General features: G+C 46.6%; 2 protein-coding genes across 6 annotated transcripts in view; one reads left to right on the top strand and one right to left on the bottom strand.

The window, feature by feature from the left end:
* Positions 1-31,451: 31,451 nt before the first annotated feature.
* TCEA2 (transcription elongation factor A2) lies at positions 31,452-53,248 on the top strand. Of its 2 annotated transcripts, none has more exons than XM_083507707.1 (10): positions 31,452-31,743; positions 36,146-36,208; positions 37,284-37,389; positions 38,084-38,174; positions 46,885-47,018; positions 47,368-47,424; positions 48,788-48,942; positions 51,063-51,209; positions 51,718-51,789; positions 52,928-53,248. In XM_083507707.1, the coding sequence occupies exons 1-10, from the start codon at positions 31,675-31,677 to the stop codon at positions 52,934-52,936; spliced, it is 903 nt and encodes a 300-aa protein (XP_083363833.1). In that variant the 5' UTR covers positions 31,452-31,674; the 3' UTR covers positions 52,937-53,248. The 2 variants fall into 2 exon arrangements, with proteins under 2 accessions (XP_083363833.1, XP_083363834.1); XM_083507708.1 differs by lacking the exon at positions 31,452-31,743 and adding an exon at positions 34,226-34,248.
* An 8,613-nt stretch (positions 53,249-61,861) lies between these two features.
* The window catches only part of RGS19 (regulator of G protein signaling 19), a 98,357-nt gene continuing 89,060 nt past the window's right edge, over positions 61,862-71,158 (bottom strand). For 3 of the 4 annotated variants that reach the window (XM_083507756.1, XM_083507755.1, XM_083507757.1), the window contains exons 4-6: positions 70,553-70,627; positions 65,470-65,704; positions 61,862-64,573 (exon numbers count right to left, since the gene is read on the bottom strand). In XM_083507756.1, the coding sequence (XP_083363882.1) occupies positions 64,385-64,573; positions 65,470-65,704; positions 70,553-70,627 (499 nt within the window). In that variant the 3' untranslated portion in view covers positions 61,862-64,384. Of the gene's footprint in view, positions 64,574-65,469; positions 65,705-70,552 lie in introns of all 4 variants that reach the window. The other variant, XM_083507758.1, reaches the window with a different exon arrangement.

The raw sequence follows: 71,158 nt of genomic DNA on the forward strand, positions 1-71,158 counted from the left end.
TGCCATGTGGAACAGGTTTCTTTTGAGGAGCACAGCGATCCACTGAGTATACAAGGGGTAAGATGATATTTCAGGTATTCTGCTCCCAGGCTGAATCAGGGTTTTGTACCTTGATGCCAGCTCCTTGAACTTAGCTTGCAATTCTTTCAACAGTGGTAGCACGGTGGTTAGTCTGCTCCAGGAAGCAGTCAAGCGGCTGCATTTTCATACCCATCAACTGCCCCAGAGAAACTTGCACATCTTGTTTTTCCACACAAGAATATGGTGGCAATTTTGGACACCTTGCTCTTGTGCAATTTTCTCCCGAGATCTCAGTCTGTGATCTTGCGCAGTGTCCCAAAATGTGTGTTTTTGGGGACCATGCCTTTCCCGGGTCCACAATCTCACGCGGGTCACGTGTCCAGAGGAGGGCAACCAAAATGGTCAAAGGCCTGGAAACGATGCCTTATGAGGAACGGCTAAGGGAGCTGGGCATGTTTAGCCTGGAGAAGAGGAGGTTAAGGGGTGATATGATAGCCATGTTCAAATATATAAAAGGATGTCACATAGAGGAGGGAGAAAGGTTGTTTTCTGCTGCTCCAGAGAAGCGGACACGGAGCAATGGATCCAAACTACAAGAAAGAAGATTCCACCTAAACATTAGGAAGAACTTCCTGACAGTAAGAGCTGTTTGACAGTGGAATTTGCTGCCAAGGAGTGTGGTGGAGTCTCCTACTTTGGAGGTCTTTAAGCAGAGGCTTGACAACCATATGTCAGGAGTGCTCTGATGGTGTTTCCTGCTTGGCAGGGGGTTGGACTCGATGGCCCTTGTGGTCTCTTCCAACTCTATGATTCTATGATTCTAACTCAGGCAGGATTTCAGACCCAGAAGATGGAGTCTTGGATTTGGGCCATGTTGTGTTGGAAGGTATGCATTTTGTGCACAAAAGTGGTTTTTACTGCTGGTCAAAGCTGACGTAATGCACAGCTAGCCACTCAGGTCACTGGGCCTTTAGTGACAGAGATGGATTCAGGAGCACCCCTGGACTATATTGGTAGAAATGGGGTTGATTTTCACCATCTTATTAGGAATCTGGTCGCTTCCAGAAGATGGGCAGGATTCAAGGATGGAGTTCCATCAGTAGAAGGTCCAACAAGCACTTCTGCTTGTACAACAGGGTCTGCAATGGCTTCAAATTGGATGTGGGACCATGTGTTGAGATTCCTGGACTGGATGACCCTCGGGTACCTTCCAACTCTAAAGGTTGGACGGTTAAGTCCAGTCAAAGGCAACTATGGGGTGCAGCACTCGTCTCGCTTTTCAGGCTGAGGGAGCCGCCGTTTATCCACAGACAGCTTTCTGGGTCATGTGGCCAGCATGACTAAACTGTTTATGACACAACGGAACACCGTGATGAATGCCAGAGCACACGGAAACGCCATGGGACCTAGGACCTAGGACCCTCGTACCTACAGGACCGCCTCTCCTGGTATGTCCCATGGAGGACCTTACGGTCTTCAAATAAAAACATCTTGAAGATCCCGGGCCACAGGGAGGTTAGGCTGGCCTCAACCAGAGCCAGGGCTTTTTCAGCCATGGCCCCGGTCTGGTGGAACAGCTCTGTCTTGCAGGCCCCGCAGAAAGATGTCAAATCCCTCAGGGCCTGCAAGACAGAGCTGTTCCACCAGGCCTTTGGCCAAGGCACAGTCTGACCCCCTCCTTCGGTAATCCTCACAGAACTCTAGCCCAATGGTTGCCATTAATTTGATTTTGAATTGGTTTTAGAATGCATTTCACTTAATTGATTGTGATTTTATGTAAACTGTGTTACTTATATTGTTGTTAGCCGCTCTGAGCCTGGCTTCAGCTGGGGAGGGTGGGATATAAACAAAATTTTATTATTATTATTTACCTTCCCGCAGCAGCACCTATTTATCTACTTGCGCTGGTGTGCTTTCGAACTGCAGAGGCTGAGACAATGCAACAGGAGCTCTCACCCTGTCATGCAGATTTGAACTGCCAACCTTTCGATCGGCAAGCCCAAGAGGCTCAGTGGTTTACAGCGCCACCCGCATTCCTCTTTCAGCTCTACAGTTCTATGATTCTACTCTTGTAATCCTGCAACAGGGCTCCCCCACACCCTCTCTTCCCACCCCCATTCTTTGTCCTATTCTTATTGGTGGGACCAAGGGGCATGGAAGCAATTTGATTCGGTTCACATTGAAAGGTGAATCTACGCAATCTGCCCTTTCTGAAACAATCTGTGGTCTGAAACACAGCCTTCCTTTGACATTCACACTTCTCTGCAGTTTGCAGCGCAGTTCTCCAGCCAAGAAATGTGTACAATGATGCTTAAATCGCATACAGTATAGGAATGCGTGTACCAGTGAAAATAATGTGCAAAATGTATTTTTTTGGCCACTGCTTCGAGGGCATACTCAGACCCTCGTGGGCCGGAGCCCAGCAGAGGAGAGGGGCGAGAGTGGAGCTGTGGCTGACTGGCACTGTTGGTCTGCTGCAGGAGTAACCTGTCTCCGCAGTTCCCTCGGGCGCCAGAGCTAGGCCCCGAAGGCGTGGCTTCCCGCCCCATGGCTCCGACCTCAAAGAGGAAGTCTGTTGTTGGGGCGCCTGATTGAGCCCTCTCAAAAAAACCACAGAAATAGACTGGAAAGAGAAGCTGCTGAATTGCAACTCATTACCAAACTTAAAACCATGGAGAGACCTGGTTTGAACAAAGACATTGGATTCTTATCTCATTATACATGACTAAGCCATTTTTCACCTTCTCACCCCTTGCCTTTTCCTGTAAGACCTATTGCAGTCGTTAAGAGTCGTCAACAGGCTCTCCCAGCTATCTGCCTATCTCCCATTCCCACCACCCTTCTGAGTAACACCCCTCCCCACCTTCTCACTATATAGAAGGATCTGGCAACTTCTGTTTCAGTGTATCTGAAGAAGTGTGCATGCACACGAAAGCTCATACCAAGAACTAACTTAGTTGGTCTTTAAGGTGCTACTGGAAGGAAATTTTTTATTTTTTAAAAAATACAGCCCCCCATGATACGCCACTGTTCCTGCCAACACCCTTTGTGTAAACCTTCATCATTTCATTTCGCTTTTAATTCGCCTTTCTATCTTACTATGCACAAGGTCGCATACAAGCTGAAGAAACGACAAAATAGACAGCAAAGATCATACACGTAATAGCAATCTGATCCAATACAAGAAAGTCACAATAATTTTAAAGTAAATAACTCATATCAAATAAAGCAATATTCAATAATCCATTACAATATAATAGTAAACAGTAAGAGTAAGGTAAAGGTAAAGGGACCCCTGACCATTAGGTCTAGTTGAGGACGACTCTGGGGTTGCGGTGCTCATCTCGCTTTATTGGCCGAGGGAGCCGGTGTACAGCTTCCAGGTCATGTGGCCAGCAGGGCTAAGCCGCTTCTGGCGAACCAGAGCAGCACATGGAAACGCCATTTACCTTCCCACCGGAGTGGTACTTATTTATCTACTTGCACTTTGACGTGCTTTCGAACTGCTAGGTTGGCAGCAGCAGGGACCAAGCAACGGGAGCTCACCCCGTCATGGGGATTCAAACCGCCAACCTTCTGATCGGCAAGCCCTAGGCTCCGAGGTTTAACCCACAGCGCCACCCGCGTCCCTAAACAGTAAGATTAAATATCAGCAAATAATAATTAAACAGTTAACACATCATTTACAATAAAATATTAATAAACTGTAATCAATAAAAATAACAGCAAGGCACAATGCATAAAATGCCACGAAGAATGCAAAACCATGTAAAAGCATCAAACTGAGAAACAAGGAGACACAACTTATAATTTTTTTTTTTTAAAAAAATACCCCCGAACTCCTCCCTTCCCAGCTGCTTTTGCTGTTCTCAGAGTCATTGTCACTCTTCCTGCAACTGCTCTTTGCAAAACCCACCAAGGTAGAAACCCTTCTAAATTTTGCTAAAAGCAAGCAAACTCAGTGGCGTAGCGTGGGTTGTCAGCACCCGGGGCAAGGCAAGTAATTTGCGCCTCCTAACCCGTGGATTTGCGCCCCCTAACCCCCAGATGTTGCGTCCGGTGCGTCCGGCCCCCCCTGCACCCCCCACGCTATGCCACTGAGCAAACCACTTGGCATGGAACAAAGAGTCATGCGTCTTGGATGAAATACGCAAAATGCATGCATGCGTTAAAAAAAGAAGTGCCCATGTCATTGGTTTTCTTGGGAATACAACGGCCTGACCAAAAAAATAATAATGCCAAAAGGGAGGTCATCCATCTGCCTGGAGCACTGTTTGAATGGAGCCAGGATTGCAGGGGGAAAGAATGGGAGAGCTCTCCCCTCTGTTCAGATGTGTGTGATCTAAATAATCTGGGATGCCTCCATCTGGGAAAGGTTTTCTGTTCCTCCCCAGTGCTTGAGGTCCTTGATGTGTTATAACTTATAACAGACCATTACCTCACTGGTTCACTACAGATGGCTGCAGTCTGAAAACCTTTATTCTACGATGGCTGGCTCTTACATCCCTTTCATCAAACTCATTTTTTGGGTGGAGGGGGCTTAATTCTTTAATTTTGCCTCCCCACAACCCTGTCTTCTCCCAAGTTTTGTCTGACTCATAAGGATGTGATGGAACCAAGGATCTTTCTGACGTTTCGTATATCCGGATCGTATTGCAGAGTCATTAATTAGAAATATTAAGCTGGAAGGACGGGTTTATATTTTGTCAGTTTGTTCTTTCGATGTTCGCTTTAGGGAGGAAAATCCACTGAAATGCAAAAAACCTCCTTCATATGGGAGCGGGCTGGGGAAAATCTTCCCACCAAACAAAAAAGCACCATGTTCTGTAGGTTAAAGTTTAGTCAAACCCCTCTGAAGGTGAATAATGCTCTCTGTAACGTCGAAGGGAGTTGATGCTCATGATAAAGGATAGATCAGAGGTTATGGAATCATAGAACTGTAGAGTTGGAAGGGAACCCAAAGGTCATCCAGTCCAACCCCCTGCAATGCAAGGGATTCGCCACAATGAGGGCTGTAATGAAAGCATATTTTATTCTGATACCCTTCAATCTATATCCCACCACCTGCAGGGATGCAGTGTTTCCATCGAAGGAAATCTGCCTCGCTGTAGTGAATCATCATCCACATTTTGTCATTGTTGTTTAGTCGTTTAGTCGTGTCCGACTCTTCGTGACCCCCTGGACCAGAGTATGCCAGGCACTCCGTCTTCCACTGCCTCCCGCACTTTGGTCAAACTCATGCTGGTAGCTTTGAGAACACTGTCCAACCATCTTGTCCTCTGTCGTCCCCTTCTCCTTGTGCCCTCCATCTTTCCCAACATCAGGGTCTTTTCCAGGGAGTCTTCTCTTCTCATGAGGTGGCCAAAGTCTTGGAGCCTCAGCTTCACGATCTGTCCTTCCAGTGAGCACTCAGGGCTGATTTCCTTCAGAATGGAGAGGTTTGATCTTCTTGCAGTCCATGGGACTCTCAAGAGTCTCCTCCAGCACCATAATTCAAAAGCATCAATTCTTTGGCGATCAGCCTTCTTTATGGTCCAGCTCTCACTTCCATTTTGTCATATTGAGAGTCATAGAGACATAGGATTGTAGAGTTGGAAGAGACGAAGAGGGTCATCTAGTCTAACCCCCTGCAATGCAGGAATCCTGCTCACTTCTGTCCTGGGTGTGCTCGAACCACCAACCTTCTGGTTAGCAGCCAAATGTAGTGACCCATTGCTTCAGACCACTGGGGTCCAAGATAAAAGACCCTCAACTGAACAGGAAGTCCCATTCATTTCAATAGGTCTACTCTAAGGATGACTAAGATTGGATCAAAAGTATTACAGTATTATTATTATTAGTTGTTATATTAGTAGTAACTATAGTAGTCTATAGTAGTAGTAGTAATAATAATAATAATAGTAGACTAAGTACATTTATTAATATTGCATTTAAAAAAATCAACCACATCCCTTATTCATGGAGTTTAGAATGACACTGTGCTTCTCCCAGACCCTTGTCCCAAGACATTCATTTGCTGGACTCCAGCTCCCACCATCCCTGATTCCTGGCCCTGGCAGCTACTGGGGTGAGGGAAAAATTTAACAAGGGATAAATGTGAGCAAATGCAATGTTATGTATTCAGAGTTTATTTTGATGTCACCTGGAGAGCCTGACACAATGTGGATGTGGAAGAGGGATGGAAGATTTTTTGGGGGGACGGGACGGACGGACAGCAGAATGAAATCATAGGTGAATTTTGCGTGTCTCTTTCCCTAGGTCTCAGGACTCCTAGAGCACCCCATGCTGGCTTAAAGGGGAAAAAGCAGTGTGCCGCAGTTATCTCAAGGTCTGCTTCCTCTCAGATACACCTACTGGTTTGAGTTGATGCTTCAGGGAAGTTTCTGCTACATGTTCTGCAGCCTCACCTGAGAACTGGCGAGAACATGGAAGAGTGTCTTCTTTAGGCTTTGCATCTGTCTTGGGATTTGGTTGGCCCCTCCCTCCATTATGGATGGATGGATCTGCCAATGTAGGTTTCTCATTTTTCGTTGTCCACAATTCCACAGTCATGGGCATATGATTCTTTAAATAAATTTTTAAAAACTCATGAGAATTCATCAGCATTGTAGTGCGAATTTCTCCTACCATCTTGTGTGCGGTTTTGACGCAAAACTCACATTTCTGCAAGCAAATTCCTACCTAACGCAGGCATAGGCAAACTCGGCCCTCCAGATGTTTTGGGACTACAACTCCCATCATCCCTAGCTAACAGGACCAGTAGTCAGGGATGATGGGAGTTGTAGTCCCAAAACATCTGGAGTTTGCCTATGCCTGCCCTAACGTAATGCATTACTGCATGTTATTTTCATAAACAGGTGCATTCCAATGCATGATTTCCTCTAATACAGGCATGCTCATTGAAGAACAGCAGTGTAGACTTTGAAGGACAGCTGTAGTTTGGTTCGCATAGTGGTTCATTAGACTCATGGCTGTGGGTTCAAGTCCCAGGTTGGGCAAAAGATTCCTGCATTGCAGTGAGTTGGAGCAGATGATCCTAGTGGTCATCTTTATGATTCTATGATCTGGGAGTTTCTTGTTAAAATGCCAACAAAATTGAATTTTCCCACATCTCAGCTCCCTGTGGCCTTTGGCAACAACTGAAAACCTTGAACCGTGAGAGCCAGTGTGGTGTAGTGGTTAAGAGCGGTAGTCACGTAATCTGGGTAACCGGGTTCGCGTCTCCGCTCTTCCACATGCAGCTGCTGGGTGACCTTGGGCCAGTCACACTTCTTTGAAGTCTCTCAGCCCCACTCACCTCACAGAGTGTTTGTTGTGGGGGAGGAAGGGAAAGGAGAATGTTAGCCGCTTTGAGACTCCTGAAGGGGAGTGAAAGGCGGGATATCAAATCCAAACTCTTCTTCTTCTTCTTGAAATTTCACTGTGCATTTGTGCACTGCGTTCAAACTGACCCCCTGTCCCCCCACTTTCTGCTGATGTTACATTGTAAAGGCAAAGGCAAAGGTAAAGGGATCCCTGACCATTAGGTCCAATCATGGCCGACTCTGTGGTTGTGGCGCTCATCTCGCTTTATTGGCCGAGGGAGCCGGCGTACAGCTTCCAGGTTGTGTGGCCAGCATGACTAAGCTGCTTCTGGCGAACCAGAGCAGCGCACAGAAACACCGTTTACCTTCCCACTGAAGAGGTACCTATTTATCTACTTGCACTTTGACATGCTTTTGAACTGCTAGGTTGGTAGGAGCAGGGACCGAGCAACGGGAGGTCACCCCATCGCGAGGATTCGAACCGCCGACCTTCTGATCAGCAAGCCCTAGGCTCTGTGGTTTAACCCACAGCACCACCCACGTCCCTTATGTTACATTATGGTTTTTCAAAAATCAGTCTGCTATTTTTTTATGATTAGCCATTTTTTTGGATTGACAGTTGCCTTGGAGGGATCCCATTCTGGGCCCAAAAGATAAGGGATATTGGGGGGGGGCGAATACAACAGCAAACAAAATCAATCCAACAGGTCCTGCTCAGAGGAGCTGCAACCCCATAAAAACACAAGTTGCAATAAACATGGCAGGCTCCAAGGTGCATAAGCAACATAAAGACCTGAAACATGAAAGCAGTACTGTATTGAACAAATATACATCACAAAATGATAAATGGTTGCAATTTATTTAGTTAAAATTAAGCAACAGGGTGTGATATATATCAGAAGATGGAGACCCACTGGCTCCATTTTTCCATCCTGTCCGATTAATTCAGCATCCTTGGGAAGAGGGCTAACACCACACTCTTGATGTGTTATGCCAGTGTGGTGTAGTGGTTAAGAGCGGTAGTCTCGTAATCTGGGGAACCGGGTTCGCATCTCCGCTCCTCCACATGCAGCTGCTGGGTGACCTTGGGCTAGTCGCACTTCTCTGAAGTCTCTCAGCCCCACTCACCTCACAGAGTGTTTGTTGTGGGGGAGGAAGGGAAAGGAGAATGTTAGCCGCTTTGAGACTCCTGAAGGGGAGTGAAAGGCGGGATATCAAATCCAAACTCCTCCTCCTCCTCCTCCTCCTCCTCCTCCTCCTCCTCCTCCTCTTCTTCTTCTTCTCCTTCTCCTTCTTCTTCTCCAGCAGGCTCTTCTTATGAGGGCACCAGGTTGGGGAACGCTGTTGAGGAGTTTCTGGTCTGAGAATGTGGCTGGAAGATGGACAGAGCAACGGGGAGGCCATCACTCCAGGTCTGTCGCCTCTTTATAAATAACACTCGTCCAAGGGGCAGGATGTGTGTCAGGGCCATTTTGATAGAGTGTGTCTTTCCGGCTTAAAGAGAAACAAGGCTCTCTTTTTTTCCTGGTGAGATTGCTTTGAAACCAAAGCCCTCTCTTTCCTTTTATTTTTGGACCTTGGCAGAAGCCTTCAGAGAAAGGTTCTTGCAGAGAAAACACTTTTCCTTTCCACAGGCGCTGTGGTCTGGGTGTGGGCGCTGGCACAGCGACACATACACAGATGAGATAACGCAGGTCCCTTTATTTCAAAAGCCCAGAATTCCCACGGGGCGTTCGCGTGTTTGGGGACAGTTTGTACATGCACTCAGTTTGCTTGTGCCCTAAATGTGGACAGAGTCGGTTGAAGGAAAGAATCGTGTTGGAGGCAAAGCAAAAGTTCTGCCTTTTGTGTTAGGTCTCTCCAGGGCCGTTCAGACATGCAGGGCATCTCTTCACAAAGTTACAGGTGGGCATGTGTGAATGGACTCACGCTCACAACTAATACCGTGTTAGTATGGAGAATGTAGCAAAATTTCTGAGTGCAGCCATGAAGCTACGTCATTAAAAGACCTGAGAGGTGCCTTTTAACATTATTGTATCTGCATAGTTTTATCTTAAAGTATCTCCTTTTATGAACAAGTGCCAATTTTATGCTTTGACCCATGAACAAGTGCCAATTTTATGCTTTGACTAGAGCACTGATAACCTGGGCCAGGTTATCTCCATTGAGGAAATACACCAACCCTAGCAGGTGAAAGATGCACAGGTAAACAGAAACAGAGCTGGATCAATGAGCTCTCCCTAGCTGCAAAATCAGAACCTTTTAGGGGGAGAACGCAGATGATAGGAGTTGCATCTAGAGGGCACCAGGTTGGGGATCATAGAATCATAGTTGGAACTGACCCTAAGGTTCATCTAGTCCAACCCCTTGCAATGCAGAAATATGCAGCCGTCCCATGCGGGGCTCGAACCTGCAACCTTGGCATTATCAGCACCGCACTCTAACCAACTGAGATGTTTGGTGTAGACAGTACTGCACTAGGTGGACTTGGGTGTGAGGCTGTGTTCCTGGATTTTCATGACCTGATACAAAGTCTATGGGATTCACAATGGAGGTGGAGAAATGTGCCCATCATCTGTGGTTGAAGATCTTCAGTGCTGGTTTTTGTGTTTTGTTTTTTTAAAAGGAGAAAAATAAATAAATGTAAAGTCCGACTCCCTGCCCTCTGGACCTTGGATATGCTTAGAGGTGAAGGAATAAAGTCCTGAGAGCTTATCTGATGGAGCGTGAGCCTTGCCAAAGCTTCTTGCTATCAGCTGGAGACACATGTGCAATTGGCAAGGCTTCTGGGAAGAAACAATACAAACAGTCTTCATTGTGGAGTCAACAATGATGGGAGAAGGAGCCTGAGAGCTGTGGGCGGTCTGCGAGGCACACTGCAGGCGATTCCAAGCCAGGAAGATGCTGTCAAAATCAAAAACAGGGGATAGCAGATTTCTGGAGCGTGGCTTTTTTCCTCTTTTTTTGTTTTGTTCCCAAAGGAAAAAAGTCGTACTTTGGGAATGGTTCAGAGCCAATAGTACAAAAGCATCAGGAGTATGTCTACATTAAAAAGAGTTTATAGTTGCTGTCATTTGTGCGCTAAAAATAAACCTCTGTTGCCAGCCAGCTTTGGCAAGTAGCTGGACTTGCCAAGGTGCTAGATCTCATTCAAATTGGCTTTGTGCATGTGGGTTTTAAAGAGGGGAAAGAAGGGTTTCTTGAAAGGGTAAATAACTGCAACTGAATTGGAATTCCTATGTTAGGAATCCATTCAATCTCCAAAATTTCTGGTACTTTGAAAATGTAATTTGATTCCAAACCAGCATTTGGGGACAGACGCTCAAGCTTTCCCAAACACACGGAGACTTCAAAGGATGAAATCTACCACAGACAATAAAAATCGACTCCAAACTCTAATAAATGTCAAGATGAACAAATATATAGATACATTCCCTACAGCAGAGAGGGGCTGATTCAGAATAATCATATTGTATGGCCAAGGTAGAACTGCATTTCGGAAAGTTGGGGGATTATACTGTTGGACAGGAGAGGTTTAACAGAGCCCAGAAGGGCTTCTTAAACTTAAAGTGGTTCAAGTTTGACGGCCTGGCCTGACTGCAGGCAAAATGGCTCATGGATGCTTTCTGAATGGCTAGGAAAAGAGAGAATTTGTCCTGATTTGTTTGCATGGTGTTTATAAGTTTTCCCGTTGATCAATTCTTCGCTCCCACTGGAGGTAGTAATGACCGCCAACGTGGATGAAAAATAAGAGAGATTCATCATCATCATCATCATCAATTTTTATTTATACCCCGCCCTTCCTGGTTCAAAAACTGGGCTCAGGGCAGCTAATAACAAATTTAAAACACTTAATTATAAAAGCAGCTTAAAATACAGTATAAAAACATGAATAACAATAAATTCAAAAATCAATTAGATAATCCCCAGGGCTAGCTGGCTGAATTGGTCCTACTTGGGCCAGTGAGGAGGCCAGGGGAGAATTAGCTGTGGGGTCTCAGAGCAGGTAATCTTCATAAAAGGGGAGGGGGAGGGAAGGGAAATAAAAGATCAGGCTGAATTCAAATTAAAGGCCAGGCGGAATAGCTCTATCTTACAGGCCTGACGGAAGAAGGTTAAATCCTGACGGGCCCTAGTCTCATGGGACGGAGCATTCCACCAGGTCGGAGCCATCACTGAAAAGGCCCTGACCCTGGTGGAGGATAGTCTAACTTCCTTTGGGCCTGGGACCTCTAAACTATGGTTATTCATGGACCTTAAGGTCCTCTGCGGGGCATACCATGAAAGGCGGTCCCGTAGATACGAGGGCCGTAAGCCACAAAGGGTTTTAAAGGTCAAGACCAGCACCTTCAACCTGACCCTGTACTCCCCCGGCAGCCAGTGCAACTGGTAAAGCACTGGATGAATATGTTCCCATGGCAGGGACCCAGTGAGGAGCCTCGCTGCAGCATTCTGCACCCGCTGGAGTTTGTGGGACAGTTTCAAGGGCAGCCCCGCGTAGAGTGAATTACAGTAGTCAAGCCTGGAGGTGACCGTTGCATGTGGACAGATTGGGGCAGGAAAGGTAAGGGACCAACTGCTTAATGTGGCAGTTGGGTCATGAAGGTTGGGTCTATTAATGGCTAATAATCATGATGGCTATGTTCTGTTGCCTCCTGCCAACCTAGCAGTTCGAAAGCACGTCAACGTGCAAGTAGATAAATAGGTACCACTCCTGCGGGAAGGTAAATGGCGTTTCCATGTGCTGCTCTGGTTCGCCAGAAGCAGCTTAGTCATGCTGGCCACATGACCCGGAAGCTGTCTGCGGACAAACGCCGGCTCCCTCGGCCAATAAAGTGAGATGAGCGCCACAACCCCAGAGTCGGTCACGACTGGACCTAATGGTCAGGGGTCCCTTTTTATGTTCTGTTGGAGGTGGTAGTACTTCTGAGTACCAATGGTTAGAGGAGTCGCAAGTTGGGAGAGCACAGTGGGTGTGGGCGAAATCACACACCAGATCATATACTTATCAACTTCCCAGCTAGAACGCCAACAGTCGCTCTTCCCATCATTCTTACCAAACGCCCTCCCCGCCTGCCATCCCTCCAGACTCCCCGTTTTGCGGCTGCTGTGAGAAACCCCAAAGGCCTCCCTTGTTCAGGACCACGGCAGGCTTCCTTTGCCATTAGGTGGAAGGGAGTTTTCTTTTGCAATGGTGCCGGCAAGGCCAGCTGGCTGGCATGCTCCTCCCAAGGGAGATGTTAGCAGGAGGCTGTGCATTTCTGGGAATTGTGCGGGTCGGGGAAGGAGGCCGTCATTGTTCAAGCTACAAGCGTGCCTCAGGCTTCTTGAGACCCCTCCTTGGCTAGGAGCAGAGATGGAGATGTCTGGGCAGTCAGAGGGAAAACTTCTGACCGTTATAATAACAGTGGTCACAACTGGGTCTTCAGTGCTGGTTCAGTTTCAGATTTTTTGCTTCTAATGTGTTAAACAGCATGTGTGAATGCTATCGTCCCCCTTGGGATGAAAAAGGTTAGCCCTCTGCCAGTGTTCAACCTGACCGCCTCAGGGAGCAGAAGGGCTCTTCACTAGCCTAATTTTCCTCCCACTCATAGTCTCTCCCTCAGGTGCTCAGGTTCTTGGCCGATCCAATATGTTTTGACACCTGAGGCAGACCCCAAAATTGTGCCCCCCTCCCCACCAGAGAAGATCTACATCAGGAACAAGGGGGGAAAGATAGGTCTACATTGGAATCTCTTGCTGTCTTAGCCAGTTGCCTCACCTTGCCTCATGGGTGAGTCAGTCCTAAATAAAGGTCCACGTTGCAAATCTAACCAAGCCTACTCATTTATGACTTCATTGGGACTTACTCCCAGGTAAATGACATTAGGATTACAGCCACTCTCACTAGCTTGATTTCACAATTTAGTATGAAATTGTCATCTTATCTCATTTCCCTCACTTGAGCACCAGAGAGGGCAATTTGTTGTTGTCGTTTAGTCGTGTCCGACTCTTCGTGACCCCCTGGACCAGAGCATGCCAGGCACTTCTGTCTTCCACTGCCTCCCGCAGTTTGGTCAAACTCATGCTGGTAGCTTCGAGAACACTGTCCAACCATCTCGTCCTCTGTCGTCCCCTTCTTCTTGTGCCCTCCATCTTTCCCAATATCAGGGTCTTTTCCAGGGAGTCTTCTCTTCTCATGAGGTGGCCAAAGTATTGGAGCCTCAGCTTCACGATCAATTTAGGGCAATTTAGTTATGCCAATAAAGCTGGGGATTGGGGGAGGAGGAATTTAAAATTCAATGTTATCTGTAAAACACACATATGTAGAGAGGTCAAAATGTGCAGTCAAATCCAGGTGGTTCTTCCCACATTCACACAGAGGTTGGGACTTTAATGGAGGAGCACAGATAAAAGCCATAGGTAACAAGAGAGATTATTTATTTCCATGTGAAAAGAACAATAATTATTAATTATTTCCTTTTTTTATATATAATTCAGAATAGGAAGTAGATTAAGGCTGAAATTCTAAACCCATTTGTCTGTGAATAAGCTTCACTGAATTCAATGTGATTTACTTCTGAGTAGACAAAGCTGGGATTGCAGCTTTAGTGCATATATGCTGCCTCTGGCAACAAGCAGCACTTCAGAAATAAGAAAAGAAAAAGAGGCACCTGTTAGCCAAAAGCAAATACCTTACTTTTTTAACTTCCCTGTGTGTTAGCTTTCATAGTATATGAAGCAGCTAATGACCCATCAATTAGCCATTTCCCCAGAGGGTTCTGAACCTCTTTGCACTTCATGATAACAACATTAGGAAATGCCAAACAAAGGGATGCATCAAAAAAAATATAATTAAATACATATATTTTGCAGACTTAAAACAACTTACTGTGAATGAATGCAGATTGCATTCACTTCAGGAATTCCATTCCTAAACACAGAGGACACACACACAAAGGGAATTTCAGTATCTGCATCCACTTAGAGCTGAATTCTCCCACATCTAAAACCGTGGATTCTAGTGAAGGTTTCTTTCTGAACTGATTTCTTTTTAGTCTAAGCGATGGTTTGTCAAAAAATTTCACATCAAACTCCAGTATGCCCATCACAACTTCCCTAACATGACTCTGACAATGGATTCTGGGAATTAAGTGTTCATGCAACTCATACCTATGGGCATCAAGAGGTTTAAAGTAGAAGTTCAGGAGCTTAGAGAGGAGTGGAATAGAGAATCAGAATGTGTTATACAACCTAAACAATGGAAAATCACTATAGAATCTATAAGGAACATTTTCTTAGACTTAAAATTTAGATTGATCAAGGGAAAAAAAGGTTGCAAGTATATTGAACTCCAAAATGCCTTTATGGAAACTCACTGTTTAACATAGATATGTGCAAGGGGGGTAATCATAGAAGCATAGAATTGAAGAGCTGGAAGGGAACCACAAGGGTCCTCTAGTCCAACCCCCTGCAATCCAGGAATCTCAGCTAAAGCATCCATGACAGATGGCCTTCCAAATTCTGCTTAAAAACCTTCAAGGAAGGAGAGTCCACAACCTCCCGAGGGAGACCCTTCCACTGTCAAACAGCGCTTACTATCAGAAAGTTTTTTCTGATTTGTAATCAGAATCTCCTTTCTTGCAACTTGAAACCATTGACTTGAGTCCTACCCTCCAGAGCATAAGGGAAAAAAACTTGTTCCCTCTTCCATATGAGATATTTGAAGATGGCTATCATATCTCCTTTCTGTCTCCTTTTTTCCAGGTAAACATACCTATCTCCTTCAACCATTCCTCATAAGGCTTGGCTTCTAGATCATTGATCATCTTAGCTGCCCACCTCCATACGGATTCCAGCTTGTCAACATCCTTCCTAAATTGTGGTGTCCAGAACTGGACACAATATTCCAGGTGTGGTCTGACCAAGGAAGAATAGAGTGATACTATTACTTCCCTTGATCTGGACACTACATTTCTGTGGATGCAGCCTAGAATATCATTAGTTCCCAAAGATGTCTCAGAGACAATTTGGTGGGGGGTGGGGGTGGTCAGGGGCAGAAGAGGGGAGGAAAGCCCCATTGCCATTGCAGAAGACGGCTTTCGCTAGTCAGGTGATGCTTGGCATCTAAAAATTGATGAAGACCGCTTGCTCCACCACATGAACCCATGGGCTTGGCGAAGATATCTTAAGAAGTGTCCAAATACAGACAAAAGGATGCAGAGAAAGCTAAGCCATCTTCCAAAATGTAAAGTAGATATATGTAAAGTAAAGGTAAAGGGACCCCTGACCATTAGATCCAGTCGTGACCAACTCTGGGGTTGCGGCGCTCATCTCACTTTACAGGCCAAGGGAGCTGGTGTTTGTCCACAGACAGCTTCTGGGTCATGTGGCCAGCATGATTAAGCCGCTTCTGGCGAAACCAGAGCAGCACACGGAAATGCCGTTTACCTTCCCACTGGAGCGGTACCTATTTATCTACTTGCACTCTGACGTGCTTTTGAACTGCTAGGTTGGCAGGAGCAGGGACCGAGCAACAGGAGCTCACCCCGTCGCGGGGATTCGAACCACCGACCTTCTGATCAGCAAGCCCTAGGCTTTGTGGTTTAACCCACAGCGCCACCCGCGTTGTACACAGGTAAAAAAGAAAGTCTCCCATGTTCACAGTCTCGAAAACCTGAAAGCCATGGGCTTAGATGAATCTGAGACCACACTGACTGCCCGCTTCCCACTTCTCTGTTCCTGCTTTGCTGATGTCTCTGGGAAGTGTGTGTGTGTGTGTGTGTGTGTGTGTGTGTGTGTGTGTGGTGGTATAGGAAGCATTAAATGGGAAAGCCCTTTGTGAGAGTTCAGGAGCCCCCACCTTCCCACAGCCAGCTTTGCAGTGGCGCCGTTGCAAGGAGGGTTTCGGCAGAGGCCCAAAGGGAAGTATATGAACGCCGGGCTTCTCTGGGTCAAGGACGCCAAAGGGAGAGAGAAGAGAAAGGCTGCGGGGAGGGGAAGGGAGGGGCACAACCGATGAGGAACACAAATAGCAATGGCACGACCCGCACTTTCTATGGGTGCAGCCAGGCAAAAGGAAGACGTCAGCTCTGCACAAAATAGTAGCTGGGCTGATGCATACATGTGGGGAGATGTTTTGTGCATGTACAGCCCTCTGCTGTGGGCCACCAGTTTGCAATCCACCCACTTCACCAAAAGAGTAGGGGCTGGCGGATAAATTTGATTCCGTTTGCGCTTCAAGGCAAATTAACCTAATTCATACTTTCCAAAACACAGCAATCCTTGAAAATTCGCACTGCTCTGAATTTTGCAGTGCAATACTCCTACCAAGTAATGTCTACAAACATGTATATTATTGGGGTATTAAGTGTGCATATGAGTGCGTATATTAGTGATATTAACATACAAAAAAACCCCACAATTGCTTTACAAAACTGTGAATATCAGGTAAAATTCCACAGAATTTTTTGGACGTTAGGAGAAATTAGCACTACTGTAAAATGCTCATGAATTTTCATGATATTTTTCAAAAATTGCAAACCAGTCTAGAAATGTGGAGAACAGGACTTCAGTCTGGAAAAATGAGAAACGGAGGGTGCATTCAGGCTTAATGTGTTAGCTTTACTGCTTATAATGCTAGTGGGGAAACCCAGCCAGATGGGTGGGGTATAAATTATTATGATGATGATGATGCTTCTGTTCCTATTTCTGATATTCCTTTTACACTGCAGTAGCCATTGCATTATGGAACTGGGGCTTTTTGATCAATATATCACCGTGTTGTTTTAGATTGTAGGAAAGAAAAGTATACCAAGATACCACTCCAAATTTCGTCACGTGACTGGAGGTGGTGTGGGAAAACCACAGGAAAATTGTAACACCAAACTCCTGTGAATTTCTTGGTTAATGGTGTTGCAAACTGATTTCCCTAATTGAGCAACTGCAGACAGCCCCTGGGTCTCTCTAACCAAAGAGTACTTGCCCCAAATCTGGATCTTGGCAGCCAGGGAATTCTCCTTTTATATACTGCCCCCCCCTTGCCACCAGCACTCTGGTCTACATTAACCAGCAGCAGCTCTCCAGGGTCTCAGACAGCTGGCTTTCACAGCCTTCTCTGGAAATTGAACCTGGGTCCATCTGCATGCATGCAATGCATGTGCCACTAAGCTATGGGCCCTCCTAAGTTTGGTAGTTCTGGCCAAGTGTGGAAGCACCCCAGAGCTGTGCTAACTGGGGCTAATGGGAGATGTAGAGGTGTGTTTTTTACATCACCCCCTTAGAGGACAGTGAGCTTTCCTTCCTAGTGCTAGAATTTCTTCAGTGGCATAACATGGGTTGCCAGCACCCAGGGATGGGAGGGAGGGAAACAAATGGAGTATGCCTGCACATTCAACATCCTAATGGCATTCACGTCACCCAGGAGATCGCAGCTGCAGAGGTAAGAAGAGAAGAGTTGTTCTGTTGTCTGGAGAGGCCACTTCCTGGTTCACATGGAGAAGTCATTTTCAAAGGAGCCCAGCAACGGAAGCATGCAGCTGTATTGAGGCAGCACCGGGTGTTGAAATTCTGCTCCGCTAACAATTTTGTGCCCAGGGCAACCACCCCTATGCACCCCCCATGCTTTGCCACTGGACATCTTTACCCTATACAAAAGTGTTCATACCTTAGCTACAGCTGAATTAAGAAAGGCTTAAGGACTCCAATTTGTGTGAAGTTGGTTTGAGAAACAATGCATTGAAGAGTAGTATTGTATAGCAAAGTATACATACCCATTTTGGACAATGCTATGTGAACACAGATTAAAAACGGAGCACTGAAAATTCAGTGTGTGCACAGTAAACAGGACTGTAAACACAGCTTTAATTCAAAACATCTGAGGGATACCAAGCTGAGGAAGGCCTGTTTAGACAAAACTGAACTAGACATCTTCCATGATCTAAGGGCTCTTCCAGATGATGTTTATTCATCATTCATCGTGATTTACTTGCACAAAGCTTACACAGTAGTTAGACGATGCCCAGTCTTCACTGAGCATTTGTTCTGATTTGATTATGGGGCAGTTATATGACAACAAAAGATTCTGATTTATTGGTGGGGTGTTTACACATCTTCCTGCTAATAATTCCTTGTGCATTTCCCTGTTACTTTTCAAACAGCAAAAGGTCTTTTTAACAAAAGTTAATCTGTTGCATTAGACTTTAACCCAATTGTGCAAAACCTTAACTTCCAGCAATACAAGAACATAAGAAATTCCTGCTAGATCAGGTCGATGGCCCATGCAATCCTGCATCCTGTCATCACAGTGGCCAACCAGTTGCTTTTGGGAAATGCAACCTGGGCCACACCACAAGACCAATCCTTCCTCCTGTGGTTTCCAGCAACTGGTATTCTGAAGCATTACTGCCTCTGACCCTGGAGGCAGAGTTACTATCATGGCTAGTAACCATTGTCCTTGACTATCTCCCAGAAAGTATCTGAAGAAGTGTGCATGCACACGAAAGCTCATACCAAGAACTAACTTAGTTGGTCTTTAAGGTGCTACTGGAAGGAATTTTTTTATTTTATCTCCCAGAAAATACTGACACTGAGGAGGGACCCTAACGTGGTCTGGGTTATAAAGGTAAAGGGACCCCTGACCATTAGGTCCAGTCGTGGCCAACTCTGGGGTTGTGGCGCTCATCTCGCTTTATTGGCTGAGGGAGCCGGCATTAGCTTCCGGGTCATGTGGCCAGCATGACTAAGCCGCTTCTGGCGAACCAGAGCAGCACACGGAAACGCCGTTTACCTTCCCGCCGGAGTGGTACCTATTTATCTACTTGCACTTTGACGTGCTTTCGAACTGTTAGGTTGGCAGGAGCAGGGACCGAGCAACGGGAGCTCACCCCGTCTCAGGGATTCGAACCGCCGACCTTCTGATTGGTTTAACCCACAGCGCTACCCACGTCTCTCGGTCTGGCCTATACATCAGTCCTAAAGAGCTAATGTGGTGTAGTGGTGTTTGACAAGACCTGAGAGACCAGGATTCAAATTGCCACTAGACCATGAAGCTCATTGTGTGAGCCTGGGCCAGTTACTGCCTCTCAGCCTAACCTACCTCGCAGAGTTGGTGTGAGGATAAAATGGGGAGCGGGAAACCATGCACACCACTTTAAGCTCCTTGGAGGAAGAGGTGGGCTATAAACAAATGAATAAAGTAACATGTTCTAGCTCTAGTTCTTTCCCATGCACACATAGGCTGCCAGGTTTGATAGAAGCCAAAAGGTCCTTCCTGCCAAATGAGCGGGAACCTCTCTCTCATCTTCCTGGAAATAGCTGCTCCTCCTGCAACAGGTCAGCTTTTGTGGAGGTGGGGTTTCCTCTCCCTCTGCCTCCACCCAGATTTGCTGGCAGGGACCTTCTGTATTCAGGGGGCAGAACCGGACGACGCCACGGCAGCTGATTCATGGTTGAGGGCATCCAAATGTTGCTGAACCTTCCAGACAGTCCTGGGTGAAGCTGACTCTCCCTAGCCTGGGAAGTCATTCTGTGCTGAAGGTCGGGAGGAAGGACCGTTTGGGGGGAACCTGGCAGCATGGAGTGGGGCAAGACTATGCGCTGGGAGCTGGGAGATCTCTAGCCCATACCTCCCCCTCCCCCAGCTATGAAATCCAGCCATTGTCTCTCAGCCTTCCATCTGCAATATGTGGGGAAGAATATGGTCATACTGCACAGGGCTGTGGTAAAGATGGCTGAGATCATTATGAAAAAACCTTTGAACACTTGCAATACCTTATATATACGATGTAATATTAATTTTGAGCCACAGTTTAGCTAGGGCTTAGACCAAGAGTTTGTTCAAAGTATCAGAACTATGTCATAAGAACCTAAGAAAAGCCCAAAATCCCACTTAGTTCAACATCCTGTTCTCACGGGAATCTACTAGATGCCTCTGGGAAGCCCACAACCAGATTATGTGTGCAACAGCACTCTTCCCATTTGTGATTCCCAGCAGTTGGTATTCAGAACCATGGTTTCTTTGACAGAGGAGGGAGAGCACAGCCACCATGGTTAGCAGTCACTAATAGCCTTATCTTCCATGAATCTTTCTAACCCCCATTTAAAGCCATCTGTGGGTAAGGGACATGGGTGGCACTGTGGGCTAAACCACAGAGCCTAGAGCTTGCTGATCAGGAGGTCGGCGGTTCGAATCCCTATGACGGGGTGAGCTGCCATTGCTTGGTCCCTGCTCCTTCCAACCTAGCAGTTCGAAAGCACGAAGTACAAGTAGATAAATAGGTACCACTCCGGCGGGAAGGTAAATGGTGTTTCCGTGTGCTGCTCTGGTTCGCCAGAAGCGGCTTAGTCATGCTGGCCACATGACCCGGAAGCTGTACGCCGGCTCCCTCGGCCAATAAAGTGAGATGAGCGCCGCAACCCCAGAGTCATCCGCGACTGGACCTAATGGTCAGGGGTCCCTTTCTTTACCTTTAAGCTGGAGGTCATAGCTATGGCTCGTAGGAGCCAATTTCATAGCTTAACTAGGTGCTCCTTAAAGATTTGTTGGGTGTAGGGGAAACTACACCTTGGAAGATGCACCAAGTTCCTATCCCTCATTGAGTAACTGCAGGCAGCTCCTGGTTTCTAGTTGGCTAGACTCTTGATCCTCAAAGTTGATGGCATCAAGACACATGCATAAGTGTTGCACTCAACATTCCAATGTCTTTTTATCATCCCCAAGAGCAGATAAATTATTTACTGTGCATTAACATTTTAATGTTTTGCTTATATGGGGTTTTTTGTTTTTGTTTTTTTACATTTTTATGCATGATGCCCCAGGCAACGCTCAAAATTAAAAGCACAAAACATTTCCTAAGAATGCTCAACACACAAAAAATTAAGCCATTAAAATAGTGCATAGCAAGTAACCATCGGCAAGCCACAGCAGCATATATAAATCTCAAAATATCCATGAGAAGACCAGGATTGGTTACAGCGGTCTAAGTCTTAAACAACTGCTTTAAATCTTATGGGCACAACTTAGCAAAAGTGAAGCACTATTTATGGCTGCAGTTTGATGCAAGCTGCTTTGGAATGTAAGAACATAGGAAGAGTCTGTTGGATCGGGAGGTTGCCGATCTAGTCCAGAATCCTGTTCTCACAGTGGTCAACTAGATACCTGTGGGAAACACACAAGCCTTCCAAAATGGTCAAAGGCCTGGAAACGATGCCTTATGAGGAACGGCTAAGGGAGCTGGGCATGTTTAGCCTGGAGAAGAGGAGGTTAAGGGGTGATATGATAGCCATGTTCAAATATATAAAAGGATGTCACATAGAGGAGGGAGAAAGGTTGTTTTCTGCTGCTCCAGAGAAGCGGACACGGAGCAATGGATCCAAACTGCAAGAAAGAAGATTCCACCTAAACATTAGGAAGAACTTCCTGACAGTAAGAGCTGTTTGACAGTGGAATTTGCTGCCAAGGAGTGTGGTGGAGTCTCCTACTTTGGAGGTCTTTAAGCAGAGGCTTGACAACCATATGTCAGGAGTGCTCTGATGGTGTTTCCTGCTTGGCAGGGGGTTGGACTCGATGGCCCTTGTGGTCTATTCCAACTCTATGATTCTATGATTCTAAGCAGGATCCAACCACAAGAGCACTCTCCCCCTCCAGTGGTTTCCAGCAACTGGTATTAAGAAGCATTACTACCTTCAGCCATGGAGGCAGATATATTGGTGGCTTTCTCCTCCAGACTGGATTACTGCAACATTCTTTATCAGGAACTGCCCTTACTACTAGCTTGGAAGCTGCAGGGAGTGCAGAATGTGGTGGTCTGGCTGACTTTGCAGGGCTTCCTATAACACACATATAACAGCAGTGCTAAAAGAGCTATAGTGGTTGCCAGTTAGCTATTGAGCAGCTTTCCTTTATTTATTCAGTGGATTTATATCCTGCCTTCAACTAGAATCTTGACTGGATCAGGCTACGGATGGGGGAGATGTTTGATTGAGTTGGCATTTGTAGGCAGACCTACCCAACTGGTCATTTTTTTGAAACAATACGTGTATCAAAACACAACCATCCTTCGAAATCTGCATTTCTCAGAATTTTGCAGTGCAGTTCTCCAGCCAAATAGCATGTCCTGAAATGCATATACTAGGGTAAAGTGTGCATTAAAAAGCTTTATATAACAGAAACTTACGCAAAATTGCATACAAAGACGGATATATTCGGAGAAATTCACAATGAATTTACAGGCCAGCATGGAAATATGGAGCCTGATGGCTTTTTGTGTGAACTGCTTTGATAGTTATTTACAAAAGGGAAATGAATTACAGTATACCAGTTTTACAATAAATAAAAGTATTTGAAATAAAAAAAATTCTTCCAGTAGCACCTTAAAGACCAACTAAGCCTCAGCTATCTGCCAATCTCCCATTCCCACCACCCTTCTGAGTAATACCCCTCCCCACCTTCTCACTATATAGAAGGGTCTGGCAACTTCTGTTTCAGTGTATCTGAAGAAGTGTGCATGCACACGAAAGCTCATACCAAGAACTAACTTAGTTGGTCTTTAAGGTGCTACTGGAAGGAATTTTTTTTATTTTGACTATGGCAGACCAACACGGCTACCCATCTGTAAAAGTATTTGGTTTCAATTGAGCAGTCGCTCCCAATGCAATGAATGGGACCCCAATGAGTTTGACTTTGCTTGGGCATTTTTTGTTATTTCCCTACATTTTCTAACTCTGGGCAGGAGTAGCCTTGTGATTTAAGAGAGACACTGCACATCAGAAAAAACAGAAGCCTATTAAGCAGGGGAAGAAGACTTTTGGGAAACTAGAGGACAGCTTTTTGCACACCACTAGTTATCCCTGGTACAAATATACAGGAGTGTAGTCTAGTCTTAGTGAACAAGTTTTAAATGAGGGACCCCTTACCATATACACTTAACCCCACGCTAGACATGGCACATGGGGGAGAAAAAACCCCAAACCCTAAAAGCAGTGAGCTTGAGTGAGGGGGTTGCAATTATCTACTCAAATTAAAGTCCACATTTCTAAAAGATGGAGTGTGGAGTGAATGAGCACCCTGGAATGTGGGAAACATCCCAGGCAGGGTCTGTGGTTACAAGCCATGTTGGAGCTCAGATGATACAAAGCACATTTTACAGCCCCTGCGGCAGCAGAACATCCTTTGTGTAGACAAGGGCTTCTGTGGGGTGGCCGTGAAGTGTCTTGAACCCAATCAGCTCACACCTATTCTCAATCTGCTCTCTTGCTTAGAGGCCTTTGGCTCCCCGTTCTCTAAAGTGTGGCTTTCTATAGAGCCTGGATTTTGCCATGGGGTGGAACGTTGCCAAGTACTGTACTGTTTCCAGATTCTGGTCTGGACCATTGCCTAATCCGTACTACACTGAAGCTCATTGTTCTGGGATCCCTGGAAGAATCTCATGCCCGTGCGCACACACACATCCTCTAATGAGAATGTATGTAGCTAAGGTTTCAAGGCTGACCTTTAATTCTATTCTTTAAAAAACTGATGTATCTTGAAATCCACATATTACGTGGTCAAAAACTCTCATCACCCCATACCACGATTCTGGCTGATGCCGGGTGAACATATGTTGATGTGGCCACACAGCCATCATTTTCTGTTCTCTGCCTAGAAGAAGTGTCGGAGGGTGGGGGGACAGATTTGCTCATAGGAGCTGTCCTGATCTGGCCACCAGTCCTGCAGACAGAGCCCAGAATCCTTAGCCAGTTGGACAAGGAGCAGAGTCTCATCTCTTTTGTCTTTTTGCCTTTTGTGCATTTTTCGAAACCCTGATTGGCTTCCAAGCCCTGCTTCCAGATTGGCCAAGAGCCCTACATAAACTTCCTGCCTCTGAACAGCCCACACCGGCTGAATGTTCTGCTGGTGACCTGTTTTGCCGGTTGCTGGGGAGGTGCCTTATTCAGCGACTCAGTACCTGATCCCAGGGACTGTGCTGTTCTTGCCTGATTCCTGTTCTGCTCTCTTCAAGGATTGCTGCCTTGCATACGGGCCTCATTTGCTCTGCTTCTGCACCCCATTCAGTGGCGTAGCGTGGGGGGTGCAGGGGGGGCCGGCCGCACCGGGCGCAACATCTGGGGGTTAGGGTTAGGGGGCGCAAATCCACGGCTTAGGGGGCGCAAATCCACGGCTTAGGGGGCGCAAATCCACAGGTTAGGGAGCGCAAATCCACGGGTTAGGGGGCGCAAATTACTTGCCTTGCCCCGGGTGCAGACAACCCACGCTACGCCACTGACCCCATTATTCCATCCACGAGGGCCACACTCACTTTCATCACAGATGCACTGAGAAGGGGAAACATGCTAGAGGATTCCAATTCCCAATTCCCTTATGCTTCAGTTTCTGCCTTCAGTTTCTGCCTGGGGAGGCCCATAGGGGAAGCAAGCAGGGGCATGGCAAGTAATCAATTTCCTATGAAAACTAAACACCGCCTTTTCTGTACTAGAAGCGGGACTTTGTGTGTGAGAGAAAGACAGTGTTCACCAGTATGGAGCAACAGCACTTTGCTTTTGGGGCTGCCCATGGCAGCCATTTTGTGCTGGCACCCACAACACCTGGATGTCACTTTTACATGAGTACCAGCCTCTTGTGATTTTTATTTATTTATCTATAGCAAAAAGGCACCGCTTAGAAGAGGCATATAACCAGATTTTTTTTTTCCTTTTCCTGATTAAGGACAGGGGCAAACAGGAGCATAGCTAATCCCCAACCGTCACAACTGTTTGTTCTGCAAGGCCAATATATTGCAAGACTGAAATTGAAAAGTGGAGTACAGTAGGAGAAAAGCTTCTCTTGCAAGATCAAAAGTGACCACACCAGTTGACTGTACCCAAATGCTCGTCACAAAGCTCGACATTGCCACCTGCAGAGACTTCTTAAGTACTGTTGCTCTTGGAGCGAATCAGGAAAACTGACAGCTTTATTTCTTTCATCTAAGGATTTAACATGGCAAGCCTAAGTATGTTTATTGAGAAGCCAGTTCTGCTAAGTTCTGTGGGACTTATTCCTTAGAAAACAGGTTTATTTAGGATTGCAACCTTGGTGTTCAACTATCTTAGAGATGCTACTGTTCAGTTAGCACATTGTAGATACACTAGAACTCCTTTAGCTTTGCTTGACTGGTGGGGGTGTAAACTGATGAGTGTGTGGTATAAATTTAGGAATGGGTGAGAAATTCATTTCAATTTGCATTTCAATATTAACCCACCCAATTCACTCTGTCCAGCTCAATACAGTGGTACCTCGGGTTACATACGCTTCAGGTTACAGACTCCGCTAACCCAGAAATAGTACCTCGGGTTAAGAACTTTGCTTCAGGATGAGAACAGAAATCGTGCTCCGGCGGTGCAGTCGCAGCAGGAGGCCCCATTAGCTAAAGTGGTGCTTTAGGTTAAGAACAGTTCCAGGTTAAGAACGGACCTCCAGAACCAATTAAGTACTTAACCCGAGGTACCACTGTATATAAATCCAAAATGCAGCAAACCTTCAAAATTCACACCTCTCCGAATTTTGTTATGGAGTTCACCAACCAATAAATTTGCACAACAGTGCATACATTAGGGAAAGCTACGAAGAAGAAAACAGTATAATGGGAAAAGGAATGTACAAAAATGCATTGTATTAAGGAAAATAGCTATGAAAATGCATGCTGATTTTCATGTGGTTTTTTAAAATTAGAAACTGATGCTGAAATGGGGTGAACTGAATTTAAGATTGGAAAAATGAGAAACTGGAACCAAAATCGGCACATTTTTCCATCCCTACCCTTATTGGCAGGAGATTGCTTATGGGATTGAGAAGTGCAAGAACTTGAGATGTCTGCAAATGCCTAATAATGTATATGCACTAATTTATGGCTGCTAACACAAACAAGCATCCCTGTTTGTTTCAATAACATTGATTTTATGTAATAAACAAAATAGGAAACATATAGAACTCAAGTAAACACAATATATGTGAGGCCCAGGCAAGGATAGGCACTGCTCATCATTTTTCTGCTTTCCCCACTTCCACAGGGTCCAAAGCACATTATGCCAGGAAGTGAACAAGTGCCACACTTCTGTATATCTACAAAATCATTAGTGAATATGGACAAAATCCTAGGGAGTCCACCAAAAGATTTCCATCAGGTGGGACAAATAACAAAAGCTATGTCAGATTTGACTGCAGCATGTAAAAGGATCTTTTGTAAAAGCTTCTTGATATGTATAGTTTCAAAGGATACCAAACTGTACAAAATGAGTCTGGTTTATCCTGATCTTCAGTTATTTTCTCAGGCACTGCTATCTTCCATGGAGAGTGAATCCTGTTTTCCAGTGATGAGCTTTGGTGAGACAGGCAGCTAAAACCATAGATAAAGGTCAGTTATTTCATTTGAATACTTGCATTGCCCTCATCAAATACGTTTAAGAACATCAACTGTGGCACCAGTGACACATTTTCTTGTAATATGTTTAAAATTTTACAATTAATGATTTCCCAAAACCAAGCAACAAATTCACGTTCCCATAAAAGGTGGATCTATGTCTCCCATAAGTTTATGGGGAATTTGTGGCCCTTCAGAGACTTTAACTTCCATCAGTCCCAGCCAGCATGGTCTATAGTCAGGGATGATAGGATTTGTAGTACAGCAACATCTGGTGGACCACAGGCTCCTCCTTCCTGCCGTAGACCTACAACCCCTGCAGCTAACAGGACTAACACTCTGGAACATGTGGGATAACTGTAAGTGGCTTTCAAGAAATTTTCTTTAACATATACTGAGACTGTGTCCTAAACAATATTCCAGCTCTCAACCAATCTCTCTATCCTGATATCTGCCTCCCAGGTTATTTTAAGAGTAGGCGGGGGACATCTGGCAATGCTGCATAAATTGTAGACACTAATCCCTTGGAGGAGACTCTTGAGAGTCCCATGGACTGCAAGAAGATCAAACCTCTCCATTCTGAAGGAAATCAGCCCTGAGTGCTCACTGGAAGGACAGATCCTGAGGCTCCAAGACTTTGGCCACCTCATGAGAAGAGAAGACTCCCTGGAAAAGAGCCTGATGTTGGGAAAGATGGAGGGCACAAGGAGAAGGGGACGACAGAGGACGAGATGGTTGGACAGTGTTCTCCAAGCTACCAGCATGAGTCTGACCAAAGTGCAGGAGGCAGTGGAAGACAGGAGTGCCTGGCATGCTCTGGTCCACAGGGTCACGAAGAGTCGGACACGACTAAATGACTAAACAACAACAATCCCTTGGCACCTTTTCCTGTGTTGTAAACCAGGATTTCAAAATTGGTTATGGTATGAAGTACTTTCAACAAATTCCTGGTTTATTAAGTTAAGCATCTGATTGTGCCGTAACCAATTTGTTCTGATTTCTGCTCAAGTTAGTTTAAGTTGGTCGTTAGTGATGGGTCTAGTTCCACGAAAGAAATTCAATATAGCACCATCTTCTTCCATGGCCTAAACTTTTCTTCCTTATCCCTATTGTAGATGGCAGGGTGATATACACTGGGAATCACTGGGGAGATACATAAATAGGGCTGATTTTTCCTGCCACCATTTCCAAATACAAAGTGTGCACTGTGAAAAAAGACGAGAGACTTGTTTGAGGGTACAGGGCTGTCCAAAAGGCAAGGCTGTCAGGGAACATAATCTCTGAGCGGTGCAATATTCCAGGGGTTCCAGGCATGCTTAACCAGGAGATTGGGGTGTCTTTATGATATATGGTTTATTCACACACATATACAACCTGAGCTTACGATGGAGAGGTTCTCCCATAGAGGCAGCTCTGGATTTGAACAAAAATCACCCATGACCCTCTCTTTAGTTTGCTGACTCTTTAGCCCGCCCCACTGCCCCCCCCCACAGGTCACGTCAACAGGATATCAAAAGGGTAATATTGTCTGCTTCCCTCTAACAAACTGAAACCGTCACAGTGGTGGACAGTGTCCCCAAATATTAGCCCCTTACCATGTGGTTTTCTTACTGTAAACAAAAAGTGTGGGAGGCAAAAATATCCCATAAATGATTATTATCCTCCTTCTTCTCCCACGAGTCATCTGGTTTTGCAAAAAAAAAAAAAAAAAAAAAAAAGGCCTCAAGAAAGCAGAGAAGTGTCTATCTTTTGTTACAATGCACAAGGTTTTAGGACATTTTGTTATTCCAAGACATAATGGGATTTGGCTTGTGGTAGCAAAATGTCCCCCCAAACTGCTCATGTCAGTTTCTGAAATATTTGGTAGGGGAATAAACATCCCATTAGGTTATTCAAGAAAAATGTGATGTAGGGAACTTCATAGACAAAGGTATTTCCCCCCTCTTGCATAATACAAGGAGCTGAACATTGGAAGATTCAGGATGGGTGGTGACAGGCACCAGCTTGGATGGCTTTAAAAGAGGATTAGACAAATTCATGGATGAGGTGACGGATGGCTACCGGCCGCGATGGGTACATTCTACTTCAGGGTCGGCTCAATGCATTTTTGGACACTTGAGGCAGACCCCAAAATGGCATCCCCCCCCCCCCGCCTGGGAAGAAGGAGGGAGGGAAGACCTACATCAGGAACGAGAGGAGAAGAAAGATTGACACAGCGATCCGCTGCCCTGGTGATCCTGCCACCTGAGGCAGTTGCCTCACTTCGCCTCATGGGTGGGCCGGCCCTGGTATTCCACCTGAACACCACTTGTGTGCAATAGTGCTGTGGGCTCCTCACAGGCATCTGGTTGGCCACTGAGAGGACAGGATGGTGGCCTGATCCTGTAGCCAGGCTCCTCCGGTGCCTCTCAATAGGGCTCCTCTTCCAACACATCTTGGACGGGAGTAGGACCTGGCTCTGGCTGACAACATGCAACCCTGAAACTCCTTACTGTTGTTGCATCTTCATAATGTGCTGAATTTCCCCGAATGCTCAAAATGCTTTTCATCAATAGAAGAGGTTTCCTGGATCAGGCCACACAGCAGGGCCTATTTGTGATCCCCACCATAACTGGAATGCCTGAGAATGGAGGATATATGCCTTCTTGGCATTCTGCCGGTTTTAATTTTCTGAATGTCTTAATAGATTTTTACTAATCATATTATTATTATTATTATTTGAATTTATATACCGCCCTATACCCAGAGGTCTCAGGGCAGTTCACAAAGAAAGATATATATGAGCATACAGACAGTAAGGGTGGTGGCAGGATGCCAAAGGTGAACTTATTTTTGGAAATAAGTTCTTGAGATTATTAGAAATACAACGCTTATCTATTAGTTATAGAAAAGAAGAGAAAATAAAAAATTCCTTCCAGTAGCACAACAGCAAAGTTGGCATCTGGGTTTATTGCATGTAGATGTTTTAACATATCTACATGCCTCTAGCTACCATCCCAAACATACCAAACAGTCCATTGTATATAGCCAGGCACTACGTTACAGCCGCATCTGTTCCAATTCTACAGACAGAGACTCTCACCTAAGAGATCTACAGCAAACCTTTTTAGAACTAAAATACCCAGCAGATGAAGTTAGACAACAGATCAACAGAGCCAGACTGATACCCAGAGAGAACTTGCTGCAAGACAGACCCAAAAAAGAAAATAACAGAACACCTCTAGTCATCACATACAGCTCCCAAGTTAAAACAGTACAATGCATCATCAGAGATCTACAACCTCTCCTGGACAATGACAGTTCTCTTTCTCAAGCTCTGGGAGGAAGACCTTTTATTGCCTACAGACAGCCACCCAATCTTAAACAACTCCTAACCCACAATAATACCGCAACCAGACTTAACACGGACACTGGCACCAGAGCCTGCAATAAACCCAGATGCCAACTTTGCTGCCACATACACCCGGACAACACCATTACTGGCCCCAACAACATCACACATACCATCTCGGGACTATTTAATTGCTCATCGTCTAATATTGTGTATGCCATCAAATGCCAACAGTGTCCTTCAGCTCTCTACATTGGACAAACAGGCCAAACCTTACGCCAAAGAATAAACGGACATAAATCTGACATCAAGAATCACAAAACAGAGAAACCAGTAGGAGAACATTTCAGTCTCCCAGGACATTCTATACAAGATCTCAAAGTAGCTGTTTTACTACAAAGGAATTACAGAAATAGACTGGAAAGAGAAGCTGCTGAATTGCAACTCATTACCAAACTGAAAACCATGGAGAGACCTGGTCTGAACAAAGACATTGGATTCTTATCTCATTATACATGACTAAGCCATTTCTCACCTTCTCACCCCTTGCCTTTTCCTGTAAGACCTATTACAGTCGTTAAGAGTCGTCAACAGGCTCATCTCAGCTATCTGCCAATCTCCCATTCCCACCACCCTTCTGAGTAATACCCCTCCCCACCTTCTCACTATATAGAAGGATCTGGCAACTTCTGTTTCAGTGTATCTGAAGAAGTGTGCTTGCACACGAAAGCTCATACCAAGAACTAACTTAGTTGGTCTTAAAGGTGCTACTGGAAGGAATTTTTTATTTTGACTATGGCAGACCAACACGGCTACCTATCTGTAACCAGAAAAGAAGAGGTTAGTATTCCCTTTGATAAAGATGGGAGGTCTCCTAGTGGCTTGTAATACATGCACATGATTAAGGCATTGCCACCTAATTTGCGGTCTTACAAGCGGTATCTACATTTTTCGAAACGAAATAAAAAACCCCGTCAGGTTGAGCGGCCCTCGACCACCTTTTCCTGAGCGCTATTCTTTAATATCCGTGCTTTTCTTTCATGCCTTTTCGTGTTTTCTTTTGTGGGCTGAGTTTCACGTTTTTATCTCCTCACGGACGCTTCGTTCCCATACCCCCTCCCCCCGTGCTTCTTCTTTCCCCCTTTTTGTTAAATAAATAATAATTTTATTGGTTGTGCTATAACATGGTAGAAAGCCACACAACGTAAATTAAACACAGCAGCGCCGTCTTCTTCGCCCGAAATATTTCTATCTAGTATTCCCCTCAGCCTCGCACAACCCGCTCGGAGCTGTAGCTGTGCCGAGGCGTTTGATGGGGCTTGTAGTCCTCCTCTCAGCCGCCGACCACGGGGGAGAGCCCAGCGCTCAACTACAACTCCCACAATGCTTCACGGACCAAAACAGTGCCGCGCGCGCTGACTTCTGGGAGCGGTAGTGTAGCCGGCGCGCGCCCAGCCATGCTCTTGAAGCGGCCCGTGGGGCGCGACGGGACTACGTCTCCCGTCGTGCCTCGGGCCGGCGCGCACGGCGGAATCAGGCGGCGGCGTGCGAGCTCGTCGGCTCCTCACCGCGGCCCGCCGGACTGCGGCACGGCTCCCTCAGCCGCATCGCGACGCGCCCTAGGCGAGCCGAGCAGCCGGCGGCCATGGGCGGGGAGGAGGAGGTCGTGCGCATCGCCAAGCGGCTGGACAAGATGGTCGCCAAGAAAAGCGCGGTGAGTGAGCCTCTTTTGGCGCTGACTGAAAGATTCCCCCCAAAGACACACACACCACACCGTGGCCCCGCCCCTCGGTGGGGCGCGCGCGCGCGCTCCCGTTGCCTTTTTCAAAAAAGCCCCGCCTTTCGCCTCAGCTGCCTCAGGTAACGGCTGTCTCCCCCCCTCCGTTTTTTCGTTTTGACCAGGGAGCGGGCGCCCTGCCCCCCCCGCCTTGGTCTCCATGGCGACCGCCCGCCCGCGTCTCGTGAAGCATTGGCCCCGCCCACCAGTCCATCTGCATTCCCATCCCTCAGCTTTTTAACCCCGCCCACAACGCCCCCCTCGCCGCCCTGAGGGAGTTAGCCCCGCCCACCCCGCGGAGACGTGGCCCCGCCCATCTCGCCTCCCCGACGCTCCCTCGCTTGCTTCTTCCCAGCCTTTAGCTCCGCCCCGCCGGCCGAAGCCCGCCTCGCCATTTGCCCCTCTTCAGGTACTGAAGGCTCCGCCCACCGCTCCCCGGCAGTTGGCTCCGCCCTCGCGCCCGCCTATTGCTCTGCATGCTGCTTTTCGCCACGCCCCCTCCCTTGGTTAGGAAGGGTTGCTCTTCCCCTCTTCCTCAATAACGGCCTGTGCAGTGCTTATTTGCATATGCTCATTTCATTTTATGCTGGCGTATTGCATTTGTATCCTGCCCATCCTTGGCTGTTGTGCAACTTTTCCTCCTTGCGATAACCCTGCGAGGTAGATGAAACAAAACAAAATAAATAAAATAAAATAATTTTAAAAATCTTTCCAGTAGCGCCATAGAGCCCAACTAAATTATTTATTGGTATGAGCTTTTGTGTGCATGCACACTTCTTCAGATACATGGAAGCTCATACCAATAACTAACTTAGTTGGTCTCTAAGGTGCTATTGGAAGGGAATTTATTTTATTTTGACTATGGCAGACCAACATGGCTACCTACCTGGTACTAGAACCCTGTGGGGTAGGTCAGGCTAAGAGAGAGAGGTCAGGCAGTGTGGGCTGTACCACTTCAGTCATGTGGAGGGGGGTTGGCTCCTGAGATGGAACACTCTACCAGTACAAACATAAATTAATTTCAGTTACAGATAGGTAGCCGTGTTGGTCTGCCATAGTCAAAATAAAAAAATTCCTTCCAGTAGCACCTTAAAGACCAACTAAGTTAGTTCTTGGTATGAGCTTTCGTGTGGATGCACACTTCTTCAGATACACTTCTTCTGAAGAAGTGTGCATGCACACGAAAGCTCATACCAAGAACTAACTTAGTTGGTCTTTAAGGTGCTACTGGAAGGAATTTTTTTATATAAATTGATTTGTATAGCCAGTGCTAGGATTTGCTTATGTGTAAGTTTTAAGCGGAGGGCATTTTTATAGGTGAGCTTTCACTGAGGTGAGCGCCCCCGCAGCTGAAGTGGTACAGCCCACACTGTCTGACCTCTCTCTCTTAGCCTGACCTACCTCGCAGGGTTCTAGTAACAGGTAGGTAGCCATGTTGGTCTGCCATAGTCGAAATAAGCTCCTGTAAGCTCCACCTAGAAAAACCCACCCCCTTTAACTTTTCAAGGTTCCTGATGTTGGGAGAGTGCCTGAGGCCCCTATGCACTGCAGTCATACCTCAGGTTAAATGTGCTTCAGGTTGAGCGTTTTCAAGTTATGCTGCGCGCCGACCCAGAAATAACGGAGTGCGTTACTCCTGGGTTTCGCCGCTCACGCATGCACAGATGCTCAAAATGACGTCACATGCATGCAAGCGGCAAAACGCGACCCGCAGATGCGCAATTGCATCTTACATTCTACTCAGGATGCAAACAGGATCCATTCCGGAGTGTTACCACTGTACTGTTAAAAAAGGAGACAGTGCTATCCTCTAGTGCTCATGGACTACAATTCCCATCATCCCTGGCCACTGACTGTGCTGGTTGGGCAGATGTGAACTGTAGTCTCAGGACATGTTAAGGGGCCACAGGCTCCTCTTGTTGATTTAAAGCAGTACATACAGGGTGAGGGCTGCTGCGCCTGCTCTCATCGCCTCTGCAATCCTGCTTCTTCACCTTGTAGTGCACAATCCTGCTTGCAAAGAGAGAAAGAATACACAGATCTCTTACAGCCCTTTAATTCATGCCTTGAAGCAGAGACTGACTTTCAGGTACAGACTGAAAAAGATTCGTGCGTATGATGCGCTTTCTGAAATAAGACCTGTACGTCTTCATAGATCAGTAATGGCAGATGGAGCTGCCTGAGGTAAGTCACCTTAATCCATACATGCCCATCTCTGGACACCAACATTTCTCTGTTATCGGCAGTTGTTTTCCACTTGAACCCATTCTTCAAGCAATAAGGCATACTTTTTAGCAGGTTTGGCAAAGAACTGTTTCTAGATGTCAGGGGCTACATCTGGGTGTCTAGACTCCAGGCTGTGGGATTGATTGGACAGCACTGCTCATTCCAAAGTTGGTTGATTTGTACAGTTGGCAGTCATTTGTGAATGAGAGAAGAAACGTGAGTAGCAGTATAGATTTGGCGGTGAGTGTAGGTGCCTCAAATGTGCTCTAGCTTTTTCTTAAAACAGCCAGACTAGGGTTGTGGAGCCTTTTTTCTGTTGGCGCCCCTAGACCCTCAAGGTAACGTGGCGGGCTGGGCAGGAAAGGACTGAAGCCAGGACCCAGAACTAAAAGTGGACAAGACACCCCATTTTCTCTTGTCCAGTTCCTCTGGGTGCCCCACTTTTTAGAATTCCCTTCCTTTCCATGCAGAGAGCAGAATGCAGATTCCCCCCCCCCCCAGACAAGGAATGCGTACTGTTCCAGCACTAATTGTTCCCAGTCTTTCCCGCCTCCTTGAGAGCAGCAGAGAGTCCTCCTGCTGTCTTTGTAGCAATCAGACTGAGTTGTTTTTGTTTGGCTTAGTTTATTTAAACGGTTTTCATATACCACTCTTCATCAGGCTTGATTCAAGGGCAGTGTACAAAATAAACGTTTTAAACTATTAAATACAAACAGTCACAATAAGTTTTCATTTTCTTGCAATACATGTTGTATTTCGCAAAGATGCTCAAAATAGCATATGAGCTCCAATATATCTTTCACTGGCCTAATCTCTGTGGCCAAAAAAAGCCTTTGCCTTTTGGATTGCCTTATGTGGGGTCAGAATGGCCCATGGTGAAGGGATAAAGCCAATTCTTGGATATTACTGTTATCTTGGCCATACTGCTATTCAAAGAAGCGATTAAAAATCCTTCAGTGAAAGCAGAAATTGGCCCTCCCTGTGTTTTTTCTGGGATGCCTGGCTCGAACGGATTTTCAGAAAGCTGAAAATGGACTGAGCTTTGTTAAAGAGCAGATTGTTTATTCTGGATATTGCTGTAGTTCCTGGGCCTTGCAGCTTTGCTCAGATTGAGCTCTCCATGGCCTCTTTCCTTGTCAGATTGTTCTGGCGATTGCATCCCTTTCAGAGATGAAACAGACCCTCTTTATGGAGAGTAAGAGATCAAAAGGCAGTGAGTCTGTCGGGTTAGGCCTCTTTCTCTGCCTTTGCAGTTGGTCACTAGAGAGCTTGCTTTTTCTAGGGGTCCAGAATATTTACTCTTTGAACTAAGCAAGTCATTCCCTGTCTGATGGAATGGGCAGAGGAGCTGCTGACCAGTCTTGATAGATTCCAGGCTGATGTGTGTCTGGTTAGCACTGCAAAAAAAAAATCAGCCTGTGCAGATTCCTTCATCAATTGAGAGGCGGAGGAACAGATTCAAGGGTACCAGGTGCCACTGCTTTATTAAAGATCATTAAAAACCTCTGGTTTTATTTAACCTCATTTTCTAAATTTCTATAAATCATCTGAGGGCTTTTGTTTTTTTTAATTCCCTGCAGCCCCGCCAGCTCATGAAGTCTGTTTTGTTTGGTATTTGTGAACCCCCACCCTGCCCTTTTTGTGGATCCAGCCTTCCATTTGGCTGGCATTGGTGATTCACTCCTCATCCAGACAGATGCAAAAGTCTTTGGGTTTGGAAACTCCAGCTTGTTTTGCTGGTGCAGAAATATTTTCTAAATTATATACATGTAATGAATATCTCAAACATGCTTTTCTCCTACACTGCAATGGCTGCATTTTCAGCCGCATACTGATCCATGCCAGAGTGAAAATCCCCTCACAGTGGAAAAAGTTGGAATCTATCTTGATTTGTGAAATGTTACACGGTTTACAGCTGCAGTCATCTGCAACAAAAATTGCTGGTTCGGCTGGGGATCTTTCTTTTCGAGAAAGGATTTTAGACGCAACTGACCTGTTTGAGGAATTCCATTCTTAATTTGCTGTGCCTGTTATCTGATGATCACATAGAAGCAATTTGGACTTAATTCGCTTGTCAGTTTCTGTTAATTTGTTGAATTCCTTTTCCTTCCAGGAAGGGGCAATGGATTTGCTGAAGGAGCTGAAAAGTATGCCAATAACCCTGGATTTGCTGCAGGTAATTCATGCTGATGGATGCCATTTGTCTTTTACCCTGCTGCCAGCGTGAATTCTCCCTCTACACCTGCTAGTCTGTTTCATGTAGGCTGCACGGTCACATATTGGAATACCATAGCTCAGTAGTAGAGCAGGCAGACAATCCCAAGTTCAAGCAGTCCCATCTACAGGTGTGTGACCCAGGGGCCTAATATGCCCCCCCCCCAAGATCCTCTCCCAATTTTGGTAGATTCAACAAAAAGAAAAAATATGTAGACATTGGATTTAATGAGTTAGGAGGAGACCATGACCACCCCCCCCCCCCGTTGCTCAACAAAGGTCAGCTGGGGAGAAGCGGAAGGCTCTGACATGATACCCCTGGGTGGTTGGCTACTGGCGACTGCAGCCCTTGGGCCAAAAAAAGGGTGGCAATCTCTGTGTTTGGTAGCCGAACTGATCATACAACCTGCCTTTGTGGATCAGACCAGGCCCATCTAATCCACCCACGCGGCATGAGAGTGGCTGCCACCCCCAACAGCAGCAGTCTCTCAGAATCCTACTTCTGATCATGGAGACTGTCCTTGTGTCTGCTATGCCTAGAAGCCAATACTAGACTTCTCTTTTTTCCTGAGCCATAGAGAAAAAAAGTTCCATATTCTAGTTTTTATCCTGTGGCCATGAATTCCTTAACTGAACGAGAAATTGCACAAAGAAGTGCTTATTTTCTTTTGTCCCGACCCTGCTGCTTATCAGTTCCTTTGCATGACGCTCTGGGCTCTAGTGTTTGGACTATGTCCTGTCTCTAGTTGTAAGAAGTCCTTGATGTCCCAGAGCCGTGGGGAACAAAATCAAGGTCCTATGTGGTAAGGAGGGGAGGGGAGAATTCTTGCTGTGATGAATGATAAAAGGATTATAAAGCACACAGCATTACAATTACTGTTTCATGGAGTAAAGCTAGTGCAACCCTTTCTGAGATTTGGTCTTAGCTTTAATTATTGATGCTTCGACTTGTTTGGGCCACTAGTTTCCTTGTTGTGGAGATTTCTGTCTAGCTGGTCATATGATGACCTGGTGATTTCTTCCTTCACGATCTGCAGTCCACTCGCATTGGGATGTCCGTGAATGCACTCCGGAAGCAAAGCACAGACGAAGATGTGATCGCACTTGCCAAATCACTTATCAAGGCCTGGAAGAAACTCCTTGGTGAGGGACTAAGCATGTTTGGATAGATTCTCAAGAACGTAAGATAAGCCCTCCTAGACTGGAGCAAGGATTTGTCTACCCCAGTTATCTGTGGCCATTAGTGGTCAATCAGCTGCCAAGGGGGGGGGGAGCAACAGCCCACTCCTCTCTCTCCTTTTTTTGCTTGTACCCATGTTTGATTTTCAGAGGCTCATAGGTTGCTGAAATGAGCATGTAGGTGGGGATTGGGGCTTCCTCTGCCTGCTTTAGTGACAAAACCACCTTTGTGCCTGCAGCAAAAGCAGTGGGAAAGCTGAGAGAACACAATTGTGCTAGTTGAGTGTGTAAGCTGAGTCACAGCATTTGCCCTGCTCCTAAAATTTAAAGCTGTTTTCTGAGTGTGCCATCTCGTGAGGAAACGTGGGAGCTGAGGTCTTAGCAGCTGCTTTGTGTGGCAGGGTCATGTGACAGATGACCGGTCCTGGAGCAGAAGGGGAAAGGCCATCTGATTCGTGGCCACATCAAGTAGTCACACTGTCCTAGGAACAGTTGCTTTAGAACTTTATAGGACCGAGCCACTAAAGAAGCTCACTTAAGGGTGATCAAATGCCAGCAACCTTGGGCATATGCCCTGCAGAGAAGATTGCAGCTCCTCTTGATTTAACTTTTTCTACTTCTTGCTTCCTTTGCCATTGCTCCTTTCCCCCGCATTCAGATGCCTCAGAGGATAAGAGTGACGAGAAGAAAAAGAATTCCTCCTTGCCAACTTCCTCCTCAAAGGAGAGTGGCGACTCGAGAGACCAAAGGTAATAATGTTTCCCGTTAGCCAGAGGTGGCACTTTTGCACATCGTATTCCTCTTCCCGCCCCTAACGTTCTTCCATTTTTGATATTAATTTTGATTTCTTTACTTTGCCTGTTGGAATGGGAAACTTTTTGATCTTGGTATAGTCAAATTAAGGCTGCCCTTAATTCATGATGGTGAGGAATAGAAAATAGTGGTTGCAGATAGAACTATCAGTGTGGTATCATGTTGTGTTTTTTTAAAAAATGCTATAGTTGTAAACGGAGAAAAAATAAATGTCTACAAAACACAGTGGCTTTTGTGAGTTTATTTTGATTACCATTGTTTATTATTTGATTCACCTTCATTCCTCCTTTATTCTCTCTCATGCTCATCCTTTATTAATAAAAACATCACTTCCGTTTTTGTTGATTTATTTTGTGTTTGGGTTCTGCCCCCCTCCCCCACGTATTAACCTGTACTCTCCTCCCTCCCCCAAGTGCACTTACCCAGCGGGGTGGCTGTGTTAGGCTGTTGCAGCTTAAGCAACAGAATGCTTTTTGGCACTGTAAAGTCTAAGAAATTTTATTATGGCATGAGCTTTCATGGACTACAATTCACTTCAGCAGATGTGTGCGTATAATATACAGTGGTGCCTCGCAAGACGAAATTAATCCGTTCCACGAGTCTCTTCGTCTTGCGGTTTTTTCGTCTTGCGAAGCACGGCTATTAGCGGCTTAGCGGCTATTAACGGCTTAGCGGCTTTAAGAAAAAGGAAACAAACTCGCAAGAACTCGCAAGACGTTTCGTCTTGCGAAGCAAGCCCATAGGGAAATTCGTCTTGCGGAACGACTCAAAAAACGGAAAACTCTTTCGTCTTGCGCATTTTTTGTCTTGCGAGGCATTCGTCTTGCGAGGTACCACTGTATATATTATAAAATAAAAATATGCATGAATATTTGTTAAGTCTTTAAGGTGCCACAAGACACTTACCTGTTTTCACTTTCCACTTAGTTTTGACACCAAAAGAGAAGTTGTCCTTTTTTCCTCAGCTGAGGCAGAACAATGGGACAAAATTCTATTTAAATAGAAAGTGTATGTCATGCAACAATCCCGCAACTTCTCAGCTCCAGGTTATGTCGATACCATTCTTCTCTAGACTGTTAATAGCAATCTGCCCTGTGGACCCTGGATCAGGGTGATTTGCCCTGCCCCAGGAGCCCCCCACCCTAGAATCATCCCCAAGCAATTCAGGGATGGGGGCGGGACTCTGGGTTTTTAATCTCATAAGAAACCTTTTAAAAGATTGGTGGCGCATGGCTCTGCACAGGACTTGATCTGGGAGGATCAGACCCTACCCTTAACAGCTGTTAAACGGGAGTATCCGATTCTGTGTGGTGCTGCTGGTTCATAAGCTGCTTTCCCACAGGAAAGCCTCTTGCTAAGCAGCACCTGAACCCCACAGGATCTATGCCTCCAGCCAACAACTATTGAACAGAGGCATTGACCTTGCATAGGTGGGGATGGGGTCATGTCAGGTAGGAAGAAGAGCTGTGGTGCTGAGCCCACCTTAACCAGTGTAGGTCCTGGCCTCTTTCATGTGGCCTTGTTCCCAACCTGCCTGTTCCTCCTGCCTGAGGTCTTCTCCCCTGCCAACCACAGATCACTCTGGGCCAATCCAACCTGACCTGTGGAAATTGTGGCTGTCTTTACATGACTTTTCCAGCGCCTAAGGACGGACACCTATGCCTGATTTGACTCTGGCCTCATTCGAATCCAGCACACAGCCCTAATAGCCAGGGGTCGGAAATGACCAGCCCTCCATGTGAGGCCCATTCTCTTTTGCAGTAAGGGGTGATGTGTTTCTTCCTGGACACAAGACATGCAGCCTTCAGAGCTACTGGCGGTTGCTTCCTCATTGGGTGCCTTCTGTAAACCTCTCTGGATTTTGACCCTTTACCTGAAACTGATTTTATAGCTTAAAGACTGTACTCCACAGTGACAGGGGGCAGAACCTTCATTTTGTTCAACCAGGAAGGAAAGAAGTTGAGATTTTCCATTATTTTGCTCCATTTCCTAGTTTGTCGGGTTGGGAAATATGCAGAGGATGTCTAGGCTAGGTTCATACTGGTAGACATCAGTTGTAGAAGAACACGATTCTCATGAGGTTTGAGCATGCCCAACTATCTCAGTGTAAGTAACCCACCCTTTTCCGAATTGTGTTGGTGAGGTTGAAATGGTCAGAACCATAGGGGCAGCCACTTCACTGAACTAGCCTCATTGAACTATGTTCCTATGGTGGTCTGTAGGGTAGCAGCACTCTCAGTACTTGCACCTATCATTCAGGCTTAAGCCTTTACTTACTTCTTCAGGAGAATAGTGTCACTGGGCTTTCTTGAGACAAAATGCAGCTGTGTGTTTTGAGTTTTCCTCTGTCCCAATTATTTTAATTAAAAACAACAGCTCCTCTGAATGCCAGTGAATGCTGATTCCCATGTGCATTGAAGTGTTAGGAAATGTTTGTTTAAAACTTGCACACTGTAAAATCGGGGGGGGGGGGAGACATTGTTTCTGTTGGCTGTGATCGAACTATGGGGCTGAAAGCTCCATCTGCTACTCTGTATAGCTGCCACCTTCCAATCAAATGAGGATCAGGGTGCCATAAATGGTGATGTATTGCACTGGTTTGAGGGCCAGAGTGCAATGGCACTGGTGAAACCACCGTCGCTCCCAGGTCCCTCTGCTGCCAGCGCCTGGAGGTGAAACTGCCGCCACTCCTGCTGAGGGAGTTGAGGTGGTTTCACCCTGGCATCTCACAGGCTCTGGGGCTGACGCAGCTTGTTCCTCCCTTTGCTTTTCAACATCGTAATGTGTCACTATATCGTGATGTTTGGCTGATGATAAGCACAATGTTGAAAAGCCGAAACGCCCAGCCTTGGTGGAGAGGAAGTGCAAATTAGATACCTATTTGTTGTTGTTTAGTCGTGTCCGACTCTTTGTGACCCCCTGGACCAGAGCACGCCAGGCACTCCTGTCTTCCACTGCCTCCTGCACTTTGGTCAAACTCATGCTGGTAGCTTCGAGAACACTGTCCAACCATCTTGTCCGCTGTCATCCCCTTCTCCTTGTACCCTCCATCTTTCCCAACACCAGGGTCTTTTCCAGGGAGTCTTCTCTTCTCATGAGGTGGCCAAAGTATTGGAGCCTCAGCTTCACGATCTGGCCTTCCAGTGAGCACTCAGGGCTGATTTCCTTCAGAATGGAGAGGTTTGATCTTCTTGCAGTCCATGGGACTCTCAAGAGTCTCCTCCAGCACCATAATTCAAAAGCATCAATTCTTTGGGGACCAGCCTTTTTTATGGTCCAGCTCTCACTTCCATTCATCACTACTGGGAAAACCATAGCTTTAACTATACGGACCTTTGTTGGCAAGGTGATGTCTCTGCTTTTTAAGATGCTTTCTAGGTTTGTCATTGCTTTTCTCCCAAGAAGCAGGTGTCTTTTAATTTCGTGGAGACCTATAGAGCAGCTCAATTGAGCAATGGTAGAGGAAGGCCAAAATAAAAGGTGGGTGGAAAAACCCAGGGTCATTCGCTGGTCTGATCAAGCCCTGACAGACTAGCAAATAAACTGGTTGAAGAGCCACACCCATCTACTGTGTCTTGGCATAAAGAAAAGTGTAGTGAGACATTTTTAACTGTTTGCGATGTAGGCAGATCAATTCTGCATCCTGCCCAGATCATTATGGATGGTCCAACCAAACTACACTGGCTTTCAATGCAGCAGCGTTCTTCTGACCAGGTTGGAACGCTGGCTTTCTGAGTAGGCCGGCTGTCCTTGGGAAGCAACAAAAGGTTTCACACTCGGAGCTGGAGCACCAGTCCTACACTTGCCCAAATCCAGTGACAGCCATTCATGTGTAGCTTCCTTGAGCATATCATTTTATGGACATTCAAACAGCAGTGCTGACTTGAGTTAGCAGAAGGTGGCAAGATGTTGTAATAAGCATTTATACGTTCCAGCCAAGCTATTGGAATGGCTCCAGGGAAAGCGATGTGAAAATTGCTGCTTTTGGGTGGCCGTAATCTGGGACCTGACATTCCCATTGGGAGATCTGTTGCAGCCTTTTCTTACAGCTGCCCGGCAATTGCTTTCAAAGCACATGGATTGTGGTTTAGCCATCGAAACAATCTCTGTATAACTTTGTTATCTCAGCATGGGGCCATGGATTACAGAGAGATTACAGTGGGACATAGGAGAAAGTGGAGGCTTTTTTTTGCATACGGGGAGATTGTAGTGATGTCCCCTGCACATTTTATTTAGAAAGTTACTTATTTCTTAACATTTCTGGCAAACATTCCTAAGCAGTTTACGGAAATCAGAAGATACTGTGAATAAAATTGGAAACACTGCAAATATAGGTCAGAATACCATAGATATATTGTAAAAGTGCCATCTTTTAAAACTGCTAGTCAACAAACAGAGAAGGATAACTCTCTCAAGTATCCAAACCGGTCTCTGTAACAAATTGTGTTTTTTTAGGTTTGTGCGAGATATCCAACAGATGGATTTTCTAAGGTATCTATTGAGAGATTATTGCAGAGGGTTGATGCTGTGACTGAAAAGTCCTGGTTTCTAGAGATGGCAGTCCACTAGTCACAGTATGTTGGTTGTTCCTCTAAATGACCCATTCACTGGGAAGAAAGTGCTGTCAAAGAGCTTAGTTTGCCCGGTGCTGATGCATCATATTTCAGTGGTGTCGCCTATGGCAGCTGGTTGCCCTCATGACTGAAGTTACTAGAGGCCTCTGTGTAGAGACATTACCCTCTACAGCAGCAGTGGGAAGCCTTGCCCACAGGCCAAATTGGGTCTGGCAGGGTTAAATTTGTAAAGCTGTTATTGCCCAAACCACATCCACCTGGCCCACGCCTGACACGTGACGGCAGGTATGGTACAGGTAAAGATGTGGCTGCTAAGCAACAAGCAAGGCTTCTGATGCCACCAAGCCTTGCAAGGAGGAGCTCTGGAGTTTGTCGCTCATCGCAGTGCAAATTCCAGGGGGCTAAGGAGTCAAAACCGCCACACAGGCTATGTTCCTGATCAGGATTAGGCCTTTGCACCTGCAGTTTGCTGCATTTCTGTGTTGGCTGGCGGGGTGGGAGGGAGAGAAATCCCTCTGCAACCAGCAGGAAACGGTGCCGGGGGGTGTTCAAGGTGGGGGGAATGAGGATAAACTGTGGGCCAGTGGGAACCCTCTGAAAGCTATATCTGGCCTGCAAGCCAGATGTTGTTGTTGCTGTTTAGTCGTTTAGTCATGTCCGACTCTTCGTGACCCCCTGGACCAGAGCACTCCAGGCACTCCTGTCTTCCACTGCCTGCCGCAGTTTGGGCAAACTCATGCTGGTAGCTTGAGAACACTGTCCAAGCCTACCAAGCCACTGTCCAACCAAGCCTACTCATTTATGACTTCATTGGGACTTACTCCCAGGTAAATGACGTTAGGATTACAGCCACTCTCACTAGCTTGATTTCACAATTTAGTATGAAATTGTCATCTTATCTTATTTCCCTCACTTGAGCACCAGAGAGGGCAATTTGTTGTTGTCGTTTAGTCGTGTCCGACTCTTCGTGACCCCCTGGACCAGAGCATGCCAGGCACTTCTGTCTTCCACTGCCTCCCGCAGTTTGGTCAAACTCATGCTGGTAGCTTCGAAAACACTGTCCGACCATCTCATCCTCTGTCATCCCCTTCTCCTTGTGCCCTCCATCTTTCCCAACATCACGGTCTTTTCCAGGGAGTCTTCTCTTCTCATGAGGCGGCCAAAGTCTTGGAGCCTCAGCTTCACGATCTGTCCTTCCAGTGAGCACTCAGGGCTGATTTCCTTCAGAATGGATTGGTTTGATCTTCTTGCAGTCCATGGGACTCTCAAGACTCTCCTCCAGCACCAGATATACACTACACTAACTGACAACAGCTCTCTGCAGTTTCAGATGGGAGACCGAAACCTATCTGGAGATTTCAGCGACAGAACCTGTTGCTCTCATTTCACTGCCAAAGGTGGAACTATACGACACCAGATGAACTGGAAGATTAATGCAACTGGGTAGCTCAGTTGGTTAGAACATGGTGCTGGTAATGTCAAGGTTGCAGTTTCGATCCCTGTAAGGGATAACTTGCATTTCCTTGCATTGCAGGGGGTTGGACTGGATGACCCTCAGGGTCCCTTCCAACTCTCATGATTATAGGATGGGAGCTAATGTTGATGCCACAAGGAAACAAGCATATCAGGGGTGTTCTAAATCTTATCCTGGGTGCCGTGAAAGTGTGGGAGGGGGTCCCCAGATTGGGAGCTCTTGACATGGTTTGCAAGAGGGATAAATGCTTACAGACCTTTGTTCACGTTCCTGCTTTCTGTGGGAATGAAACAAAGCAAAAATGGCTATAGCAGAAGTGGGTGAGGGAATTGCAGAGCATACCTGCCAAGGAGACTTCTCTGATTTCATACTGGGAATTGGTTTGATGAGCATGCAGAGGACTCTGCAATCCCCTCCGTAGACCTGCTCAGTGCTCCACTTCCCAAGACTTCCTGAGAAAAAAGTAATTAAGTCACTTTAAAAGCTGTAGTGTTCATATACCAATAGGGCAGAATCCAGCGTTGCACAAGCGGACTTCTGCTCGTTTAACAGGAACTCGCTTTCCTCTTTCCCTCCTACAGTTCCCCCCACCCTGTGCACCCCCAAAATTGCTCCATGGGAGTCTCTAGATTCTCCAGATCAAATTTAAGGGCACAGGAGGAACTGCATGGGGAAGGTGATGTGCTGTTGCGCAGCCGGAAAGCTGTTCTGTTTGTGCACGGAAAGCTTCAGTGCAAGCCATACAGTTGGCTGGAAGGGACCTCTAAGCCCCTTGTCATTTTAGCAGCATGCCATGAACCTGGCCATCCCCCAAGAATTCCCGGGAATAGTTTGAAGAGGGTGCAGAAACTCAGCAATCCCATCCCTAACCCTGGGGTACCCCCTTCCCCACATGGCCACCCATGCTTTTCTTAAAAAACTGTGTGTGTGTGTAATAATTATTGTTGGGAGCTGCCCAGAGTGGCTGGGGCAACCCAGTCAAGATGGATGTTCTATAAATAATAAAATTATTTTTAGGAATATGCTTCACACTGTTTCCAGAACACCTGTTCATGATTGAAAATGCTCAATTGCGTGTAAGCTCTAGGGAGAAAGATTCCTCACCCTTGATCTAGATAAAATCATTGAAAGTGATTATTAGGAGATTTGGGGTGAGATGACATCAGCAATATTTTTCTGCAATGTCTGAATCAGGAGAGGCTGTGCACGTTCTGAACTGGTTCCAGTTCCAGAAATGCGGGATGTTGGCTACCTTGTAATATTGTTCTATAATTAGGCTACAGTGGTGCCCCGCAAGACGAACGCCTCGCGAGACGAAAAACTCGCAAAACGAAAGGTTTTTTCGTTTTCGAGTTGCTTCACAAGACGAATTTCCCTATGGGCTTGCTTCGCAAAACGAAGCTTGCCCCGCAAGCTCCAGGGACAGCGGGAAGCGCAGCGCTTCTCCCCGCCGCCCCTTGCTTCAAAAGAGGTCCGGGGACAGCGGGGAAGACGCGCTGCGCTTCCCGCTGTCCCTGGACCTCTTTTGAAGCAAGGGGCGGTGCGGAGAAGATCGCTTCTCCCCTTTGCCAGCCCCGCAAGCTCCGGGGACAGAGGGGAAGGCGCAGCGCCTTCCCCTCTCTCCCCGGACCCCTTTTGAACCAAGGGGCGGCAAGGGGGAGAAGCGATCTTCTCCTCTCCGCCCCTTGCTTCAAAAGAGGGGAACGCATTGATTGATTTTCAATGCATTCCTATGGGAAACTGTGCTTCGCAAGACGAAAAACTCGCAAGAAGAAAAAACTTGCGGAACGAATTAATTTCGTCTTGCGAGGCACCACTGTACCTTTGTGCTGTGCCTGGAAGTACAGTTAGTGCAGCCCAAATTAAGAGGCTAGAATGGACACCACAACTATAAAGGAACTTGGCAGTTGTTTGACCAGTGGATGCGGGCAAAAGCTTAACAGCTAAGAAACTCTACATCTATTTGCACTGGTTTCTCAAGGTTTTGGATTGTTCGAAGCTTGTGTGAACTGATTTATGGAACTCAAAATCAGCCTTTGCCAAGCCAGTGCTATAACTCCCATCAGACCCAGTCAGGGAGATGCAATCCAAATCAGTTGGATGGTTCAAGGACGTCAAAGGCTGGTTTGAATTCTCACTCAAAGCCCCCCCCCCTCCAACTGGGATGCGGGTGGCGCTGTGGTCTAAACCACTGAGCCTCTTGGGCTTGCTGATCAGAAGGTTGGCGGTTCGAATCCCTGTTGTTCTGTCCCAGCTCCTGCAAACCTAGCACTCCAATGCAAGTAGATAAATAAGTACCCCTGCGGCGGAAGGTAAACGGCGTTTCCGTGTGCTCTGGTTTCTGTCGCGGTGTTCTGTTGCACCAGAAGCGGTTTAGTCATGCTGGCCACATGGACCGGAAAAAGCTGTCTCTGGACAAACGCCGGGTCCCTCGGCCTGAAAGCGAGATGAGCGGTGCAACCCCATAGTCGCCTTTGACTGGGCTTAACCATCCAGGGGTCCTTTACCAGCTGCAAGCCCACCTTCCTCCTAGACTTTCACGATTTGACTTCTGCAAAATGAGCAGAGGAATTTTGACCAGCTTCATTTCTCTTCCAGCTCCGCCAAAAGGCAGGACCCGCCGAAGACCCCCACCACACCCAAGATCACCACCTTCCCACCAGTGCCTGTCACATGCGATACGGTGCGCAACAAATGCAGAGAAATGCTGACCTCCGCTCTCCAGATGGACAGTAAGGCGCAAAGGAGCGAGTCCTTCCCTCACCTCTTCTCCTTTCCATCAGCATCGTCTTCCTTGCATTCCTGAATCTGTGCCCTTTTCAAAAGAGCCCGTGTTTGCTGGTGTTCATAGCGAGCACTAGTAAATTCTGAGCTTTCACAGAATCGTGGAATTGGAAGGGACCCACAGGGGTCATCTAGTCCAACCCCATAAATTTGTATGTAGACAAATGGCGCTGATGGGCACATGAAATGCGAGTCTCTGGTTCAGTGCGGCGGGAACCTGGTGCCAAAGTGTGAAGGCAACAGCTTGCTTAGGGAATGTAGTCTTGGCTACCTTTTGGTTTTCTTGTTTCTTCACAGATGACTATGTGACCATCGGTGCCGACTGCGAGCAGCTTGCAGGCCAGATTGAAGAATATATCCTTGCTTTGTTTGTAGCATCAGAAAGGAGGCATAGGGGATTTCTGGGCAGCCGCTATTTCAAAGGCAAACTCCCAATCCTCACACTTTAAACTCTCTCTATGCCATGATACACTTAAAAGCAGTTTAGTAGGGCCTCCTCCCAAAGAATCCTGGGAAATGTAGTTTTTGAGGTTACCAAGAATCCCTCGCATTTAGGTAAATGGCAGAACAGTAGTGGAGTACCACAAGCCGGACACTCTGGGAGCCAGAGATAAGAATAAGTTCAGCAGGAGAGCTTAACTTGAGAGGCCAGTCATCGACAATGTAATAATAATACAGTGGACACTCGGGTTGTGAATGTGATCCATGTGGGATGCACGTTCGCAACCCGCGTCTGCGCATGCGTGGGTTGTGATTCGGCACTTTGGCACATGCGCAAAGTGCGATTTAGTGCTTCTGCACATGTGCAAAGCAGGATTTAGTGCTTCTGCACATGCACGACCGTCAAAACCCGGAAGTAACCCGTTCCGGTACTTCCGGGTTTCGGCAGTCCACAACTCCAAAAAACGTAACCTGAAGCATCTGTAACCCAAGGTATGACTGTAATAATTTGGCTCACCAAGCCATTTTGATCAAGCCACACCCACCTGCCAGTCACCTGGTGTCATGTGGGCAGATCAAAAGCTGCCTGGGCTGGGGCTCCGGAAGTGCTGCAGACCCCAAGTTCAGATCCTAGACCAGCCGAACCCAAGCTCAGTGCTTCCAAAGTCTTGATGATCAGCTGGTTGGTGGCGCTGCAGAAGCATCACACACCTTCCTTCCAAAACACAGACTGTCAGCTGATTGTTGGGACTTCACGAGGCAGTGCAGGGCTCTTAGTAAGGGGCTTGCAAAGAGGTGTACACGACTCTTTCAAGTAACAATCAGCTGATTGTCGGGCCTCCAAAGTTCTGTGTCGCCTGCCATCATTGTAATATCAGCCGATTGACAGATGGGTAGTCAAATTTGGCCTGTGGGGGTTAGGCTGGATCCTGTTCCCAGCTCCTGGGCTATGGGTTCTCTATTGTCCTGTGAAGGGTGTTGTAGTAAAGGTGCTGAGAGAGCTCCCAGAGAGGAGAATGTGGGCTAGGAAACCTCAGGAGCAGGGAATGAAGGCTTCCTGGTCACTTGGCAGTCTTCCTCCTCTTAATCTTTGAAGGTGCCTAGCAGAGGGGCTTCCAAGGTGATCTCTTCCATCCTCAGGGTCCTAGGACTCCTCTGCTGATGCAGAGCTCTCCATGATGCCCAAACCTTGATTTAGACTGTTAGGCTAACACGTTTGGAGCTGGGGCCTGGGCAAAGGCAACCTGACGGTGGTGCTCCTTAACGGCTTCTGAACTTATATACCAAGATGTCAAGAACACAGACTTGAAGTACAAGAACCGGGTCAGGAGCCGCATCTCCAACCTCAAGGACTCCAAGAATCCTGACCTCCGAAAGAATGTCTTGTGTGGAGTGATCAGTGCAGAGCAAATTGCAGTGATGACCTCAGAGGTGAGATGGACAGTTGCATAGCCTGAAAAACCCAGTGAGACTTGCTCCAGTCTACTAAATGGCCTGATCTTACAAAGATGCTGTTCTGGTACCAAAATTCTAAACGGCTGCCGTTGATAAGGAAGAATATCCAGCGTAGGGTTAAAATTACTGTCTATAAACAGAGGGGAAAGGCCTTTGCAGAGGGGTCAAATGCTTTGGGCCAGCTCTGACATGCATCCTCAGGAGAAAACCTTAAAAGGATAAAGTATTGTATTTTAAGGTGTGGGACTCACAATTAGAGGCTCGGGCCTGGCCTTCGGCTTGGAATCAATTTGATTCCCTCCCCCTCTTCTTTTTTCCTTTCCCCTCCTATGATGGAACTCCTATTTGGGGACTTCCTTGGCTTTTTTCTGGCCCATGTAGGACCAGTCTGGAAAGTTAGCCTTGGTGAAGACTTGACGTTTTTATCCCCCAAAAAGTTTTTGAATTTAGTTTCCATTGAAATGAGGCTGTATTTTAATATTTTATTGTTTTAATGTTGTATTTTAATCTTGTTTTTAAGTTGCATTTCAATCAATTTGTTTTTATACCGGGTGTTAGCTGCCCTGAGCCCAGTCTTGGCTAGGGAGGGCGGGGTATAAATAAAATTTTTTTTTATTATTAATGGAAGCCCTTGCAAGAACTTCTGCTAGCTCAGCCGGACTTTCCGCCTTCTTCCCTCCCCATTGCCCCCCCATTGGCTCTGGGGTGGGTGGGAAAACCCCAAAGCCACATGCAGAGGGACGAGAGGAGATGTCTCCATGAGGCAAGCAGAGATGCTGTACTGATGGGACGTTTGTAGCAGCACACTGAATTTCTCGCTCTGTATTTTATTCTCCTTTGGTTGCCTCTATACTATATTTGCCCGGGTCCAGCATCATTCTGTTTTCATTGTCCATTAAAGGCAGGCAGGGGACAGAGGAAGGGACAGGAAGGAGAAAACTCATGTCTGCCGTAAGTGTGGAGAGGAGGTTTAAGGGAAGGCCTTGGTGGCACGGAAGAGGGGTCTCTCTCTCTGTGTGACCATTGCCCCACTGAGAGGAAAAGTGGTTTTAAACAGCAGCAGAAGCTTGAGTAAAGCAGGGAAGGAGAGACACTGATTGGTTGTGCATGTGCATCTTAAACAATTTTAACAAGAAGAAATAGCAGTGATGGTAACAACGCAGAATCGAACACAGCAGAGCCTTTCCCAATCCCCCTTGTGCCGTACTCAAACCTTGTTTTAATCTGCCGCCTCCCACCACCACCAGTGTCTTCCAAACTCTGTTTTATTCAAGCTTCTGCTGTTGTTTAAAACTGCCGCTTTCCCCCTCTCAGTCTTCCTGCTGTACCGTGGAACCAAAAAGGTTAAGATCATAGCTCTTTCAGGGGGGAGCTCATTTGCTCCATGGTTTCTGATGACCGTGTGGGACAAAAGTTCATTATAGAGTGTCTTTGAACACGTTTGGCGGAAATGCAGCTCGCTAGTGTGCAAATTGAGAAAGCCAAACTGAGCACAGGGAGAATTAGAGGTTATCCAAAACAGAAAGTTCAGAGAGAATGGAAAATCTTTAAAGAGTACCTGGAAAAACATTACAATAACAAATATCTCCTGGCAGAAATAGAATGATCCTTGTAAAACAACAAATATAATGTTTTTGATATCTGACGAAAACAAAGCAATACAATAATTTGGAAATGTGTGTGAAAAAATAGTAGAAATAATAACACAATGAGTCTAATCGGAAGTCAAATGTGTTTATTTTGTTTTGTTTTTTCCTCCCCCCTTTTTTCCTCCACCCCCTTCTTCTTCCTCTTCTTTTTTTATTTTGCCTCCTTTCTTGGTCTTTCTCTTTTTGTTTTGTTAAGAGAGAGAGAAAGAGATAAAAGTGTAATATGAAAACTTCAGTAAGTTAAAAGTGATGTTGTGTAATTTTGCTATTACTATTTATATATTGTTAAAATTGGTTAATTGTAATGAATTGATGTAGCAATTGCTGTGGTTTTTCCCTTTGTTATTGTTGAATTCTAAATAAAGCAGTATTCTTTTAAAAAAAAAAACAAAAGAGAGAGAGAGAAAGCCAAACTGAGCGGGTGCTCTTATCTTATTTCCCTGAAAGGAAATGGCCAGCAACGAGCTGAAAGAAATCCGGAAGGCCATGACGAAGGAGGCCATCCGGGAGCATCAGATGGCCAAGACGGGAGGGACCCAGACTGACCTCTTCACCTGCGGGAAGTGCAAGAAAAAGAACTGCACCTACACCCAGGTGAGACTCCAGGTGTGCACAGGGCACCCTGAAAGACCTGCTGGTTTGCTTCTTGAGGTCCTGAACACCCCCTCATTTCATGAAATCCACTGAGAGGTGAGGGTCTTCAGCTTCTCTGTGGAAGGATCAGTTCCGTCAGGATTGGGTCCAGATTTGTACCAGGCCAGTTGAGGGAAAGGACAATACAGCTGTCCGCTTCTACTGATGGAAGTGAAAGGACTGTTTGGGTTTTCTTCCATCCCTGGCAACATCAGGACGGGTTGTAACTGGTAGCTTTGCTACGGCCAACAGCGGGGAAGCCTTCTCACCCCTCCCCAAAATCCTCAGAACAAGTTTTTGTGGAGCTGCTGCTGGCTAGAGCACCAGTTTTCAATTCCAAAACGAGTGGCGGGCAAACAAGCGAGTGCAGATGATGGGAGGTGATGTGGAAAGACTGCTACAGGGCAAGCCTTGGAGACCAGCAGTACAGACCTCACTCACCCTCTGGCGTTTCCTTCCTTCGACACAGGTGCAAACCCGCAGTTCAGACGAGCCAATGACCACTTTTGTTGTGTGCAATGAGTGTGGGAACCGCTGGAAGGTAAGCATGCCTAACTCCCTTTATTTATTTGCCCTAAGGGCAAAAACCTGCAGTTCCGTCACAGGGTCTTCCACCAACCTCTTCTCCGGATGAAATGGCACGTGTGAAGAATAAAACAATTCCCCGAACATCGTAGGATGAGCTCTCCAGTGTTGCTTTGTACTCCTTCAGGCACTTAGAGAATATGCATAGATCATATAACGTATTTTTTGCTCTATAAGACGCACCAGACCATAAGACGCACCTAGTTTTTGGAGGAGGAAAACAAGAAAAGAAATATTCTGAATCTCAGAAGCCAGAACTGCAAGAGGGATCGCTGCACAGTGAAAGCAGCAATCCCTCTTGCTGTTCTGGCTTCTGGGATAGCTGCACAGCCTGCGTTCGCTCCATAGGACGCACACACATTTCCCCTTACTTTTTAGGAGGGAAAAAGTGAGTCTTATAGAGCAAAAAATACGGTAGATCTTGTCCCGTGCTGTTTGGATAATTGTTTTATAGTTCACATGCACTATTATCATCTGGATTGGATTGTTGTTTACAGATTGGCCCAGGTTTGCTGCTACACAGTGACCCCAGCTTGTATTTTCAATAATGTTCATATTGAGACCACTTTTAATGGAGCTCCTGTGGCTCGGTCTTTTTGTTATCTTTAATTGAGGACACTCTGCCTCTCTCTCTGTCTATAGCAGGGCTAGCCAATGCATTGCCCTGCAGACATTGATGGACTGTTAACTCCCATCAGCCCCAGTCAGCATGGCCAGTGCTCAGGGATGATGGGAGTTGTAGTCCAACACATGGAAGGCATCACATTGGCAGACAGAAGTACTGTGTTCAGTCCTACCTCGGCAGGCAGCCTAAAAGGTTTATAGTCCATGACATATAATGGCTGCAATGGGATTCCAGTAGGCAGAGTGTGACTTTTTTTCAATTTAAAAAACCACAACTCTCAGGCCATTCTCCCTGCCCTTTCAGCCCTCTCTGTCTTCCCAAGTTCCTTCCCTTCCTTGCCAATATTGCGCAGCAGCAAGAAAATCAAATCCGGTCATTCTTCAGAGAGCCCTCTCTGCTGCTTCTGTGTTTTGGGGTAAAATCAGAGGCATCTTGGCTGACTCTTTCCAATCCTACCAACTTCTTGCAGTTCTGCTGAGACATCCCGGACCAGGGCATCAGCTGCAGCCAACGCTGGGCCGGATCTCTGCCATACATTCCCCCAACACCGCCAGCAACTTTTGTACTGTTTTTGTCGCCAAGTTTGCTTTGTGCTCTGTACGTCATCCGGGGAGAGGAGGTCCTCTGGAAAGAGCAGCAGCCGGGGTTGGAGGCTGGGAGGGGGCCGGATGGAGGATTCTCGTGGACTTGACCACCTGTGGAGTTTCTCATCCTGAATCAGTATTTTGTGAGGGTCTGGAACAGTATTAAACATTTTTTTTTTTTTGGTTTTGGTTTTTTTAAAAAGAAATTTGGCCAGGTGTCTCGTCTTGAGCGTACGATAGCTTCTTCCGACTTTCCTTTCTTGTGCCCTCTCTCGAAAGCTGAAACGAATGTCTGCCTCACTCTGTTAGCACAGAGGCAGGAGAAGGGAAGCCAAATTAGCAGCCACTGCAACCGAAGCTTATGTCTATGGAATAAAATTCTATGGGCAATTCTTTGTCAAGACACCTCCGCACGCTTGCCAGACCACAACCCACAAGGAGTTCCTTTTGGGGTGGGGGTGACAATGAAACCAGTTTCAAAGCAGATCTTCTCCCAGAACCAGCAAGACGCCTCAGAAGAGGTGTTGCAAAGGAAAGGTGTGTGAGGGGGATGGATTCAGAGCAACAAAGCACACTGAATAAAAACCTCATGAGGACTACCTCCATTAGGAAGCGCTTGGCACTGGAAAGGGGGTAAAGGTCAGGCTTCGTTCTCGTGCTTTGCCCTCCACCTTCCTGGTTGTCCATTTGATGCCGTGCACCGAGCCTTTTAGGGTTTATCTCCACTACACATTTATAATAGTCATGGCTCCTCCTCGCAAAGAAATCTGGGAATTGACATTTGCCAGGGGTGCTGAGAACTCTGCCTCGAGATTCCCTCGCCTTCCTTAGCGGGTAGCAACGTTGCTGGCCTCTGAGCATCAGAGTCCCTCCTGCCCTCTGCCGGCCACCCACACAGGAAGATCTGGGGAGAGGTGGGGCCCATCTTCAAGTTGGGCTCTTGTGGGGGTGTCTGCGGGGGGGGAGGGTGCCGGCCCACTGGGTGCATGTCAGAAAGGAGAGCATGCTCGCTGCAGAATGGAGCGAACGACCTGGCCAGCAGATGCAAACGCGGAAGGGTTAAGAAAAGAAGAATCTGCTGGCGTACGTGAGGTTGGGCACGCAACGGCCACTGGGGGAAAGGCCCAGAGGGTCTCTGGCAAGGGGAAGGTTTTGCGCTCAAGGCATTTCAAGTGGGGGGAAGGAGGGGGGAAGGCCATGGCTGGCTTGGGCTTTTAGCACCCACTTCAATCCCAGGAGAGGCTTTTGAATCGGGACTTTGCACCATCACTCCCAGGCAGGGTAGGGCAGCAACTGCGAGCAAGAAAATGCAGAGAAGTGCAGGGAGACCACACAGCTTTTGGCAAAGGCAGATTGGCTTCCATCTCCTGCCCTTCGCTGCACCTGTGCCTGCTCTCCCCACCATGTATGTTCCATGTACAGTTGCGAAGGAACAAAGTACAGTCATACCTCGGGTTAAATATGCTTCAGGTTGAGCGTTTTCAGGTTACGCTCCGCGGCGACCCGGAAGTAACGGAACGCGTTACTTCCAGGTTTCGCTGCTCGCGCATGCGCTGACGCTCAAAATGACGCAGGTTGCGTTCGCTTCAGGATGCAAACGGGGCTCCGGAATGGATCCCGTTCGCACCCAGAGGTACCACTGTAATAAAAATTCCTAACAGAAAGATGAGGCTCTTCATGCACTGCACCCAGGTAACAATTCTAAAACCCAGAAACTACAGCTAATCCAGAATGTGGCAGCTAGACTGGTGACTGGGAGTGGCCGCCGAGACCACATAACACCGGTCTTGAAAGACGTACACTGGCTCCCAGGACGTTTCCAAGCACAATTCAAAGTCTTGGTGCTGACCTTTAAACCCCAAATGGCCTCGGCCCAATATACCTGAAGTAGCATCTCCACCCCCATCATTCTGCCCAGACACTGAGGTCCAGCGCCGAGGGCCTTCTGGCAGTTCCCTCCCTGCTAGAAGTGAGGTTACAGGGAACCAGGCAGAGGGCCTTCACGGTGGTGGCGCCCGCCCTGTGGAACGCCCTCCCACCAGATATCAAGGAAATAAACAAGTATCTGACTTTTAGAAGACATCTGAAGGCAGCCCTGTTTAGGGAAGCTTTTAATGTTTAATAGACTATTGTATTTTAATATTCTGTTGGAAGCCACCCGGAGTGGCTGGGGAAACCCAGCCAGTTTGGCAGGGTATAAATAATAAATTATCATTATTATAACATCAAAGTCCCTCTTTAGAAATCAGTGCCACAGGGCGAAATGACTATGCATAATTTGCAGATTTAGGTCCAGCAGGATTTCCTTCTAAAGAGGGCAGAGGTGAGAGCAAAACCCCATTGGTTGCCTTTGTTTTTGTTTAAAAAAACTAAAATAGCCATCCAGCAGGCGAAAGGGAAAGCCACGTACAACAGCCAGGCGCTTTTGCTTCCTTGAAATGGTTTCGTAGCATCTCTCTAGCCTGCCGGCACAGGAGGACCTTGGAATATCCATGGATGTGAACATTCATTCTCCCTTTCCAAGCAGTGGAACCACAAAGGCCGTTTAAATAAAATAAAATAAAATAGCATGTTCATTGTTGTCCTTTCCTTCTAAAACACCTTCACTTAAAGACACCAGGAACTCACTGCCGTAATTGGTTCGGGTGGGAGAGGCTTTAAAAAATAAAAAAATGAAGGTTTTTTTTGGGTAGAGGGATGGGTCAGAAAGGATTTGACATGATCTGAAAAGGCAGCCTGCCACGTCAAGCCTCTGTGTGCTGGGATTCCATAGCTGTTTTGTACATTTGCCAGTTGGAGAACAGACTAAATATGGCAAATATTGCAGCCAGCCTGCCAATCCGCTTCCAAGCTCCACCTTTTCTGTTTTGCAAAAATAAACATATTTTCCTCTCCTTCCCCCAACGTATTTCTATTCCTGCTGGAGTTGCTTGATATGGATAAACAAGAGTTGTGCATTCAGTTTGGTACTCGCTGCTGTTTCCATGGCATCCATAGAGTAAGGATTTTCTTTGGGGGGGGGACCCTCTCCCCCAAAAAATAATCCAAAATGAGTGCAATATAAGATCCACTGCAAAATAGCATTTCCTGATCATTAGTTTTAGGGAAACTGCTGCAATTTTAAAATGCAGATATAAAGGAATCATTTTGATGGGCCGCAGCTCTCCTGCTCTCATCTTCATGACAAGCTGAAGCGTAGAAAGAGATAGGGGAATCTGAAGGTCATAGTCCTACTCCCCGCCCCCCCCCAAACAGGATTCTCTATGCATTGAATCATGGGACACTGTACAGAAAATCCCCTTGCAGATACATTACAGCAATTGAAAGTTGCACAAGAGAACAAGAGACTAGAAACCAAGGCTCTGTGCATAGCCAAGCAACCAGTTTCCAAGAGTTGCCAGCCAAGGTGCTGCTAGGAAATTCGCAAACCAACATGACCCACAAACTGGTGTTGGGGTTGACGCTGCCTGAAATGTGGAGATTCCACTTTATCAGCATGGCTAAGTAGCTTAGCTGTCCTCCATGCATTTTCTTTTAAAAAAACGAAACAGATCTATCTAAGACAGCGGCAGTGATCTACTGCTAGGATAGCTGAGTTGGTAGAGCACGAGACTTTTAATCTCAGGGTTGCGGGTTTGAGCCCCACACTGGATTAAAGATCCCAGTATTTCAGGGGGTTGGACTAGATGAACCCTGGTGATAAATCTACATAAATTCCATACCGCTTTGTGAGCAGTACATTGGTCTGTCTCGAATCCGCTCCCAGTAAAATCCATTGGGATACCCAGAGTTCTAGTGCTCTGGACAGAATCGTCAATCTGCTTTGTCTACCATGCATTTGATAAACTTCCCCCATGTCCCAGATTACATGTACCTTTCCATCATATTCTCCTGCCCTTTGTGCCACATTGGAGAAATGTTGGAGGGTATTAAGTTGGACAGTGTTCTCGAAGCTACCAGCATGAGTTTGACCAAACTGCAGGAGGCAGTGGAAGACAGGAGTGCCTGGCGTGCTCTGGTCCATGGGGTCATGAAGAGTCAGACACGACTAAACAACTACAGTGGTGCCTCGCAAGACAAAAAGAATCCGTTCTGTGATTCTCTTCGTCTAGCGGTTTTTTCGTCTTGCGAAGCAAGCCCATTGAAGGATTAGCGGATTATCTGCTGATTGGATCAGCTGATAAGCGGCTTAGCGGCTTAGAAAAAAGGGGGGGAACCAGCAGGAACTCGCAAGACATTGTCTTGCGAAGCAAGCCCATAGGAAATTCGTTTTGTGAAGCACCTCCAAAACGGAAAACTCTTTCATCTAGCGAGTTTTCCGTCTTGCGAGGCATTAGGCTCGCGGGGCACCACTGTATTAAATTGGAAGCCCAGTTTCCTCTTAAGAGGAAAAGGCTCTCTCAGTTGTAGCTATCTGCCAGATCTCACTGACATTTGCTACAAGGTGCCCCCTTTTAACAACTTGGGAGTCGGGACCAAAGAACTCACTGGGAGCTACTCTCCATTACTTGCCAGGCTGGGCCTTGTTGCTTTGCTGTCATTGGTGGCTGCACCTGATGTTGCGGCCAGGCCTTTGTCATACAATAGGGCTTTCTCTGCAGCAGACCCTCCCATTGGTGAAACTTCACAAGAGGCTGCCTCCAGCTCACTGGCAACTTGGAGAGATTTCCACATGTGCATTTGAAGGTCTGTGAACAGGCATGGATATTTCGCTGCTTGAACCACTTTACCTGCTTAATGTGATGTTTTAAGTACAGTGGTACCTTGGTTTTCAAACACCTTGGTTCCCAAATGCCAAAAACCTGGAAGTGTGGGTTTTTAAATGTTTTTCAGAAGCCAAACGTCCAATGTGGCTGTCAGCTATCATTTCCAGGCTGCCTGCACTAATCAGAAGCTGCGCCTTGGTTTTTAAACATTTTGGAAGTCAAATGGACTTCCGGAATGGATTAAGTTTGGCGCTTTTGTTTTTGCTATTTTGCATTTTTGAGGCTTTTTTCTGTTGTTCTCGTGACTGTGTGGAAGATAATTTTTATCATCTATAATACTGTCTTATTTGTTTTACAGTACTGTACATTATTGCTTTCATTTTATGGATCAGTGGTCTCGTTAGATAGTAACATTCATGTTAAATTGCTGTTTTAGGGGTTGTTTTTAAAAGCCTGGAACGGATTAATCCGTTTTGCATTACTTTCTATGGGGAAGCGCACCTTGGTTTTGGAATGGGCTTCTGGAACGGATTAAGTTTGAGAACCAAGGTGCCACTGTAGACTGTTTCATCTTATATGTTCACACCTGGGGATCCTTTGGGATGAAGGGCAGTCTATAAATGTCTCTTAAACCCAAATCAATATCCCAGGAGGGAGACGTTGTTAAGCGACCAGTCAGAACTGACAGGACTCAGTTACATGCATCTCCATAGATTACCTAACTTTGCCCAGATCACAGATGGAATAATTTGTATGGGTCCTTTCTCAGAGATGTGCAAAAGTGCATGTGGAAGCTTTGCTTAAGGTTATATATATATATATATATATATTGCAGCTTCCCTCAAAATTCTTGCAGACTCAGCTCAGGCAGAGGCTCCCAAAGCTCTTCAAATTTAGCCCGTCTCTCTCACCTTGAGAAAATGCACTTATCCCACTCAGCTAACTTGCAATGCAGGCTTGTTCCTTTATGAAGCCATTTGCTCCAAATGTTGTGATGCGTCTCAAGTTTTCATCTGCCTTTTGCCTTTTGTCCTATGGAGCTGTGTAGGAAGCACATTTGATTCTGAAAGGTTGGGGACAATTTTGTCCATGCCCCAGGCAGGACTCGTTTACCCATTCACCCGATACTTGAGTGAACACTGAAGTTCCCAAAATGCTTGTGTCTGAGAAGGTACATTTAAAACAGTACTTAGACTTCCTCTGTCTGTTCTTTCACACTGTCATTTGCATTGCATTTACCACTCCTTTGAGTGTGGCATAGGGTCTTTTGATACTTGCTGTCATAAATCAGATTCGTACTCTCAGCGTCAGGCAATCCAGACTCATGGTGTCAAATACTATAGGGTGGAGGAAGGATAGCTCTTAGATGAGCAACATTTCTTATACTGCGAATCTTCAAATTAAGAATTCTACAGTTTTGTTTTCCTCTAAAAGTCAGGGTGGGACGCGGGTGGCGCTGTGGGTTAAAACCACAGAGCCTCGGACTTGCCGATCAGAAGGTCGGCCGTTCGAATCCCCGCGATGGGGTGAGCTGCCGTTGCTCGGTCCCTGCTCCTGCCAACCTAGCAGTTCGAAAGCACGTCCAAGTGCAAGTAGATAAATAGGTACAGCTCCAGCAGGAAGGTAAACGGCGTTTCCGTGTGCTGCTCTGGTTCACCAGAAGCGGCTTCGTCATACTGGCCACATGACCCGGAAGCTGTACGCTGGCTCCCTCGGCCAATAAAGCGAGATGAGCGCCACAACCAAAGTCGGTCACGACTGGACCTAGTGGTCAGGGGTCCCTTTACCTTTAAAAGTCAGGGTAGGCTTATGAAAAGTTGTTAAACAACATACTAAATGTGAAAGTGTCCACCCTCACTAAGAACTGAAGATTTCATTGGCTTTCATATACAGTGGTACCTCAGGTTACATACGCTTCAGGTTACAGACTCCTCTAACCCAGTAATAGTGCTTCAGGTTAAGAACTTTGCTTCAGGTTGAGAGCAGAAATCGTGCTCTGGCGGTGCGGCAACAGCAGCAGGCCTCATTAGCTAAAGTGGTGCTTCAGGTTAAGAACAGTTTCAGGTCAAGTACGGACCTCCGGAACAAATTAAGCACTCAACCCAAGGTACCACTGTAGTAACTTTACATTTTGGGAGTCCAAGAAGAAAGGGGAGTTGGAACTTGTTTTAAAACATTGCAGATTGTAGACCATGTCCTGCCTGAATACCATTGACTGATTGTTTTATGAAAAGTGCCCATTCACCCCAGTGAATAACACCCATCATTAATATTGGAGAAACCACATAGGGAGACTTTTGGAATGGGCTTCCGGGTCTGCAACCTTTAAGACAAAAAGAGCCACTTGGACCCGTTTCCGAAGAAAAAAAAAACTGGGAGCCGCAAAACTCGTCATTAAAAAAATAACTATTTTGTCACTTTTTAAAATTATTTCTTCGTTTGACCCCTCAGAATTACTCCTCCTCATAGAAATGAACGAGAAATTAACAAGTTACCTTTGTGTGTGTGTGTGTTCTTCACTCCCCTTCAAAACAGTGACCAGCGTACATGCCCCCTTTCAATGCAGTGACCAGCGTACATGCTCCTTACAATGTAGCGGGCGGGCGGGAAGGTGACGTTGGGACGGTGCGTGACTAACGCATGCACCACCCCCATGCGACTTCACAGCCAGTACAGCGCCCGCCACAGTAGGGAGTGTCGGGGCGCACAATGCGCCTCCTCCCCTTGCTAGTATCCGCCCCGGAGCCGCAGCAAAGGTGTAAAAGAGCCACATGCGGCTCCGGAGCCGCGGGTTGCAGACCCCTGGTCTAGCACTACATTAGAGTGCTATGCTTCTTTTTAAATTGAAAATGGCCCAATTGGAAAGTTGGGTGGGGAGAGGCCACGTAACCCTTTCTCCTCCAGCTTTTGATCTGCCCATCCGAACATCTGTCCAGTAAGAACAATTAGCAGGGTGATCTCTTGACCATTCCCCCAAACATTTCTCTCTCTCATACACGAACCAGATCCTTTATATCCACAGACCTCGTACCTGATCCACGTTTGCAGGAAAAGCTTTGGTCAGAATAGTGCTGGAACTCAGATGCATTTCTGCGGCTTTTAGGCAACCACAACACAGCATTAAGAAGCAATGTGTGTGTGGTTGTGTCTTCGCTCCTTGGTGGAGCACTCAGATAATCACCACCTCCATGTTCAAAGCAGCATAATGTGCAGCCACCCCAGAACATGGAACATAACCCCACATTTTGTTGCCTGTTCCCCAAAATCAGCGTGGCAGGTGGGCCATAAATTTTTTTTTGCATGGATCTGGCAGATGCCTGCCAAAGTAAATTCTCTAGATATTGAGCCAACATCACCTATAGGGGAATTTTATTTTCCCCTATAGTTACTGTGACACAACTTAACCCAAAGGAACAAGACTCACAGAAGCACCACGACTGTCGCCGCACATTAAGAGAGTTGGGTGCTGATGAGGCACTTGCCGCGTTGTTTTGAGTTTTCAATTTATGAAATGGGAATAAGAATGATCTACATCACAGGGTTGTTGTGAGTAGAAGACAAAGCACCTCGTAATTATGCTGCGCAAGAGGAATCTGCCAAATATATATATATATATTAAATGTTGCAGTATGGAATCCTTCTGTCTAGTGTTCCAGCTACCCAGCCATGCTTCCTTCCTAGATATTCAATTGCATTCACTCTGTTTTTAGTTCCCCATGCTACAACAGACAGCATTCCAGTCCAATCAAGCATACTCAGCCCTCCTTGAGCTGTTTTGGAGTTGTCCCTCATTTCTTTTCCTAAAAAAAAAAGAATTATTTTTTGCATTTCTGCAAACCTCTGCATTCCACAAACACACCAGTATGTAGGAACTGGCACTCAAGAGAAAGATTTTGTTGTCACTACATCTGTATCAATGCAAGAGTCAGAACTGATTTGTCCAGTCTGAATCAGGAAAGATGTATCCTAACAGAGCTACAGTACTCTCTCGCAAAGTGCCATTTCCTTTCCAGAATTAAAGACACTCAGCCTATTCACACTGTTGTAATTACTTGAGGTCACTTGCTGCAATTCTCACATTTCTTGCACCTGTAAAAAAATAATAATCCTCAATTGACACAATTGGCCTTTATTACTTCTGGTGGAAGAGAGTTCCACAGGTCAAGAAAGGGTTTGTTGTGTGTGTGTGAAGCCTGCCATGATGCGAACGTGTGCCCTCTGAGTGTTGTGTGGAAAGAGGGAAAAGGGAAACCCAATTGCTCCTTTTAAGACTCTCCAAGGCCAGTTTCACGAAGTGCAGGTGTTACCAGGCAGAAACGAGAGAACTGCAAATAAAAGACAGTTGAGAAGGAGCTCTCCAACATCGGTGTGGGGTGGCGGCGACACAGAGGCCTCAACATCATTGCATATTGTGGCTTGATGAAAACATGATTTCGACAGACATCCACGCCCATCTTTCGGAAGAGGCCGTGGCAAACAGGCTGTGGTCGTGACACAAGCTCCAATTTTGGCACCCAACATCAAACAATATAAGCTTTTGAGATCATGGAAGGGGGAAAAAAGAAGAACAAAAGGAGGGTGTCCCATCTTTGATGGAAGACACAAAACCAGCTGCACATCTAGTGTGAGGAAGAGTCCACAAATTGGCATTGCCCCAGGCAGATGCCCACTGGGACCTGGAATAGTTCAGCTGAGGGTTTCACTTTTGGAAACACTGCATGAACAGAACAAGAAGGGCAGCCATCTCACTCCCTGCAAGGAGTTTCTACCAAGGAAGCGTCTCTCCCTTTTTGTAGATACAGCTTCTCCCGTTACTGCAACGGTAGGATGGGAGAAACCAAATCTGGTGGGACGCCTGTCTCCTCAAGAGGAGACCGAGAGGAGATATGATGGCCATCTTCAAATATCTAATGAGCTGCCGCATGGAAGATGGAGCAAACTGGTTTTCTCCTGCTCCTATGAGGACAGGACCCGAACCAACGGCTTCAAGTTACAAGGAGATTTTGACTAAACAGGAGGAAGAACTTTCTGATGGCAACAGCTGTTCAACAGTGGAATGGACTCCTTCTGGGAGTCTTTAAGCAGTGGCTGGATGGCCACCTGCCCTAGTTGCCCTGAGGGTTGGACTAGATGGTCCTCAGGGTCTCTCCCAACTCTGCAATTCTGATTAAAAGGAACCACAGCCCTATCTGAGAGGCGTGTGTGACACCTTGACCTTTAGGCTTCCTTAGAGGTTGTTGCTAAGCAGCCCAGCCTCTGAGACGGGCCACCCCATCCCATATCCCATAGTCCTATCTCACTCACTCTGCCTACTTCTGCTGTTGAATTGCTGGATAGAGGAGATGCTCTGTCTTCCTCCAAAAGACACGACTGAGCTAGTCCATTCTGCTCTAGCATGTACAGTGAGGAGAGACCAGATGGATGAAACCAATGGTCTATCTGTTCTAGCTTTCTGCTTCCTCCATGCTTAACCAGATGCTTCTAGGAAGCTCACATGAAAGCAACAGCCTTCAGAGGCATGACTGCTATGCCACGGAGTGCTGTGGCCTGGCAGAAAGGTTTCCTTCTCCAACCAAGTCTGCTCCATCCAAGGTGGAACCCCCGTTTTCCACCTGCCAATCATTTCCTTCACCTTCGAAAACCAGGTCTCAGTTCCAGAGCCTCACACCTCCCAGAATCTGATGGGCTCCAAAAAGCATCTCCACCACCAAAGGCCTCCTGAATCTCTGTAGGACAAACACATCATCTTACTATGAATTCCCCTGTGCTGCTAACATATTGAAGCCTCTGGGATCTCAGGAAATTTGGGAGTTTACTTCCGGGTTGCTTCTGGAAATAGCAAAACCATGATTTGCACCAGGGAGGTCTGCTTTCAGTGGAACTCCTCAACAACCCTAGGTCTAGCCCCAGCTGGAATAAATGCAACTTGGGGGAATAGAGAAAGCCTTTGAGTTGAACAGGACTCTTCTCTGGCCAAAAACCACCACCCACACTTGTGCAATTCAGAATATTCTTATGCTACACTCATATCGGTCTGACTGAAGCTTCCACCAGAACCATTTGAGATCTGCCACGGAAACAGCTCTTTTTTTTTTTTAAACAGGGAAAACCGAACAAAACAGAAAAAAGACAGGAAGAACAATATTCAGAAGATGTGGATTTTGGCCTTTTTCTTTTCTTTCGCCATGTTGCCCAGGATTCTCTTGCCCCCTCCCAACCCCCACCCCTCCCTGCACCAGTTGGCCGATTCCTTCCGTACTTAAGTTCTTCTGCGTGGTCAGCTAGCTTGCCAACACGGATTCAGTAGTAAAAGCAGAGGCCTGAGTTTTGAGGTTCACGTGATGGCAGGTGTCACCTTTCTGGCAGAAGAAGATGGGGCAGGTTTGCACGGAGTGAACTTCCTAGTAAGTTGGACCAGCAGCTTGTTGTTCAGAACTGAGGCGGTTTTACAGGATTTGGCCCAGAATGCCATTTCAGGTCCCTTGGTTCTGTAAGACCAAGTGGGAGGTCCATATATATATATATATATATTTTAAAAAACCCCAAAGTTAACACCTGCCGTATGAAAGGAGAACCGCCACTTCGTATTTTGCTTCTCTCCCCACCCTCCCCAGTCATGGTGGTGGTGGAAGGGGCTTAGGACTCCGAGGATGACCGAGAGACGCTCTGGAGCAGTGCTTTGTATACGGCTGAGTTCAGAAAACGGGGATAGGAGTCTCTATGCATGAGCGTGTAGATCTGTAGCTGTGCATCGTCGAAGGTGTGCGAGGACGGCTCCTGCATCTTGCGGTTGATGCCTTCGCGGACGCGGGAGTCCAGGCTGACCTGAGGGACAGGTGGGCGAGAGAAGCAACACACCTTTTAGGGGAAAGATGGAAAGTGAATCTGCTGGGGAGAAGGGCTGAGCAATGTCTGGTTTTCACCAGCTAAACATTGCGATATACAGTGCTACCTCGGGATGTGAACGGGATCCGTTCCGGAGCCCTGTTTGCATCCTGAGTAGGACACAACCCGCATCTGCGGGTCACGATTCGGCGCTTCTGCACATGCGCGTGACGTCATTTTGAGCATCCGCGCACACGTGAGCGGTGAAACCTGGAAGTAACCCATTCCGTTACTTCCGGGTTGTCACAGAGAGCAACCTGAAAACGCTCAACCTGAAGCGACTTTAACCCGAGGTATGACTGTCCTGATTTTTCACAATGTCTGCAATAAGGAAGCAAACAGGGTAATGTCCCGGAAACCGCTTCTACTTAGGGGTCTGTAAGCGACACATTTTTACTTATCTTTAACAAATTGTTACAACTGTTATTTTGTATTGCAGAGCAACAGGGGCGGCAGGAATCACGAGAAAAGGGATGGCCGATTCTCCCAATATCACGGTTTTTTACACAGCACACAAACATGATTCGTGAAATATTGCCATGTCAAATATTATGAAACTGTTATCACGATGTGGACTTCAAACTGATTTTGGATGACGTATCGATACATCGTCCAGCCCTACTGGGGACTACAGGAGACATGGACACATCAGCCAGGGGGCGGGAGGGAGGGAAGGAGCTGGGATAATAAAGTACATTATCAAATAACAGTTTTTAAGCATAGGTTGGGTAGCTATGATCTAGCAGAGATTCCTGCACTGTAGGGGGTGGGACTAGCTGACCCTTGGGACGGGACCCCTTCCAAGTCAATAATTCTAGCTGCAAACGGACAGGTACCTCCTTGGGCGAAAGGATGGAGATGTAATCTTCGTAGATCATCCGAGCCTTCTCGTCGATGGCGTGCTTGTTGCACTCGCTTTTGAGTTCCTCGCAAGCCAGCCAGAAGAGCATGTTCTCCTCGCTGTACTCAGTCCGTAAGAATTCCCGGAACACGTTCCTGCCGGCTGGGTTCTTCATCAACTTGTCAAAAGACTGGGACCAGCCCTTGACTTCCTCAGTCGTCGGCTTGGCGCTGAAGGGGCAGCCCTCCCACCAGGCAGAGGCAAAGGCAGCGCAGGAGGGAGAAGCCGCAGGGAACAAGATGGGGGAGAAAAGGAGTTATTACAGTCCCCTCGGCCTGCTCTCAAGAGTCTCCCCCAGTGTGCTTGCTCAGGGGGAGAGATTCTGTTTTGCATGCAGCAGGCCCCAGGCTGAATCCCTATCATCTCCAGGTAGGCAGGAAAGGCCCCCTGCCTGGAACCCTGGCCTACAATATGGAGCTAGGTACTGAGACTGCTGACAGGCAGTGGGGAGCAGTGGTTAAAGCGTTCGACTAGGGTCTGGGAGGCCAGGGTTTAACTCCCCACTTGGCCATGAAGCTTGCTGGGTGTTCTTGGGCCAGTCACTCACTCACTCACTCACTCCCAGGCTAGCCTATCTCACAGGGTTGTTGAGGGGATATACAGTGGTGCCTCGCAAGACGAAAAGAATCCGTTCTGTGATTCTCTTTGTCTAGCGGTTTTTTCGTCTTGCGAAGCAAGCCCATTGACGGATTAGCGGATTAGCGCTATTAGCGGCTTTTCTGCTGATCGGATCAGCTGATAAGCGGCTTAGTGCTATTAGCGGCTTATCTGCTGATCGGATCAGCTGATAAGCGGCTTAGCGGCTTAGAAAAAGGGGGGGAAGGGGGAAAAAACCAGCAGGAACTTGCAAGACATTGTTGTCTTGCGAAGCAAGCCCATAGGAGATTCGTTTTGCGAAGCACCTCCAAAACGGAAAACTCTTTCGTCTAGCGAGTTTTCCGTCTTGCGAGGCATTCGTCTTGCGGGGCACCACTGTAACGGGTTGGGGAGAGAACTGTTGGGATATTCCATTCCACCTTACGGAAACAGGCATGATTGTTGTGTGTCACATGTCTGTTTACACTCCAGCACAGCTTGCTGGGAACTTCCCTTTGTGTATAGCTTTTGCTTTAGCTGTCTTGCTTCGGACACGAAGGAGATCAAACATGTTTCCTTTTGTCCTGATGTACGCTGAATAAACTGCTTGTAAATAGGCTCACACAGCCTCTCCTGCCACTTCTTTTTGCGCAGTGTTTACTCTGCTGAGTAGTGTTCCATGTCCTCTGAAGCTCAGGTCGCAGATTCATGCTGTATCAAGGAGTGGAGTTTGACTGGCACACTGGCCAGTGGGCTGGAGCCAACTGGGGGCCTGCCAATTGCCCCTATTTCCTTAGCTGTATGCCAAAAAGAGCTATGTACGTCACCTTGAGCATCTTGGAAAAAAAGGTGGGCTATAGAGGTGAAGTTTCTGCTTTGCACGCAGAAGGCCTCATATTCAATCCTCAGCATCCCCACGTACCACTGGTAGGAGCCCTGCCCCAAATCCCAGAGAGCCACTGCCAGTCAGTACAGACAGCACTGAGCCATATGGATGCCGGCTAACAGATTGAGGTTGAATCCTGACAAGACAGAAGTACTGTTTTTGGGGGACAGGGGGCGGGCGGGTGTGGGGGATTCCCTGGTCCTGAATGGGGTAACTGTACCCCTGAAGGACCGGGTGCGCAGCCTGGGAGTCATTTTGGACTCACAGCTGTCCATGGAGGCACAGGTTAATTCCATGTCCAGGGCAGCTGTCTACCAGCTCCATCTGGTACGCAGGCTAAGACCCTTCCTGCCCGCAGACTGTCTCGCCAGAGTGGTGCATGCTCTAGTTCTCTCTTGCTTGGACGACTGCAATGCGCTCTACGTGAGGCTACCTTTGAAGGTGACCCGGAAACTACAACTAATCCAGAATGTGGCAGCTAGACTGGTGACTGGGAGTGGCTGCCGGGACCACATAACACCGGTCCTGAAAGATCTGCATTGCCTCCCAGTACGTTTCTGAGCACAATTCAAAGTGTTGGTGCTGACCTTTAAAGCCCTAAACGGCCTCGGCCCAGTATACCTGAAGGAGCATCTCCACCCCTATTGTTCAGCCTGGACACTGAGATCCAGCGCCGAGGGCCTTCTGGCGGTTCCCTCATTGCGAGAAGTAAGGTTACAGGGAACCAGACAGAGGGCCTTTTCGGTAGTGGCACCCACCCTGTGGAACACCCTCCCTTCAGATGTGAAGGAAATAAGCAGCTATCCTATCTTTATAAGACATCTGAAGGCAGCCCTGTTTAGGGAAGATTTTAATATTTAATGCTGTATCGTTTTTAATACTCAATTGGGAGCCGCTCAGAGTGGCTGGGGAAACTCAGCCAGATGGGCGGGTTATATATTATTATTATTATTATTATTATTATTATTATTATTATTATTATTATATCAGGGTTTCCCAAACATGGGTCTCCAGCTGTTTTTGGACTACAACTCCCATCATCCCTGACAACTGGCCCTGCTAGCTAGGGATGATGGGAGTTGTAGTCCAACAACAGCTGGAGACCCAAGTTTGGGAAACCCTTGGCAAAATGGACCAGGGGTCTAACTCAGTGTTAAGGTAGCTTCCTACGCTTTAACTACCTTTCTGAAAAACAAGCTTGCAGGACTGCACTAGGCCCTGAGTTTCGGCAAGCTCACACATGGTAATGGACTTTCTGAAGATCCATTAATGGCTTTTTAATGTGCAAAAGGAGCAGAGATATTCCACACACACACCACCCATGTCTCATGTGCTTCTTTCCTCTCTCTCTTTATGTATTTCATACTTCTTACTGGATTGCTATTTTAACTGCAAGACAAGGTCTTGAAAATTAAAATGGAAAGAACAAAGGAACAAACCTCACCCTCTCTGGCCAGCTGAACTCTGGCCCTATCCCACCCTCCGAATCTGAACGTTGCTTTTTGGTTTCTGAGATTTCATCATGCACCCACCTTTGAGCTTATTAAAGACTAGAAACATGCTTTTTTAAAAAAAATAATAATAATAGAATGTAGAACTCTTGATTATTATTATTAAAAAAATAACTCTGCATACAAGGCTTAACATCTATACATGCAGTTGTGCTTTAGCTTGATGCTTGGCAATTGTCCTAAAAAGATTCAATACTGTAATAAAAAAGAAGTTTGTCTTCCCTAAAATAGAGTCCTCCAGATGTTTGCAAGTACAGCTCACACCAGTCCCAGCTGTCACCACTGGGGAACCAGCACCACATTCGGGAAGGCTGTGTTCTAAGCTAATACCAATTTATTTGGGGAAAGACTGTAGCTCAGCAGTACAGGATCAGCTTTGAATGCAGGGGTCTCCAGGCAGGGATGGGATAGTTGCTTCCAATATGTGTAGACAATATTGAGCTAGATGGATAAATTGGGGGCCTGAGTGAGGCACCTTCCTATTTTCCTTTGCTTCCAGAGGGCCAAGTCAAGCACTTTAAAAACCCACTTTTGGGGGGAAATCCCATCAATAAAAAGAATGGCAAATCAAATTTTGTGAATCTATATATGGCAAGATTCACAGCATTCTTAAGGGGGCAATCGGACCAAAAATTAGTAAAAGAATGGGATTGTGTTAAAGAACATATGAAAAAACATTGTTCTGGAGTAAGTATATTGGTATGTAATGAATGAAGCTTTTCAGGGTTAAAGAAATTGAAAAATGGTGCAAGAGGTATAAAGATAGAGGTAATCTACACTAGACACAACAATACAGAAAGATTAAAAACTGAGGTCTCAGAACAAACAAAGGAAGTCAATATGTGTATATGTATGTAACGATTAGTATGAGGATATGGTTTTCTTAGAGGGACGCGGGTGGCGCTGTGGGTTAAACCACAGAGCCTAGGGCTTGCCGATCAGAAGGTCGGCGGTTCGAATCCCCGCAACGGGGTGAGCTCCCGTTGCTTGGTCCCTGCTCCTGCCCACCTAGCAGTTCGAAAGCACATCAAAGTGCAAGTAGATAAATAGGTACCGCTCCGGCGGGAAGGTAAACGGCATGTCTGTGCGCTGCTCTGGTTCTCCAGAAGTGGCTTAGTCAAGCTGGCCACATGACCCGGAAGCTGTACGCCGGCTCCCTCGGCCAATAAAGCGAGATAAGCGCTGCAACCCCAGAGTCAGCCACGACTGGACCTAATGGTCAGGGGTTCCTTTACCTTTACCTATAGTTTTCTTTGTAGGTGTGATTTATCTTTTTTTAATCTTTGTTTTTTGTATTGCTTTGTCTTGTTTGTTCTGCTTTGTTTTGGACTTTATGTTTGTAATCTATTTTTTAAAAATAACAAAAATTAAAAACAAAACAAAAACCCACTTTCAGCCCATGCACGATAGCTCAGTCGTTAAGAGCATGAGTGAGTTCAAGCCCCACGTTGGGCAGGAAGATTCCTGTATCACAGGGGGCTGGACTAGATGACCCTCATGGTCCCTTCCAACTCTACGGTTCTATGATGTCAGTGTACTTAACTCTCCCACTGAAAGTGATCAAACTTGGAAGGCACTTCATCACTTTAGCTGGGCCATGCACCTTTTGTGTAGAGATTTACCTCCGCTCCCCATGGCTCCAAAGGAACCCGGAGGAAACCTAACAATGGATAAAAACCAGTCGCTAAAAAAAACAGCCACTAAAATGCATCCGTAAAAACCAGCGAACAGTGCCATTAAAAACCCTATAAAAACCAGAAAAGAACAACAGGACATCGGTGGAATCTCAGAAAACTAAAGTTAACTCCCCAAACGTCTGCCAGGGAACGATGGTTCTTTCGTATCTCCAGAAAAACAAGCAAGCCAAAAGACATGCCTGTTGAACTTGCCTATCTGGGAAGTAAATTGTTTCGGTGAGGGTGCCACCACCTAAAAGGCCCTGCCCGTTGTCCTGCCAGTTCCTCAGCATGGCTCGCTATGGACAGGTTGATGGGGAAAAATTCTGAGTGCACGAGAGCTGCCACCACGGCAAAGAGTGAACTCACCAGGCTTCACAGTTTGGAATGGGCTCCAGTTTGGTGTCTCGCGATGCCCTCCACGCCCGCTCACGATCTTCATTCCTAGTATCAAAATGAAAAGATTGCAAATAGGGCAGGGTGTGTACAGCATCAAGAATGAAGTTATGGAGGAGCTTCAAGCATATGATCATGCTCCCCACCACCCTACCTTATGAATGAATTTTATTATTTCGGTCACAGACCAGTTCCAGCCCACATACAATATCAAGGAAGTCATAGAACACGATAGGGATACATTTGAATTTGCACTTAAGTATAAGAGGGACAATACAGATATAGCAACAGTTAAAAATATATAAAAATTAAAACTTAGTCCCTAACATATAACCTAAAATTATCATTTAAAACTGTAATTGTTATGATAACACAGCTTGTTCCCTAAGTTTTATGGCAATCGCACAGAATTTGGCTACCCTTCACGTGATCTCAGGATCCTTGTCCTCTACCAGGGATTTTAGACATTGAAGTTTGGATTCATTTGGAGATTTTTTGCATAGCAGGGGTAATTAATACCGAGCGCATATCCCCGTAGAAACGGCAGTGTAACAAGGCACACCCTACCTTATGAGTAAA

Source organism: Podarcis liolepis (genome assembly GCF_965112155.1).
Source record: "Podarcis liolepis genome assembly, chromosome: 6".
Lineage (NCBI taxonomy): Eukaryota > Metazoa > Chordata > Lepidosauria > Squamata > Lacertidae > Podarcis > Podarcis liolepis.

What these genes read in the sequence shown, in the direction of transcription:
- TCEA2 (XM_083507707.1), top strand. Translation starts at nt 31,675, where the DNA reads ATGGGCGGGGAGGAGGAGGTCGTGCGCATCGCCAAGCGGCTGGACAAG. An exon ending in TAACCCTGGATTTGCTGCAG is followed by an intron (nt 36,209 to 37,283) that starts GTAATTCATGCT and finishes CACGATCTGCAG; the next exon opens with TCCACTCGCATTGGGATGTC. An exon ending in TTGCAGTGATGACCTCAGAG is followed by an intron (nt 48,943 to 51,062) that starts GTGAGATGGACA and finishes TTTCCCTGAAAG; the next exon opens with GAAATGGCCAGCAACGAGCT.